The sequence below is a fragment of the Corylus avellana genome, chromosome 7 (assembly GCF_965113065.1).
Source record: "Corylus avellana chromosome 7, dhCorAvel1.hap1.2, whole genome shotgun sequence".
Lineage (NCBI taxonomy): Eukaryota > Viridiplantae > Streptophyta > Magnoliopsida > Fagales > Betulaceae > Corylus > Corylus avellana.
Window position 1 is genome coordinate 16,961,593 of NC_142496.1, and position 65,740 is coordinate 17,027,332.

The 65,740-nt window shown below is 35.8% G+C and overlaps 4 protein-coding genes and 1 pseudogene across 4 annotated transcripts; 3 read left to right on the plus strand and 2 right to left on the minus strand.

Annotated features, from left to right (window-relative positions):
• Positions 1 to 30,336: 30,336 nt before the first annotated feature.
• Positions 30,337 to 33,473, minus strand: LOC148584580 (toll/interleukin-1 receptor-like protein). The gene is made up of 4 exons (XM_088518516.1): positions 32,986 to 33,473; positions 31,267 to 31,483; positions 30,437 to 30,586; positions 30,337 to 30,342 (listed from the first exon to the last, which is right to left on the minus strand). The coding sequence occupies exons 1-4, from the start codon at positions 33,471 to 33,473 to the stop codon at positions 30,337 to 30,339; spliced, it is 861 nt and encodes a 286-aa protein (XP_088374642.1).
• Positions 33,474 to 35,530: 2,057 nt separating this feature from the next.
• LOC148584581 (uncharacterized) lies at positions 35,531 to 36,277 on the plus strand. The gene has a single exon (XM_088518517.1). The coding sequence runs from the start codon at positions 35,531 to 35,533 to the stop codon at positions 36,275 to 36,277; it is 747 nt and encodes a 248-aa protein (XP_088374643.1).
• Positions 36,278 to 38,515: 2,238 nt separating this feature from the next.
• Positions 38,516 to 39,312, plus strand: LOC148584582 (uncharacterized). Its single transcript, XM_088518518.1, has 2 exons — positions 38,516 to 38,621; positions 38,777 to 39,312. The coding sequence occupies exons 1-2, from the start codon at positions 38,516 to 38,518 to the stop codon at positions 39,310 to 39,312; spliced, it is 642 nt and encodes a 213-aa protein (XP_088374644.1).
• An 815-nt stretch (positions 39,313 to 40,127) lies between these two features.
• Positions 40,128 to 40,886, plus strand: LOC132185192 (uncharacterized). The gene has a single exon (XM_059598996.2). The coding sequence runs from the start codon at positions 40,128 to 40,130 to the stop codon at positions 40,884 to 40,886; it is 759 nt and encodes a 252-aa protein (XP_059454979.2).
• An 8,388-nt stretch (positions 40,887 to 49,274) lies between these two features.
• LOC132185196 (disease resistance protein RUN1-like) lies at positions 49,275 to 56,973 on the minus strand (annotated as a pseudogene).
• Between the last annotated feature and the right edge of the window lie 8,767 nt (positions 56,974 to 65,740).

A 65,740-nucleotide genomic window follows, 5' to 3' on the forward strand; every position in this document is an offset into this window, starting at 1 on the left:
CTTGCAAAATTCTTAAGTCGTAGGGATAAGTACATTGATTATTTATGTGGAGATGAACACAACAATAAGGTCTCATATAAAGTAGAAAAATTCATTTCAGAGTATAAATGCTCATTTGAGAAGATGATAGAAAAACCATGATAAACGAAAAAAGAAGAAGAAGGTAATGGCCTTAAATTCTCATTTCGCTTACATTCCTTCAATTGAGGAATGAAAAAATAGAGTCTTTCTTGGCTCAGTAATTGGAGTAATTTTAGGAGGCCTACTTGTATCCTACTAAGAATGATGATTGTGCTTTTCTGTAAAAAATATAAATGGTTGTGGAACTCATTCATTGGTTAATTGACATATAGATAATATGATCCTTTCTCCATTTATTATATTGTGTCACTATATCAAGCTAATTTTATTTTTATTTTATTTTATTTTTTCTCTTTGTAGTTGTTGCTTAGCTTTTTTTTTTTAAAACAAAAAAAACAAAAATAGAAAGAAAGACAAAAAAAAAAAAAAAAAATTTGTGAAGAAAATCTAACTAGACCTTGAAGAAAGAAAATAATTTCCTTTCTCAACAATTAGCAAAATTGCATATCGGGTTAACTCCAATCTTATAAAAGAGCATGGCCGTGATTAAGAAGTGCCAAAAGAGCATAATACTTGCACAAAAAACAAAAACATAAATAAAAAAAAAAAAAGAATTATAAAGAGAGTCTATGGAGAGTAAAATCACTAACGTGACATATGAAGTAGAAGTTGCAACATGTGAGTTGCCTGCCAAACTGTCCAAGTCCTGCAAAACACACAAAAGCCAAAGCAAAAGGAACTCCTTCGATATGCCAAGCAGGTCAAGAATTTATTAGTTTTCATTGTTGATGAATTTATGCCACCAAAATCGTAAAGCAGAAAACTGTATATAAAAGCACGAACAAGACCCTAAAAAATAAAGCAATAGTAATTTCAAAGGGGTAACAAAATCGGATTTGAAAAAGAGATAAGTAAATCCACACCTTAATTACATTATTCTCTTCATACGAATTCTAAGTGCCAGGTGTTGAAGAATGTCGCTTTTGTTGTGGGTAAAATTTGGATTCCAAGTTGCCATCATCATTCATCATCATCATCACGGCATCTATTTGAAGGTTGGATTAAATCTATCACTTTTTCTTCATGCTTTCGTACCAAATGGAATATGTAACTTCTAAAGAACACTGACGTTGAATGTTTCACAGATATAAAATTCAAACCTGTATGATACTGGAAAATACTTAAGCAAATTTGAAGATTATCTCCTCTCTTTAGCTTAACATCTTCTGGAAGAACATAGGAATGCAACCATACTTGATCGTAGCGCAATGATCCATAGCAAGTTTTATGGTAATCTCCATGAGGACAATAGATTTCATTACCATCACTGTAGACTCCAACAATAATTGCAACTTGATCATGAGGATGTTCTTCATCTTGTCCACCCTCTGCTATTATGTTATCCTGTATATCCACTCATTCAAAATGAGTAATTTGGAATGCCTTAAAGTGACTGATGATCACATTCTCAAAATGAATGTTTATGTTATATTTATATTTACATATTACCCTTACTTGTTCATAAAAGAAAAGGCAAGATACTAATAAAAATTGTAAAAATTGACAAAGGTTGTATGTATGTATTGTTAAGACCAACCTTCTCACTTTAAATAGCAAGAAGTATGCATTTGCAAAATTTTCGATTATGAAGCTGTAGGACATTCCCTAAAAGTTTTGTATTTAAATTTTTGTAAAATGTTTTTTTTTTTTGTATTTTTTTTTTTTTGGTAGTTTGTTTTGAGAAATGTGTTTTTACCCTAAAAAAAAAAAAAAAACAAAATTCCAAGAATTATATTTAAACTTTTTATAAAGTTCAGTATAATTTTTAATTAGAATTTCTCAAGGTGGGATTAACCTTACATGTTCTCCTTCTATTGTGAACATCACAATTTTTACATGAATATTCAACCCTTGAAGTCAGATAACCATCTAACCTGAAGCAATATTGTTATTTTGTAAAATATATATTTTGCTAGTAACTTAACTCATGAAAAAGAAACAAATGTAAATTTTAAAGGGATTTTTAACATAATTCTTACCATATTTTCTTCTAGAACATGACGAACATCTTCATGAAACCATAATCTACTGTGCTTGCCAAGTTCTTCCGGCGATTCATGTTGAACAATTTCTCTACCCATTTCTTGCAGCAAGTCATGCATCACCGATGATTTATCCAAAAACTCAGTTATGAGACATTTATCTTTTAGCTCTTTGATGCCACTATATGAGTGAAAACCACAACTATCTAGTATTTTTGTGACATATTCTACATTCTCTCCTTTGAAGAAACATGCAATGTCAAGGAAAATATTCTTTGCATTTTCATCTAATCCATCAAAACTTATTCGAAGTCTTTTTTGAATATCAACGTGAGGAATTATTTTGTACTTGTCCAATTTACTTTTCCAATAAAAGATATCTTTACCTTTTAGACTCGAGCCTAGCACTTGCAAAGCTAGTGGCAATCCTCTAGCATAACACACTGCATCGTTTGTGACTTTCACATAATCATCATCAGGTCTATCTCTATTAAAGGCATGCCAACTAAAGAGCTTAAGAGCTTTGAAGTAACCCAATTCCTTCACCTCGTAGGTTAAAACTTGATGTTTAGTTAGTAAATGTTTATCTCTCGTTGTTATGATGATTCCACTTCTTAAACCAAACCAATTGCCTTTTCCAACTATCTTTTCTAATTGGTTTGAATGATCCACATCATCAAGAACTAGAAGTATCCTTATTAAGCGAAGCCTTTGTCTTATCAAAGTAATTCCTTGATCAACATTGTCAACCATTTGACTTGAACCTCCTCGGATTTTAGAAATAAGTTTAATTTGCAAATGGTTCAGGCCCTTTTCGTTGGAAGTTTCTCTAATCTTTTCAAGGAAACAACTATCTTCAAAATGAGAAGCAATCGAGTTGTAGATGGCTTTGCAAGAGTTGCCTTACCAATCTCGCTAGCTTCGAAGATCCCTATCATGCATGTGCTGTCATTATTCTCTATATCTAAAAGCGACTTCATATCCTTGTACACGAGACTTTATTCCAATTGGATATTGGGCAACTTGAAAGTATGTATTATTAACTAATTTTGAATTCACCCGTTCGATGATTTCGTCAATAAATTCTGGTTCATTCCTACTGATACGAGAAGATAACAAAACATACTAACTAATGAGTTACCTTCAGATACAAAGAAGGGAAATTATGTATTAAAAAAGTAGGACTAGAAAGAAAAGTTAGTGATACATAACTATAAGTGAGTTTGTTATGCACCATAGTACTGTTCATAATTTTTGTAAAATAATAATAATTGGTATAGAAAAGTGAAAAAATGGTATGGAAAAGTAGAAAATTTTGTTTTGTAGTGATTTTTTTATTTGAATAGTAGTAAAAAATAAATAATGTGATATAAAAATAAAAATGTTTTAATATTGATTTTTTTGAAAAAAGGAAGTGAATAGTATTTAGGGGTGGGGAGGAGTTTGACAAACAACCCTGATATGTGCGCAACAAACGGAAAGTTTATTTTCCATTTTTTTTTAAGTCATCAGAAAGTTATTTAGAACAAAGATTATTGAAAAGGTTAATTACAAGTAGACATTTTTAAATGTAAAATACTTCACATGCATGCATGAAAACATGTGTATACGGGATGTACCATAAATAGAAGAAAAAAAGAACAATATAGAAGGAAGACAGCAAAGGTGGTTAGAAATACCCGTTTCCCAAAAACATCCCAGATAAATTGGCCACTTCTTTTAGGGCTCTCTTGCACCCCTCCACCTTCATTTCATCATCGTTGAACCTGTTTGCAAGTTCAGTGAATACTTCTCCAACCCTATTGGTTTGACGTCGTAGTTCCGAAGAATTTACGTCGTAGAACAGTGGTAGAACTAGTATCTCCCTTGTCTTTCTGCACTCGAGGATCTTCATCAGCTCTTCTAAGCACCATCGGGATGATGTGTACTTTTTAGAGAGTACAATGATCGAAATCTTTGACTCTTTAATGGCTTTGACAAGTGCCGGTGAAATTTCCTCTCCGCTTCAAAGTTTGTCATCCATGAAGGTGTGGATTCCTTTTCGACGTAAATCTGTTTGTAGATGAGCAGTGAAAGTTTTACGAGTATCTTCGCCTCTAAAACTCAAGAATACATCCAATTGAAATATGGAAGAAGGGAATGGCGAAGAAGCTTTGTGGAAGGCCATGGACGAAGTTGCAAGAGTACTAGTTAGTAGAGAAAATTGAGAGAGAATTGTAGAACTGCTAGGTATACCTCCCTAATTATGCAAGGTTGTCAAGATAATAATGCAAGTTGTCACAAGCTCGTGACGCATCAAATTAAAGAAAAATGAGAAACTTATTGGCAACCGCAACAAGCTTATAAAGATGGACTTTGACCAACTTTATGGGAGTTTTCTGCTGCAAATGGCAAACCCACTACATTAAAGAGAAACAACTTGAACTTGTGCACACAACCACGTACAGGCTTATTGTTGGGTTGTTGACTATTTTTGGAGGGGCCATTAGCTAAACATATAAGACTTAATTTTTTTTTTCCAGCTTTAGTTGTGGCCATCGCTCTTATTGGTCTCCACGTGGCTCTATCACTTCTTAAAACTCTTCGTGTGAGCATAAATAACACAACTCTCCACCTTCATTTTCGGTCTAAACTTGTTATAGAAAACCCTCCGAAAATAGTCAACAACCCAACAATTAGCCTGTATGTGGTTATGTGCACAAGTTCAAGTTGTTTCTCTTTAATGTAGTGGGTTTGCCATTTGCTGCAGAAAACTCCCACAAAGCTAGTCAAAGTCCATCCTTATAAGCTTGTTGCCGTTTTCGACAAGTTTCTCATTTTTCTTTAATTTGACGCGTCGCGAGCATGTGAGAACCTGCATTATTATCTTGACAAACTTGCATAATTAGGGAGGTATGGCTAGGGGTTCTGCAATTCTCTCTCAATTTTCTCTACTAACTAGTACTCTTGCAACTTCGTCCATGGACTTCCACATAGCTTCTTCATCATTCTCTTCTTCCATATTTCAATGGGATGTATTCTTGAGTTTTAGAGGTGAAGATACTCGTAAAACTTACACTGCTCATCTATACACAGATTTATGTCAAAAAGGAATGAACACCTTCATGGATGACAAACTTCGAAGCAGAGAGGAAATTTCACCGACAGTTGTCTAATCCATTGAAGAGTTAAAGATTTCGATCATTGTACTCTCTAAAAACTACGCATCATCCCAATGGTGCTTGGACGAGTTGATAAAGATCCTCGAGTGCAGAAAAACAAGCGAGATACTAGTTCTACCACTATTCTATGACGTAAATCCTTCGGAAGTATGGCATCAAACCAATAGGGTTGGACAAGCTTTCACTGAACTTGCAAAAAGGTTCAACGATGATGAAAGGAAGGTGGAGGGGTGGAAGAGAGCCCTAAAAGAAGTGGCTAATTTATCTGGGATGTATTTGGGAAACAGGTATTTCTAACCACCTTTGTTGTCTTCCTTCTATATTGTTCTTTCTTTCTTCTAATCATGGTACATCCCATATACACATGTTTTCATGCATGCATGTGAACTATTTTACATTTAAAAATGTCTACTTGTAATTAACCTTTTAAATAATCTTTGTTCTAAAATTAATTAAACTCAGCCGATTCTTTTGTTTTAGATGGAATAATTTGCTTAAATAACTTTTTCATGACTTAAATTTCTTTCGCAAGTAACAAATGTCAATTTGTTTCACCACTAACTGATTAATTTAAAGAATATATTAAAAGAATGTCCCAGCTCTGAATTCGCAGAAACTAATGGGGACAATGGGGGGTGTAGCCGTTGTGGTGGTGCTACCTATTTTCCGTTGAGGCCATTAGGGAGAAATTGGAGATTTGTGGACATTTGGTTATTTCAATTTTTGAACTCTGGTATTTCGGCGGCAGCAGATCTATCTGCTTGTGTATTATCTTTTTCTCTCTACTCGCGATCGCGACATAGATGAGAAGTATTAGTTTCTCATAATTCTTTCTTGTAATTATTGAGAGTATAGTGAGTGTTTTAACAGGAACTATGGCAGGCGAACTGTCCAATCTTTGGGCAAACCTTTCCCTAGCAGATGAAGAAGGTGATGAGGTGGAGATTCAAGCGATTGATGTGGAAGGGGCAGTCAAGTGCGGACAATCCTGTGTTGTGGGAAAATTGGTATCAGAGAGGATTGTAAGCAAGGAAACAATCAAAGCTACGCTCGTATGATGGTTGAAGGGGACTTTCACCTTCAAAATTTGGGTGAAAATTTTTTCCTCATTGAATTCGAAATGGCCAGAGACAAGGTAAAAGTTTTGGAGGGTCGACCGTGGGTTTTCGAGAGTAATCTATTCTTAGTAGAAGACTTCGATGGGCACACTTCACCTTCGAAATTTACTTTTGACAAGGCTTCTTTTTGGGTGCAGATGACGAACTTACCCTTGGCTTGTATGGGACGTGAGGTAGGTTTCAAACTCGAACCTACCATCAGGACAGTGGAAGAGGTGGATACTGATAAGGATGGAATAGGACGGGGGGAGTTTTTACTAGTTAAGATCGTGATCGACCTCTACAAACCCCTCTCACGGGAACGCATGCTAAAGTTTGATGGGAAGTCGACTTTGATCAGTTTCAAATATGAGCGTATGCCTAAATTTTGTTATCATTGTGGGGTACTTTGTCATTGAGCAGAAGGGTGTCTGAAGTGAAGTATGATGAGAAACCAGGAAATCCTTCAATTTGGCCTATGGATGAGAGCCAGCTCACCAACCCGATGAACAGAAAAACACCATGATATGCAAGTAGGTCATTCAGATTATACAAAGTCTGCTGAACCTGAACCAGGAGGATGGAAACACTATGATGATCATCTTGACAGGGGGGGTATAACGGCCGGAAAAGGAGGCATAAGGAAACCAGAAGGGCAGAACATGGAGGAGGGGTATTTCGGGGAAGGCGACAATCTGTAACCCCAGATGGCAAAGACGAAGATCACGACAAAAATTTTAGATAGAATTATGATGATATCTCTATGGAATCCCAGTATGACGTGATTGGTGGAGTCGTAGGAATTATGAAAGGCCGTTTTGAACAGTAGTCAACCAACCTTTATGGGGGGCGTATTCAACCCACAAATGGAATGAATCCCGGGGGAGTTAAAGGGGGAGCATGCTCTGAAAGTTCAAATGGAAAAGGAATGAAATCTCCAGCTGGAGTGCGGCTGGTTGGGCAGGGGATTGAAAGGGAGCCGTTATCACAATAGGGGCTGATCTTTAGTAGTCCTGGGGGCCCATATTCAGGCCCAGTCCTTGCAAATGTTGAGAAATCCATGAGGGGGCCCCAGGCGGGAAAAATGGCAGTAAAAAGAAAACACCGAGAGGAGGATTCACATCAGTTAGGGAACACGGTCTACTAGAAAAAAAAATAGGAAGCGAAGATGTGGAATTATTATTAGTTCGAGGTAGTGGAGAAAACGAATTAAATATTGGTTCGGGATTGGCAGAGGCTGGAAAACAGCCCCACTGACCGCAATGATTGCCTTAAGTTGGAACTGCCGGGGGCTTGGGAACCTCCAAACAGTTCATGAACTTCGCCGTATGGTGAGAGAAAAGAAGCCCAATTTGGTTTTTCTAATGGAAACCAAATTATGCAAAAATAAGATGGAGTTGATTCGGATGAAAGTGGGATTCGAAAACATGTTTGTGGTCGAGAGCGTGGGTCGTAGTGGAGGATTGCACTTTTTTGGGAGGATGGTTGTGTCGTAGAAGTTCAAAACTATAGTCAACGACATATAAATGCCATAGTACATAATCGGACATTGGAGGTTGACTTGAAATTCACTGGCTTTTATGGCCATCCGGATGCCACAAAACGCCATGAGGCATGGTGCCTACTAAAAAGATTGGCTCTTTTGGCCCCGAACCCTTAGGTTTGTATTGGCGATTTTAATGAAGTTTTGACGAGTACAGAAAAGTTGGGGGGACAACTACGACAAAATAATCTCATGCAAGATTTTCAAAACACTCTTGAGGTATGTGAATTATTTGATTTAGGTTTTGTGGGACCTAAATTTACCTGGAGTAACCGTCAAGAGGGCAGTGCCCTTATTAGAGAGCGGCTTGATAGGGGAGTAGCCAACCTTTCATGGAGAAACTTATTCCCGGACGCTTCAGTATATGTACAAGCAGCTATATGTTCGGACCATGCACCTCTAGTCTTAACTCTCTCTCGGCTGCACGAACCTGATGGAAGACGGACTAGGTTTTTTTATGAGGCAAGCTGGGCCTTGGAAGCAGGTTGTCAAGAAGCCATAATCACGGCTTGGAATCACACACAAAACCATGATACAAGTTGGGCGTGTTTTAGTGCAAAGCTGGAGGGCTGTATACGCAATCTGAAAAGTTGGCGGAGGAATGTGGATGAAAGTGTGCCAGACTCTATATCTAAACTGCAAGGGAGGCTTTTAAAGCTCCAAGGCAGGGAGGATATGTCGGCTCAACAGGCAACCAAAAATGTTCAGACAAAATTACAAGTATTACTTGATAAAGAGGAACTATGGTGGTGCACGTGCGAAAGAAGATTGGCTCAAGATGGGTGACCAAAACACAAAATACTATCACGCATGTGCAAATGCAAAATGTAGACGTAGCCATGTGGGGATGATTTTCGACGAAAGGGGGCAGCGAAGGGAAAATCCAGCGGCGATAGAGGACGCTTTTGTCACTTATTTCACTACTCTTTTTTCCAAGGGACCGGCTGGTGACTTTAATCCATGCCTTACACCCATTGGTAACCGTGTAATAGCCAGCATGAATTTAGAATTGATGAAAACCTTTTCTATGGAGGAGATAAAAGTAGCTTTGTTCCAAATGGAGCCGCTCAAAGCCCCGGGACCAGATGGATTGAACGCATGTTTTTTTCAAAACAATTGGCCCATTATGGGGGAGGAGGTATGTCGTGCTATTATTGACATTTTGAATGTTGGTGTGATACCTCATGATTTGAATTTGACCCATGTCACCCTTATACCCAAAATAAAAAACCCCTCTATGGTCACGGAGTTTCGACCAATAAGCTTATGTAATGTCTTATATAACTTACTTCTAAGGTCTTAGCAAACCATTTAAAAAGGATTTTACCCAATATCATTACCCCTACCCAAAGTGCATAATGGATTGCAAGTGCGAGGTCGAACCCACAGGGAATTGTATTCTTGAAAGCAATTTTAAATCTAAATTAATTAAACCCTAGTCTAGTTCCAAATTTTTGAGAGTTTTTTTTGTTTGAATGAAAAAGCCAAAGCATGAGCAATTTAAAGTGATTGAAATCTTATGACGAAGCACTAAGGTTTCGGAATCCGCACTCACAAATTCATAACAACATAATTTCATGATCTATAATATTCTCCAAAGTTCTCACATATAAATCTTAAGTTTGTTTTACTATTGCTTCAAAGATTTAATCAAAAGATCTCATGTATCCATTCATAACCCGAATCACAAAAGAAATCCAATATTCGATCAAATAATTAACTGTATCCAGAAATCACAAGAAAATATCCAATCTTTATCAAAACATCAATTGTATCCAGAGAATAAATCACAGGGGAAATCCAATTTTTAACAAAGAAAACCAAGCAATCAATTATATTGAATAATCTTAAATCATCAAGTGTATCCTTGAATCACAAAAGATATCCAAGAGTTATTCAATCCAATTGATTAGAAGTAAAACAATAGAGCAATTAAACCATTAAATTGGGAAATATTACATACATGAAACAAAGTTGCTAATCATAAGTGAGGCTTCATCTTCAACCTTAGTTAAAGGTTTAGCCTCTCATGTTATTGAAAGACAAAACAAAATTGATTGAATTCATAATGTAAAATCGAGTACTTACAAATAAGAATCACAAAGTAGAGATTCAAAAGTTAGGAAAACCTTAAACTCTCTTCTTTCTCCTCTGCAATCTTCAAATTCGTAGCCCCCTCAACTAATCTGATAATTCCCTATTTATAGACCTAAAACTTAGGGTTTTACAAGTTGAAATCGGATACAATTCGTCCAGGTTTGTACCATTTAATTACGGGACGATTTTGGAATAGTAAACGTCCGAATTAGCAAAATCCTATTTCACAATGAATTGTAGTATTTTGAGTTAGCTTTCCAACGCCACTTGAATCACCTCAATCGGATATGTGAACGAAAAGTTATGGTCAAAATACTGAGACGTATAGAATCTGAATTTGAATCCAATTCGAAATTTTATCCAATCTTATCCTTAATCCGATTTACCCATTTCTTGGATTTGGTTAAACTTAACCACATCATCTAGGTCTTCTCAAAGTATGTTTTCTTCCAAAAAGTATTTTTTTCTTCAACACCTACAAAATACTAAAAACACAAAACTAACACAGAATATCAGATAATAACACAGCTAAAGGATTAACACAAGTAAATTAAGGGGTCCAAATATGCAATATTTGGCATACATCAAACACCCCCAAACTTAACTTTTGCTAGTCCCTTAGCAAAACAAAACGAAAAATAGAATGAAAACAAAACAAAACAAAACATAAATCCTCTTTCGTGGGAGAGACTATTGCATTTAGCATATGCAACAAGCCTTTTAAACCCCTAGGCATCCCTAGTGGACGAGTGAAGTCTCGTGAGGGCTTAACAGGAATGATACCCACAAACATTGTAGTACTATGTTGTTAGCAAGAAAGCAGTTTCACATAAACCATGGTTCTTATTCATGAGCAAACTGAAAAAGACAAACACCATCATCACTATCAAAAGGAAATCCAGAATCAAACCACTCATAAATGAACAATTTAGACTTCATATGTTCTGAAATGTGTAAAGTGTAATTAGCATACAATCATGAAGCTTTCAGCTTAAACTCAAGGCAAGTTCCATAAAATTTGTAAGAATCCCTAACAGATGAAACAACCAAGGCAAGATATGCAATTTTTTTTTTTTTTTTTTTTTTAACAGGCTTTGTAGTGTCTAACTCCCTTAAGCTTTCTAATTGACCCATGTAACAAGTGTTAGGCCAATGACTCCCAAGCCAGGTGGCTTTAGGGCACTAGATGTAAAACATTTCTAAGGGCTTAGTAACTTAAGTCAAAAAGGCTACGAAGCCAGACTAACCATATCTTAAATCAATATTGAATTTCACACCTTTTGACACGAACACTCAATGCTTAATGAGGCAAGAGGTCCGGTTACTCAGCGAAAAACTCAACATGATCTTTCTTTTCTTTTTCCTTCTCTTTTTATTTATTTATTTACTTTTTTATTTTTTTATATCTTGCAAGCCAATGGTTATTCATCAATAGGTCATCCAACAAATCTCAAAGAGAACAAGCTTAAGCTCAAACATCATACCTCACAGAAAACATGCTAATGTGCTCATAAAAATTTATCTCAAAACAAGTGAAATCTCTTTTACCCAAAAATAAGTCAAAGGACTCAGACTCCAAATGACATAATGATGTGTTCAACCCTTTAAGAAAGCTAATGAAATGCAAACCACAGTCACAGTTTAACTCAAACTTGACAAAAACATAGCATAATTTTTTTTTTTCAAATTTTTTTTTTAAAAAAAAAACACAAAAAGACAAATAAAACTAAACAAATAAAAAACAAAAATAAATAGACAAAGATAGACAAAGTGTTTTTCCATACCCCCAAACTTGAATCACGCATTGTCCTCAATGTAGGCAGAAACACAATACCAAGAGGTATAAGGAACCAGAGTGAGCAAAGAGACGACCCCCAAACTTACTCATAATAACACCTGTCCTGAAAAACACAAAAATAAAACAAAAATGAAGATAGACGAAACAACACAAAAAATGACTAAAAATACCAAAGAAAAAGGAATGCCTCCCATAAGCGCTAAGTTTACAGTCTTCAGCCAGACTTTTCACCGCTGATCATTAAGTAGACGACGTAGGATCTTCCAAAGGCAATTCCTCACTCTCCGAAATTTCCAGTTCCAAGAATGGCTTCAACCGCTGACCATTGACCTTGAGAGCACTTCCATTCTTAGGATCCTGGATTTCGATGGCTCCATGAGTAGAAACTGTACGCACTATGAATGGTCCAGTCCATCGGGATTTGAGCTTTCCTGGAAACAGATGCAGACGTGAGTTGTAAAGGAGGACTTTCTGACCAACTTCAAATGATCTTCTCAAAATGTTTTGGTCATGGATCTTCTTCATCTGATCTTTGTATAGCTTGGCACAGTTGTAGGCATCATTCCTCAATTCTTCTAATTCATCTAGCTGTAACTTCCTTTGCTCACCAGCCTTGGTGAGGTTGAAATTTAGCTGCTTTATAGCCCAATAAGCCCGGTGCTCCAATTCCACAGGGAGGTGACAAGCCTTGCCATACACGAGTCGGTAGGGAGACATGCCAATTGGAGTCTTGAATGCAGTCCGGTATGCCCACAGAGCGTCATTGAGTCGAAGAGACCAGTCCTTCCTTGTCGGGTTCACCGTCTTTTCTAATATCCTCTTGATTTCTCTGTTGGATATCTCAACTTGCCCACTTGTCTGAGGATGGTAGGGAGTTGCAACTTTATGAGTAATACCATACTTCTTCATGAGTTGCTCAAAATATCGGTTGCAAAAATGCTTCCCCCCATCACTGATGATGGCACGTGGTGTCCCAAAACGTGCGAACACATTTTCTTTCAAAAATTGCAACACGACTCTGTCATCATTAGTCTTGCAGGCAATAGCCTCCACCCACTTGGAAACATAATCCACCGCCACAAGGATGAAAAGATACCCATAAGAATTAGGGAAGGGACCCATGAAATCAATGCCCCAAACATCAAACAGCTCCACAATAAGGATCGGGTTCAGCGGCATCATATTCCTTCTTCCAATGCTCCCCAACTTCTGGCATCTATCACAGGCTGAACAGTAGGCATGGGCATCTCGAAAAATGGAGGGCCAATAGAATCCACTTTGAAGAATCTTCGCCGCGGTCTTTTTAGAACTGAAGTGGCCTCCACATGCATGATCATGGCAAAAAGATAGGACATTTTGCTGGTCATTTTCAGGAATGCATCTCCTTATAATCTGATCTGGGCAGTATTTGAACAGGTAAGGATCATCCCAAAAGAAGTACTTCGCCCCAGCCAAGAATTTTGATTTGTCTTGCCTAGTCCAATGTGATGGCATTTGGGCAGTGACAAGGTAGTTCACTATGTCTGCGAACCATGGTGCAGGATTTTGAGAGATGTGCATAAGTTGTTCATCAGGGAATGTCTCAGCAATCGGCACAGCATTTTCATTGAAGTCCACAACCAGCCTAGATAGATGGTCAGCTACCACATTCTCGGAACCCTTCATGTCCCGAATTTCAATATCAAACTCTTGCAGCAACAGAATCCACCGGATGAGACGAGATTTAGCATCTTTCTTTGACAATAGATATTTTAGTGCAGCATGATCCGAGTAGACTAAGACTTTAGACCCTAGCAAGTAAGATCTAAACTTATCCAGAGCAAACACTACAGCTAACAACTCCTTTTCAGTAGTGGAGTAGTTAAGTTGTGCATCATTCAGAGTCTTGCTGGCATAGTATATGACATGCGGAATCTTCTCTACTCGCTGACCCAAAACGGCTCCCATAGCATAATCAGAGGCATCACACATTATCTCGAACGGAACCCCCCAATTAGGTGGCTGAATGATTGGTGTAGAAGTTAAGGTCTTTTTCAGAATCTCAAAGGCTGTTTGGCACTTGTCATTGAAGTCAAAAGGAACATCTTTTGCCAATAGATTACATAGAGGTCTTGCTATCTTGCTGAAGTCCTTGATGAATCTTCTGTAGAACCCAGCATGTCCCAGAAATGACCGAACCTCCTTAACTGTCCGCGGGGGCGGAAGGTTAGATATCAGATCAACCTTAGCTCTGTCAACCTCGATACCTTTGTGGGAAATTACATGCCCTAAAACAATTCCTTGTTTCACCATGAAGTGGCATTTTTCCCAATTCAGAACCAAATTCTTCTCCTTGCACCGTACCAGCACCAATGTGAGATGATGTAGACATTCCCTAAATGATGAACCAAAGACTGAGAAGTCATCCATGAAGATCTCCAGGTGACGTTCAACCATATCTGAAAAGATGCTGATCATACATCGCTGAAAAGTGGCGGGTGCATTGCACAATCCAAACGGCATACGGCGATAGGCAAACGTACCGAACGGACAAGTGAAAGTAGTCTTCTCTTGATCTTCGGGGTCCAGTGGAATTTGGTTGTAGCCGGAGTAACCATCAAGGAAACAGTAGTACTCATGGCCTGCCAATCTCTCCAACATCTGATCGATGAAAGGTAGAGGAAAATGGTCCTTTCTTGTCACGGCATTTAACTTCCTGTAGTCAATGCACACTCTCCATCCTGACTGCACACGAGTGGGGACCAACTCATTTTCCTTGTTCTTGATAACTGTAATCCCTGCCTTCTTCGGCACCACATGAATGGGACTCACCCATTTGCTGTCAGAGATTGGGTATATGATTCCCTCATCCAGAAGTTTAATTACCTCTGCTCGAACTACCTCTTGCATGGCCGGATTCAACCGTCTCTGTGGCTCGCGAGAAGTTTTAGCATTTTCTTCCAGATGAATCTTATGCATCACAATTGCAGGGCTGATTCCTTTGATATCTTCTATTGACCACCCGATTGCTTCTTTATGCTCTCTCAAAACTTCTAGCAGCTCATGTTCCTGATCACTATCCAAATCGGCAGCAATGATCACAGGCAGAGATTCTATAGGATCCAGATACTTGTACTTCAGGGTGTCTGGTAGAGGCTTCAACTCCCGCTTGACAGGCTCAGCTGCTAATGAAGATGGATCAGGGGACGATGTCAAAGTAATTTCTGTAGTCTCCGTCTTTATCTCAGGAGTTGAGTCTAACAAGGCGTCAACTTGTTCCAATAAAGTGTCCAGTGCCATGTCACTTCCCAGTGCAATCAGGCATTCTCCCAAGGGGTCTTCAATATCTGGTTCATTGACAGTTTTCTCTACTATCTCCTCAATTAAGCATGTGCTTCTGACCTCCTCATACTCAAATGGCTGCTTGCTGATATCAAAGATGTTCAGTTCCACTGTCATGTTTCCAAATGATATCTTCATGACTCCAGTTCTACAGTTGATTAGGGCATTAGCTGTTGCTAAAAAGGGACGCCCTAATATGATTGGAACTTGAATTTCTGCATTTTCCGTCTCTGTATCTAAGACAATGAAGTCCACAGGGTAGTAGAACTTATCAACTTTGATCAGCACGTCTTCAATAATTCCCCTTGGAACCTTCACAGATCTGTCAGCCAACTGAAGTGTAATTGAAGTGGATTTCAACTCTCCCAATCCCAACTGAACAAATACTGAATATGGCAGTAGATTTACACTGGCCCCCAAATCCAACAGAGCTTTCTCAACTCGATTGTCACCAATCTTGCAAGCAATGGTAGGACATCCAGGGTCCTTATACTTTACAGGCATCTTGTATTGCAAGATAGAGCTGACCTGCTCAGTCAGGAAAGCTTTCTTGGGGACGTTCGTCTTTCTCTTGATGGTGACCAAATCCTTCAGAAATTTGGCATAAGAAGGCACTTGCTGGATGGCATCTAGGAATGGAATGTTTATCTGCACTTGCTTGAACACTTCCAAAATATCATCGAACTTCGAGCTCTTCTTTGGCGGTTTCAGTCTTTCTGGATATGGAGCTTTGGGTATATACTTTTTGGAAGGATCCTCAGTAATCGGAATGGCAATGTCCGGTCCTGTGTCTTCCGCAGGCTTGTCCAGGTTTTCCTTCTCTTCTGCAACCTTAGTGGCCTCTTCAGGCATGACCACTTGATTATCCACCTGTTTGCCTGACCTCAAAGTGGTGATGGCTTGTACATGATCCTGACCATGCGTAGAGGTAGAGGAACTTCCAATCACAAATTGCCCTTTTGGGTTAGGCACAGGTTGACTAGGGAACTTCCCTCTTTCTCTTTCCCCCACTTGATTTGCTAGATGGCCAACTTGTCCTTCTACCTTGATCATGGCCTGCTTAAGTTCTTGTATGTCTCTGCCATTAGCCATGTTGGAATTCCTCAGCTCCTGTACAGCTTGGTTGGTGAAACCTTTTAGCTCTTGTACAGATTGGGAGTTGGAATTCTTGAGCTCTTGTATAGCTTGGGAGTTGCTCATGGTAGCATTCTTCATATCTTGTATGTTCGTATCCATTGATTGCATGAATGCTTTCATCATGTCTTCCAGTGATGACTGTGGTGCAGGCTGTGGCCCTTGAGTGGTGGATTGATAAGCAGGAGGTTGAGTTTGGTGAGATGGCCTGAACTGATTCTGAGCTTGAATGGATGTATCTCTCTGGTTCAGTGGTTGATTCTGCTTCCAAGAGAAATTAGGGTGATTCCACCACCCTGGATTGTAAGTTTCGGAAAACAGCCCAATGGTGGGTTTTCTGTACTCATTGAAGGCATTGACTTGCTCAATTGGGTACTCTGTTGACAGAGTTGGGCAGTTTTGAGTGAAGTGCGTTTGACTATCACATAACCCCCCATGCATCAACGTGGTAAGTATCTGCTGCATTCACTGGTTTGTTTAGGACCATAGTGTCAAACTGACGCCTGAGAACCTTGAACTCCTCCCTTAATTCAGCATCGTTCCTCACCTCATAGATGCTTCCTGTCTTGGGAGCGGGTTGTTGTCTGTCCCAACTATCTTGAAAATCCCATTGTTGCGCTCGTTCAGCCATTTCATCCAAAGTTTTATAAGCTTCATCCCCAGTAAGACTTAAGAATTCTCTACCATTCATCGTCTCAAGCGAGTTTCGCTCACTTGGTGTTAGTCCCCTGTAGAAAATTTGAACTAGCACCTCATTCTCAAACCCGTGGGGTGGGCATTTTATAGTAAGCTCTTTAAACTTCTCCCAGCTATCGGTGAATCTTTCCCCTTCTTTTTTGTCTGAAATTGGTGATCTGTAGACGGAGGGCATTGATTTTGGAAATTGGGAAGAACTTGTGGTAAAACTTGCTTTGCAACATATCCCAAGAAGTGATAGATCCAGGTCTATTGTTGAGTAGCCAGGATTTCGCCCTATCATGTAGGGACAGAGGGAATAACCGAAGGCGCACCACTTCTGCTGGGGCATTTTGTGTATTAACAATGTCGCAAATTTCCAAAAAAATCCTCACATGAACATATGGATCCTCATTCTCTAATCCTCTAAATGCAGGAAGGTGGCCTATTGTACTCGGCTTCAGCTCGAAGCGAGTAGCTGGCAACACTATACACGATGGTGTGTTGGTAATATTGGGTACGAACAGCTCCCTGAGGGATCTAGGTTGATTTCGTTCTCCCATCTTAACAGACTTTTCCGAATCAGACTCGGAACTTTGAGAATTGGTGGGTGAGTTTGGTGGCTGTCTTAGATTCTCTCTCGCCGTTCTTTCAATTTCGGGATCAAAAGTGTTTAACTCCTGATTTAAAGATCTACGACCGAACATGCAAAAAGGAACTAACAACCTAACAAACTAACAAACTAAAAACTGAAATGAATTGAACTAAATTAAATTATATTAAACTAACTAAACACAATTGCAAGCAGAAATTAATTTAAACAGAAACTAAAAACTCACAAAAAATGACCAAAAGATTTTGGAAAAAATCAACTGAACTATTGCAGTTGCTGTCTTGGCCACAAGTGTGCTCGATCGTAGCAGGGCTGTAACACAAACAAAACAACAACAAAAAACAAAAAGAAAAATCTTTTTTTTTTTTTATTTTTTTTTTTTTTTTATTTGTATTAGTAACACAAATAAAACAAAACAAATTGCAGAAAAATAAAATCCTAATTATAACTAGTAGAAGAATAAAACCGATCTAGAAATAAATTAGTTCCAAAAAATAAACAATTCCCCGGCAACGGCGCCAAAAACTTGTTGTGCAAATTTATTTAACTCGCAAGTGCACGAATCAATTGTAGTTAATGGATTGCAAGTGCGAGGTCGAACCCACAGGGAATTGTATTCTTGAAAGCAATTTTAAATCTAAATTAATTAAACCCTAGTCTAGTTCCAAATTTTTGAGAGTTTTTTTTGTTTGAATGAAAAAGCCAAAGCATGAGCAATTTAAAGTGATTGAAATCTTATGACGAAGCACTAAGGTTTCGGAATCCGCACTCACAAATTCATAACAACATAATTTCATGATTTATAATATTCTCCAAAGTTCTCACATATAAATCTTAAGTTTGTTTTACTATTGCTTCAAAGAATTAATCAAAAGATCTCATGTATCCATTCATAACCCGAATCACAAAAGAAATCCAATATTCGATCAAATCATTAACTGTATCCAGAAATCACAAGAAAATATCAAATCTTTATCAAAACATCAATTGTATCCAGAGAATAAATCACAGGGGAAATCCAATTTTTAACAAAGAAAACCAAGCAATCAATTATATTGAATAATCTTAAATCATCAAGTGTATCCTTGAATCACAAAAGATATCCAAGAGTTATTCAATCCAATTGATTAGAAGTAAAACAATAGAGCAATTAAACCATTAAATTGGGAAATATTACATACATGAAACAAAGTTGCTAATCATAAGTGAGGCTTCATCTTCAACCTTAGTTAAAGGTTTAGCCTCTCATGTTATTGAAAGACAAAACAAAATTGATTGAATTCATAATGTAAAATCGAGTACTTACAAATAAGAATCACAAAGTAGAGATTCAAAAGTTAGGAAAACCTTAAACTCTCTTCTTTCTCCTCTGCAATCTTCAAATTCGTAGCCCCCTCAACTAATCTGATAATTCCCTATTTATAGACCTAAAACTTAGGGTTTTACAAGTTGAAATCGGATACAATTCGTCCAGGTTTGTACCATTTAATTACGGGACGATTTTGGAATAGTAAACGTCCGAATTAGCAAAATCCTATTTCACAATGAATTTTAGTATTTTGAGTTAGCTTTCCAACGCCACTTGAATCACCTCAATCGGATATGTGAACGAAAAGTTATGGTCAAAATACTGAGCCGTATAGAATCTGAATTTGAATCCAATTCGAAATTTTATCCAATCTTATCCTTAATCCGATTTACCCATTTCTTGGATTTGGTTAAACTTAACCACATCATCTAGGTCTTCTCAAAGTATGTTTTCTTCCAAAAAGTATTTTTTTCTTCAACACCTACAAAATACTAAAAACACAAAACTAACACAGAACATCAGATAATAACACAGCTAAAGGATTAACACAAGTAAATTAAGGGGTCCAAATATGCAATATTTGGCATACATCACGGCCTATGAAACACTTCATACTATGAATACGGGGATGAGGGGGAAGAAAGGCTTTATGGCGGTAAAGCTCGACATGAGCAAAGCGTATGATAGGGTGGAATGGAGTTTTTTAGAGGCGGTGATGAGACGGATGGGTTTTAACGACCGATGGATATCCCTCATTATGATGTGTGTTACATCGGTGAAATACTCAATTCTAGTCAATGGAAAGCCTTGTGGATTGATTACCCCTACTAGGGGTCTCCGACAAGGAGATCCCATATCGCCTTATCTCTTTTTATTGTGTGCAGAAGCTCTTAGTGCTATGATCACCCAAGCAAATCGGGAAGGTGCTTTGACGGGTGTTCCTACATCAAAAAGAGGGCCGAAAATTAGCCACCTTTTCATTGCAGATGACAGCTCGCTATTTTGCAGGTCAAATGTGGCCCAATGGAATCATTTGTCATCTATCCTACATATGTATGAGATGGCGTCGGGGCAGAAAATGAACACCAATAAGACGGCTATCTTTTTTAGTCAGAACACATCTCCTAGTGACAAAGATCAAGTACAGGGGCTGGCTGGAATTCCTGTAAATCAAAAATACGACACCTATCTAGGCTTGCCTACCCTAGTGGGAAGATCCCGCATGCGAACTTTCAAAAGTATCAAGGATCGAGTGTGGAAGCGTCGTCAGGATTGGAAGGTTAAATTTTTGTCTCGGGCGGGGAAAGAGATTTTACTAAAAGCCGTGATTCAAGCGATGCCTACCTATAGCATAAGCGTTCAAAGGTGTTATGTTCCGAGATCAATTCATTAATGATGAAGTTTTATTAGGGTCATAAGGAAAGAGACAAACGAATTCATTGGGTGAATTGGAATACAATGAGTTGTTCAAAAGCATATGACGGTTTGAGCTTTCGTGACATAGGATGTTTCAATAAAGCTCTATTGGCAAAGCAAATATGGCGCTTATGGAAAATACCGGATAGCTTAATTGCGCAGATAATGAAAGCAAAATATTATCCTAATTGCTCGGCGCTTGATGCTTCTTGTGGGGAAAAACCGTCATTTGCGCGGCGTAGCATACAAAGTTCGAGTGATCTCGTTAAGGAAGGAATGGTGTGGCGCGTTGGCAATGGGAAAAGAATCAAATATGGCAGGATCGTTGGCTTCTCTCACCAACCACTTTCAGAGTGATCTTTCCCCCGCGGCTTCTTGATGATACAGCAATTGTGAGTACCTTGATTGATGAGAATACCAAATGGTGGAATTCTGCTTTGATGGAATAGATTTTTACTCGTGAGGAGATTACTTCCATTCAATCAATTCTAGTGAGTACCATGGACCAAGAGGATGTTATCATATGGAGGGGGACGGCCAAGGGTGTGTTTTCCATAAGGAGTGTGTATCATCTCCAAAAAGAACGAGAGATGCAGCAACAAGGAGAGGGCTCTGCCTAGTCCAAAACTAGCACGCTATGGAGGCACCTTTGGCAACTCCCCATCCAAAAAGTAGAAAGGCATTTTCTGTGGTGCGCCTGCCACGATTCCCTACCCACTAGAGCAAATTTATGTTCTCAAAAGGTTCTAACAGATCCTAGTTGTCCAATATGTGCACGCGAGCCTGAGACGCTTTTTCATACTTTATGGATGTCTCCTGCGGCGTGCGATGTCTAGAGTGAAGGAGGTGCTTGCTTCCAAAAAAGCAGATTTGCGGGGCCTGAGTTTTTGCAGGTTTTTGAAGGAATGATTAGTAGGTGTGATCGCTTGGAATTTATCCAATTTCTAGGCATAGCTCGTCGACTATGGCTTAGGCGGAATGATTTTATACACAGTGGGCTGTTCACACACCCGATGGGTCTCTTTAAGAAAGCTCTTCAGGTGACAGAGTTGTTCCAAACCCTTACGGCTAGAAGCCAAACTGACTGGGTCTCAATGGCAGAAAGCTCGGATATAAAATGGACAGCACCCCCTCCTGGTTGGTTTAAAGCCAACTGGGACGCTGGTGTGGTATCAAGCAGGGACGCGTGGGATTAGGGGCTGTTCTGGGGGATCACCAGGGCAAGATGTGGGCAGCACGAAGCCAGACAAGACATGGCTTCCTGGATCCTTCAGCGGCAGAAGCTTTGGGGGCCCTGTTGGCAGTGCAGCTTTGCATGGAGATGGGAATATAGCAAGTTCAACTAGAAGGCGATGCTAAAAATGTAATCATGGCAGTGAACTCTGAAGCTTCGGATGAGAGTAGCAGGGGACAACTGCCTACAGACATACACTCGTCTTTACGGGCCATATCGGTCTGGGAAATGAGATATGTATGCAGGGGGGAGAATAAGGTGGCTCACGCGTTTGCGAGATTGGCGGTGAATGAAGATGTTCAAATGCTGTGGTTTTATAACCCTCCGGAATGTATAAGGAACCTTTTGCAAGCAGATTTCTCTGCTTTGCAAGTTATGCAATAAATACATAGCAACTGCTATTTCTCAAAATTTTGTTCCACCACTTCAAGGCACTCTCACTACCAAAAAAAAAAAAAAAAAAAAAAAGGTTTTTGTTGACCAATACTTTCTGACGTGTCAAGCATATTGACATGTCAGAAACCTTTTTGAGGTGTTAGTATTGACGTGTGTCAAAGGTTAATAAGGCGGGTGCCAAAAATTTCAATTTTTTGATGTGCCAATTTTGACACGTCAAAAATTACTGACATGTCAGAAATTGGCACGTCAAAAATTCTTTTTTGATGTGGCAGTTTCACCACGTGAATACTTTATTGACGTGTCAAAAGTGGGATGTCAAAAAAATTATTCACATGTCAGAAATTATTGACGTGCGACTTTTTGACACGTCACTAAAGTTTAAAAAAATATGAAAAAAAAAATTTCCAAAAGTTTTTTTTTTTCAGTTAAATTTACTTCATGTTTAATTTATCAGCAAAAATCCAGTTATAACTTAAAACCCATATAAATCCCTACAAATGTCGAACACCCATATATATCTAACAATTGAAGGAAAATTCCCAAAATCTCATCATGAATTCACTACACAAGTACTCTGATCTTTAAACATCCAATAGCAATTCCTAAAATACTTCAAATCCCCAAATAATGTGGAAGAACAAATCTAAAAGTGGGTTAGCAAATTTAACAACAAAAAAAAAGAAAAAAGAAAAACTTCTATATAAGAGACTAATTGTAATAGAATAACTCAAATTCAAGCATTTATACCTTAAAATCCCCAAATATTCAGATCCCTTCCCTTCTCTCTCCATTTCTCTTTCTTCTTCACCTTTTCTCCTCTTCTCTCGCAGGTTCCATCTCTTATTTTCTTTTATTTTGTTTAAGCGACAAACAAGGGAGTTGGGCATGAGAAGAAGAAGAAGAAGAAAAAAAGAAAAAAGAATATATATATATATATAAGTGAGAACCAAAAGACAAACAGAAAGAATGAATATGGGAGAAGAAGTTAGTTGAAATGAGAAGGAGAAAGGAAAGAAAATAAGGAAGAGATCTCATCTAGAAGAGGAAAAGAAAAAGAAAAGAAAAAAAAAATGACAACTTATTTGAAAAGGAAGGCTGTGGGCGCACGTGGGAGGAGAAAGAACAAGAGGAGGGAAAAGGACAGAAAAAAGAAAAAAGAAAAAGGGGTCGAGCTGGTTTGGCGCCTTTTGGATGAGGTTTCTTAATGTGTCTATAGTAGACACATCAATAAATTATTGATGTGTCACATGTGGCAAGTCAAGAATGTCATCATATAATTAAAACATTGCATAATTTTTATTATTATTTAATAACCTTATATATATATATATATATATATATATATATATATATATATAATAAAAGCATTGCATAATTTTTACTATTAATGAATAACCATATATATTTTGTTACCTACTATTAATTAATAGCCATAAATTAAAGAATATAAAGCACACATATATAATAACCATATATAGTGAAAGCAATGCATATAAGAGACAAGAGAGCATTTACTAGTTTTATAAAATTTTAATAGGTTTGAATATATCTCTTAATATATGACGACATATACCAATTAAATTTTGTTACTTAATATATGCACCAATTAATATTGTTATCTAATTTTGTTAACCAATTAATTAAATTTTGTTACTTAATATATATACAAATAATTAATATTATTAATTAATTAATTTTTGACGTGTGAAATAATTGCACGTCAATAATTATTGATGTGTCATTTTGACACATCAATAATTATTGACGTGTTAAAATGGCACATCAATAATTGTTGACGTGTTAAAATGTGACACGCCAAGAAATTATTGACGTGTCACATTTGATACGTCAAGAAAATATAATGAAAATAATAAGAGAAAAAAATTATATGATCACTTATTTAAAAAAAAAAATACTATATACTTAAAACTAAGATAATACATATATGTATTAATATTCCCACAATATTGAAAACGTGATATGTATTAATACTATATCTCTAATTAATAACCATATATATTTTGTTGCCTACTATTAATTAATAGCCATAAATTAAAGAATATAAAGCGCATATATAAAACATTGCATAATTTTTATTATTAATTAAAAACCATATATATTTTGTTACGTAATAATTATTAATAACCATAAATTAAAAAATTCAAAGCACATATAATAACCACATATATTGAAAGCATGGCATATAAGAGACAAGAGCATTAACTAGTTTTATAAAATTTTAATGGGTTTGAATATATCTCTTAATATATGACGACATATACCAATTATACATATACCAATTAAATTTTGTTACTTAATATAGGTACCAATTAATATTGTTATGTAATTTTGTTAACCAATTACTTTTTCATACCAATTAAAATTAATTTACGACCTAATTTTTTTTAAAACATATTGTATAAATAATTTACTACCTAATTATAATTATAATTAATTATAATTATTGACGTGTGGAATAAAGGCACGTCAAAAATTTTTGACGTGTCAATGGACCACATCAAAAATTTTGGACGTGGCATTTAGACATGTCAAAAATTTTTGACGTCTTAAAGTCCGACACGTCAATAAATTTTTCATTGACGTGTTTATTTAGACACGTCAAAAATTATTGACGTGGCAAACATGAGTTATTGTTTGCCACGTCAATAAAGTCCCTGTTTTTGTAGTGGATCTCCTTAATCTTTACTTATTTGCTTTATTTTGTTACATTCAGGACAACATAAATTTTAGGGGAGGAGCTTGATGCTTGATGTTTGTCGTTGTTTTTGTGTTGTTTTGTTTATTTTATATTTTCACAAAAAAAAAAAAAAAAAAAAAGGTTTTGCTTCTTGAGCATGAGTTTTTTGTTTCAACACAAGTGACTTAGAATATCTTGAGGATAACAAATGTGGAGATTTCTAACCCTTGTGAGTTTTGAGCTAATCATTCTTCATAGAGGGTTAATTTTTGTGAAATCATATGTCATTTGGAAGTGCAAAAATAAATTCATTATGTTAGTCTCATTATTCTTTGATTTGGCCGAATGCAAAAATCATGTATTTTATGCCACACTTGAATCTTTTGAAGTCAAGAATATTGAAGAACAGTGCAAATCCTTGCGAGATGAGATTAAGCTATTTTTCTTTATTTTGAGCCTCAACACTCTTCGTATGATACACTATCACTAGTCACCCCATTGAGCCATATAATTAGCCTTTCTTTCTTAAACCCTTTCTCAAGTGTTTCAAGAATGAATTTTATCAAATTATTTCGGAGTGGTGGATTAGTGATTCAAAAGAAGATGAAGAAAAAAAAAAGATCAGAAGAAAAGATTGAAAGAGAAGAAGAAGAAGAAAAAAAAAAGAAGGGTTGATGCTCAAGGGTGGAAGGTATACCATGGAAAAGAAATATAAGTGTTTTATTGAATGAAAATTGGAGAGAGAAATTAATTGAACATACAAAAGAAGCCGAAGTCCCATTTATCTTGAAATACTTCTCACTTTTACCATCACCTTTTTGTTATTTATTTCCCTTTTCTTTAACCCTATGTTATGTCCCGATAAAAGTCCTTATTTGATCTTAAGGTGTGTATGGTTCAGACATGCTCATCACTAATCAATGAGTGTGGTGTAAATTATTTTCAGCATCCTTTCATGAGACTACTTGTTCTTTCTTGATTAAGCATTTTTCATATGATTTATATGTGTGATATTTGTCTTTGCTTACATTATTCCACTCACATATTCTTTAGAGCGTTACACCTATTTCTGAGTGATTTTAATTGTTGAGTGTTAACACCGGTAAGGCTTGAATCAAAACATACTTTCCAATAGAAATTCTATTTCATGTTTATCTGGACACTGAGAGAGTAAACATTGGCTAAAATTTTCATTCACATTGAGTTTTGAAGGCACGGGAAATTTCTTTGGTAGTTGTTAGTATTTTGACTTTTTCTTTCCTTGAGTCCTTGTTCTTATGCTTTGTTTTGAATTGCTAGAGACTGGGGTGGAGCATAATAGCTTAAATTAAAGTGTCTATTAAAATAAGCTTTATCCTACCTTATTTTATATTGATTCTGGCATTTTATATTTAATTGTGGAATAATATTTAATTATTAAATGTGAGCTTAAAATGATATTATAATGCAAGTTATTACCTTTTCTAGGAAAAAAACCAAAAGGAATAAAAGAAAAGTAAAGAAAAGAAAAGCCGAAGGAGAGTTTTCTCATGAATTTGTAAAGCCATACGTAGGTGGGAACTAGCAAAACAAAGACGACGAAAGAAGAGTTAAAAGGAGAAAAGCTAACGTGGGGCCGGCAATAAAATAAGAAAACAGAAGAAATTGGACACCGCATGCGACACAAAAGGTCAAGACTGACTACAAATCCCCTATAAAAGGGTTCTTATTATTTTGAAAAGGAGAAGAGCCACAGCGCCGGTCTTGACTGAGAGAAGAGGCCATACCGCATAAGAGAAAAGAAAATAACAAAGTAGAGGGCTTCAGGCGACTATTGTTGAGTATTTAGGGACTTATTCTTAATTTCAAGTTATTTCTTTTCTATGTCTTTCTATTTATACATTGTTAAGTATTTTAATATTATGAGTAGCTAAGCCTCTAGCTAAGGCTAGGGGTGAAGCCTAGTATTTTTATCAATTGTTCTTCATAGATTAATGACTGAATTTTGGGGATGCTTTTTAATTTGAGAATAATTTCATGTGACAAGTTTATTTTGACTCATTATGATTTTTGTTTATATCAAATGCCTACTTTGTTTGATTTGTTATGATTGAAAATTATATTGAGTGCTTAATTTATTGTCACATTGTTATTAAAAAATCAAATTCTCAACAAATCCTTGTTCAATCCATGTTCGAAACCTTGGAAGACGAGTATCCAGAGTGGCCGAAAATGCCGCCATTGGAGCTACCATGCACCGTTCGAAGAATTAGATCGTGCTACCTCTTGCTGACACGGCGATCAGATTACCTCGATCATAGCACCAAACCACAGATCCGCCGTCGCCAAGTTCAGTCCACCGAGAACGCCACTGTCTAAGGCCTGACGTGTTGCAGTTCTATTTTTGTGATGCATACACTCCACATGCAGCCTTCTCCTTGGCGCGTCAGCCACGTGCTGGTAGAGCTTCTCCATACCCTTTGCCATGTGGCATTCAACCCTAGCGCTATGTCAATTCTAGGCCACGTTAGCCCTAGTGTAGCGTCAACCCCAGTGCCACGTCAACACCTATGCAATGTCAACGCTTCTACCACATCAACACCCTGCCACGCCAGCATTTTGTTAGGCTTGATTTGACCGTTGACTTTCACCACATTATTTGATGGTTGAATATTGACTTTGACTGTTGTTGTAAGGGTTGGCAAGGTGTTTTCTACTTATCTTTTCATCTTGATTTCATATGGCACAAAACAAGATTCTTTATCATGTTCAAGCTATATTGGATGGCACGAACTACACTCTAGATGGCACAAATTACACTATGATTTTGCATTGGAAATCTCAAGATGACACAAAGCTCTTGGTGCCTGGTCCCAATCTATGTGTAGTTTTCTTAAACGTTGCAAGCTTTTGTTTTATGTGATAGGGGATGCCAAAGAGCCCATTAAAGGCGCTACCTAAATTCATGAAGCTTTCCTTACTCACCTCATTGATTGGGGTAGCAATCATCATCAGACTCTTACGTGGTTCTGTAACACCACTATTCCTTCCTATTTTCGTGCTATTTGGCAGTTGTGATGAAGGTAAGGGTGCTTGGAATATGAGAAAGCTGGTGTCCCTCTATATTTCTCAACAGTTTACTAAAGGCAATTATGGACCAAACGGTCATAACATCAACAAACCTTAAAACATTTGTTAATAATCAAATGGTCAAACTATAATAAAAACTTGTTAATGACTAACGGTCAAAACCGCAAAAACCAATTAAATTGATTTAGTTTTTTGTCATAAAAATAACAAACAAGCTTTACTATCTAACGGTAAATTTTTTTCAAGAATTAGTAAACCAACTGCTTAAAAAAAATAATGTTTGTAACATATGTTACAAAACTTTGGCTCTTCCTCATAAAACTTTTTGACTCTATCCCTGGGGGAGGTTATCCTCTTCACCATAAATATTCCTAGTGCTCTTTATGTGACTGAGGCCCTTGGCTTAGGCCCAATCCATTCAGCCCCAATTGTGGGCTTCTGGGCCTGCAATAGCTACTTGGGCTGGCCAAGTGGCTAATGGGTATTGTCGTCTAGTGCAGGTTCTGCATCATCTCTAGCAATGCATCCATGCTATAAAAACTAGGGTTAAGTATTTTTTTAGTACCTCAGTTTGTACTTCTTCTTTTTTTCTTCTAGGTTTCCAAAACAGTCAAATCTAGTACCTCACCTATGGGAAAATACAAAATCGATACCTTGTTAATCTCTCACGTGTCACTCCTAAAATATGCCACGTTTCCTAAAAATAAAAAATAATAAATCATAAACTGAGGTACTTTTTTAATATGTAAAAGGGCATCCACTTGATTCCAAGATACTCCAATACTGCATATACTAACATGGGAGAAACTACTGTATGAAAGTGAAGAGGACTGGAAAATCTATCAGGTGGGAAACATGATATGTGGGTGATCTTCCTACATTCTTTAGTGACTGTTAATCATTTCGTGCAGATTTGTCAATTGTCACAGCAGTAATAGCCTTTTATACTCTCCCAAGATGAAAACGGCCAGATTTGTCAATTGTTCAGACACCAGCACTGCAGAGCTAAAATAGTAAAGAGATATGTTCCGCTATTGAAAATTCCTCTTCAAGATCTTTACCAAGAACCACAGAGTTTTAGCCAAAAGGGTAACTGAATTAAGAAAACATGAGGGAATGAGAGAAAGAACATAAAAACCAAGGTTTACACATGTAGAAATTGAAAGAGGATTACTTTCTATTTAATCTTCACATATTGCCCAATCACTTGGAAACAATACTGGCGTTGGAAAAAATATCAACTGAGATCGAAAACCAAGGAAAGGTCCCGAGCAGCAATAATCAAAATTGTGCCACCAAAGAAACAGAAAAATGTTGGCTAGTTTAAAGGAATTTGATTTGGTTAATCTTTTATTAATGCACTTAGAGATTTTACAAAATCGATTGCAACTAGCACGCACTTCCACAACCTTAAACATGTCCTTGCAAAATTCTTAAGTCGTAGGGATAAGTACATTGATTATTTATGTGGAGATGAACACAACAATAAGGTCTCATATAAAGTAGAAAAATTCATTTCAGAGTATAAATGCTCATTTGAGAAGATGATAGAAAAACCATGATAAACGAAAAAGGAAGAAGAAGGTAATGGCCTTAAATTTTCATTTCGCCTACATTATTTTAATTGAGGAATGAAAAAGTAGTGTCTTTCTTGGCTTAGTAATTGGAGTAATTTTAGGAGGCCTACTTGTGTCCTACTAATAATGATGATTGTGCTTTTCTGTAATAAATATAAATGGTCATGGAACTCGATGATTCGTTGGTTAATTGAGATATAGATAATATGATCCTTTCTCCATTTATTATAGTGTGTCACTATATCAAGCTAATTTTATTTTTATTTTTTTAATTTTTTTTCCCTTTGTACTTGTTGCTTAAATTTTTTTTTTTAAAAAAAAATCAAAAATAGAAAGAAAGACAGAAACAAAAAAAACGAAGTTGTGAAGAAAATCTAACTAGACCTTGAAGAAAGAAAATAATTTCCTTTCTCAACAATTCGCAAAATTGCATATCAGATTAACTCCAATCTTATAAAAGACCATGGCCATGATTAAGAAGTGCCAAAAGAGCATAATACTTGCACAAAAAAAAAAAAAAAAAAAAAAAGAATTATAAAGAGAGGCTATGGAGAGTAAAATCACTAACGTGACATCTGAAGTAGAAGTTGCAGCATGTGAGTTGTTTGCTAGATTGTCCAAGTCCCGCAAAACACACAAAAGCCAAAGCAAAAGGAACACCTTCGATACGCCAAGCAGGTCAAGAATTTATTAGTTTTCATTGCTGATGAATTTATGCCACCAAAATCATAAAGCAAACAACTATATATAAAAGCAAGAACAAGACCCTAAAAAATAAAGCAATAGTAATTTCAAAGGGGTAACAAAATCAGATTTGAAAAAGAGATAAGTAAATCCACACCTTAATTACATTATTCTCTTCATACGAATTCTAAGTGCCAGGTGTTGAAGAATGTTGCTTTTGTTGTGGGTAAAATTTGGATTCCAAGTTTCCATTCTCATTCATCATCATCATCACGGCATCTATTTGAAGGTTGAATTAAATCTATCGCTTTTTCTTCATGCTTTCGTACCGAGTGGAATCTGCAACTTTTAAAGAACATTAACTTTGAATGTTTCACCGATATAAAATTCAAACCTGTATGATACTGAAAAATACTTAAGCAAACTTGAAGATTATCTCCTCTCGTTAGCTTAAAATCTTCTGGAAGAACATAGGAATGCAACCATACTTTATCATAACGCAATGATTCATAGCAAGTTTTATGGTAATCTCCATGAGGAAAATAGATTTCATTACCATCACTGTAGACTCCAACAATAATTGCAATTTGATCGTGAGGATGTTCTTCATCTTGTCCAACCTCTGCTAGTATGTTATCCTGTATATCCACTCATTCAAAATGAGTAATTTGGCATGCCTTAAAGTAACTACTGATCACATTCTCAAAATGAATGTTTATGTTATATTTATATTTACATATTACACTTACTTGTTCATAAAAGAAAAGGCAAGATACTAATAAAAATTGTAAAAATAGACAAAGGTTGTATGTATGTATTGTTAAGACCAACCATCTCACTTTAAATAGCTATAAGTATGTGTTTGCAAAATTTTCGATTACGAAGCTGTAGGACATCACTAAAAGTTTTGTATTTAATTTTTTGTAAAACGTTTTTTTTTTTGGATATTTTTTTTTTTGGATTTTTTTTTTTTTTTTTGTAGTTTGTTTTGAGAAATGTGTTTTACCAAAAAATTAAAAAAAATAAATAAAAAATTCCAAGAATTATATTTAAACTTTTTATAAAGTTCAATATAATTTTTAATTAGAATTTCTCATGTGTTTTTTTTTTTTTTTTTCTCAATGTGGGATTAACCTCACACGTTCTCCTTCTATTATGAACATCACAATTTTTAGATGAATATTCAACCCTTGAAGTCAGATAACCATCTAACTTGAAGCAATATTGTTATTTTGTAAAATATATATTTCCCTAGTAGCTTAACTCTTGAAAAAGAAACAAATGTAAAATTTAAAGGGAGTTTTAACATAATTCTTACCATATTTTCTTCTAGAACATAACGAACATCTTCATCAAACCATAATCTACTGTGCTTGCCAGGCTCTTCGGGTGATTCTTGTCGAACAATTTCTCTACCCATTTCTTGCAGCAAGTCATGCATCTCTAATGCTTTATCCGAAAACTCAGTTATGAGACATTTATCTTTTAGCTCTTTCATGCCACTATATGAGTGAAAACCACTATATGTTTCTCTCCTTTGAAGAAACAAGCGATGTCAAGGAAAATATTCTTTGCATTTTCATCTAATCCATCAAAACTTATTCGAAGTCTTTTTTGAATATCATCGTGAGGAATTATTTTGTACTTGTCCAATTTACTTTTCCAATAAAAGATATCTTTACCTTTTAGACTCGAGCCAAGTACTTGCAAAGCTAGTGGCAATCCTCTAGCATAACACACTGCATCGTTTGTGACTTTCACATAATCATCATCAGGTCTATCTCTATTAAAGGCATGCCAACTAAAGAGCTTAAGAGCTTTGAAGTAACCCAATTCCTTCACCTCGTAGGTTAAAACTTGATGTTTAGTTAGTAAATGTTTATCTCTTGTTGTTATGATGATTCCACTTCTTAAACCAAACCAATTGCCTTTTCCAACTATCTTTTCTAATTGGTTTGAATGATCCACATCATCAAGAACTAGAAGTATCCTTATTAAACGAAGACTTTGTTGTATCAAAGTAATTCCTTGATCAAAATTGTCAACCATTTGACTTGAACCCTCGGATTTTAGAAATAAGTTTAATTTGCAAATGGTTCAGGCCCTTTTCGTTGGAAGTTTCTCTAATCTTTTCAAGGAAACAACTATCTTCAAAATGGGAAGCAATCGAGTTGTAGATGGCTTTGCAAGAGTTGCCTTACCAATCTCGCCAGTTTCGAAGATCCCTATCATGCATGTACTGTCATTATTCTCTATATGTAAAAGTGGCTTCATATCCTTGTACACGAGACTTTATTCCAATTGGATATTGGGCAACTTGAAAGTATGTGTTATTAACTAATTTTGAATTCACCTATTCGATGATTTCGTCAATAAATTCTGGTTCATTCTTACTGATACGAAAAGATAACAAAACATACTAACTAATAAGTTACCTTCAGATAAAAGAAGGGAAATTATGTATTAAAAAAGTTGGAAGAGAAAGAAAAGTTAGTGATACATAACTATAAGTGGGTTTGTTATGCACCATAGCACTATTCATAATTTTTGTAAGATAATACTAATAATAATAATAATTGGTATAGAAAAGTGAAAAAATGGTATTGAAAAGTAGAAAATTTTGTTTTGTAGTGATTTTTTTATTTGAATAGTAGTAAAAAATAAATAATGTGATATAAAAATAGAAATGTTTTAATATTGATTTTTTTGAAAAAATGAAGTGAATAGTATTTAGGGGTGGGGAGGAGTTTGACAAACAACCCTGATATGTGCGCAACAAATGGAAAGTTCATTTTCCATTTTTTTTTTAAGTCATCAGAAAGTTATTTAAGCAAATTACCCCATCGAAAACAAAAGAATCGGCCGAGTTTAATTAATTTTAGAACAAAGATTATTTAAAAGGTTAATTACAAGTAGACATTTTTAAATGTAAAATACTTCACATGCATGCATGAAAACATGTGTATATGTGATGTACCATAAATAGAAGAAAAAAAGAACAATATAGAAGGAAGACAGCAAAGGTGGTTAGAAATACCCGTTTCCCAAAAACATCCCACATAAATTGGCCACTTCTTTTAGGGCTCTCTTCCACCCCTCCAACTTCATTTCATCATCGTTGAACCTGTTTGCAAGTTCAGTGAATACTTCTCCAACCCTATTCGTTTGACGCCGTACTTCCGAAGGATTTACGTCATAGAACAGTGGTAGAACTAGTATCTCCCTTGTCTTTCTGCACTCGAGGATCTTCATCAGCTCTTCTAAGCACCATCGGGATGATGTGTAGTTTTTAAATAGTACAATGATTGAAATCTTTGACTCTTTAATGGCTTTGACAAGTGCCAGTGAAATTTCCTCTCCGCTTCGAAGTTTGTCATCCGTGAAGGTGTGGATTCCTTTTCGACATAAATCTGTTTGTAGATGAGAAGTGAAAGTTTTACGAGTATCTTCGCCTCTAAAACTTAAGAATACATCCAATTGAAATATGGAAGAAGGGAATGACGAAGAAGCTGTGTGGAAGGCCATGGACGAAGTTGCAAGAGTACTAGTTAGTAGAGAAAATTGAGAGAGAATTGTAGAACTGCTAGCTATACCTCCCTAATTATGCAAGGTTGTCAAGATAATAATGCAAGTTGTCACAAGCTCGTGACGCATCAAATTAAAGAAAAATGAGAAACTTATTGGCAACCGCAACAAGCTTATAAAGATGGACTTTGACCAACTTTATGGGAGTTTTCTACTGCAAATGGCAAACCCACTACATTAAAGAGAAACAACTTGAACTTGTGCACACAACCACGTACAAGCTAATTGTTGGGTTTTTGACTATTTTTGGAGGGGCCATTAGCTAAACATATAAGACTTATTTTATTTTATTTTTTTCTAGCTTTAGTTGCGGCCATCGCTCTTATTGGTCTCCACGTGGCTCTATCACTTCTTAAAACTCTTCGTGTGAGCAAAAATAACACAACTCTCCACCTGCATTTTCGGTCTAAACTTGTTATAGAAAACCCACCAAAAATAGTCAACAACCCAACAATTAGCCTGTACGTGGTTATGTGCACAAGTTCAAGTTGTTTCTCTTTAATGTAGTGGGTTTGCCATTTGCTGCAAAAAACTCCCACAAAGCTAGTCAAAGTCCATCTTTATAAGCTTGTTGCCATTTCCGGCAAGTTTCTCATTTTTCTTTAATTTGACGCGTCGCGAGCATGTGATAACCTGCATTATTATCTTGACAAACTTGCATAATTAGGGAGGTATGGCTAGCGGTTCTGCAATTCTCTCTCAATTTTCTCTACTAACTAGTACTCTTGCAACTTCGTCCATGGCCTTCCACACAGCTTCTTCATCATTCTCTTCTTCCGTATTTCAATGGGATGTATTCTTGAGTTTTAGAGGCGAAGATACTCGTAAAACTTTCACTGCTCATCTATACACAAATTTATGTCGAAAAGGAATCAACACCTTCATGGATGACAAACTTCGAAGCAGAGAGGAAATTTCACCGGCACTTGTCTAATCCATTGAAGAGTGTAAGATTTCGATCATTGTACTCTCTAAAAACTACGCATCATCCCGATGGTGCTTAGACAAGTTGATGAAGATCCTCGAGTGCAAAAAGACAAGCGAGATACTAGTTCTACCACTATTCTATGAGGTAAATCCATCGGAAGTATGGCATCAAACCAATAGGGTTGGACAAGCTTTCACTGAACTTGCAAAAAGGTTCAACAATGATGAAAGGAAGGTGGAGGGGTGGAAGAGAGCCCTAAAAGAAGTGGCTAATTTATCCAGGATGTATTTGGGAAACAGGTATTTCTAACCACCTTTGCTGTCTTCCTTCTATATTGTTCTTTTTTTCTTCTAATCATGGTACATCCCATATACACATGTTTTCATGCATGCATGTGAACTATTTTACATTTAAAAATGTCTACTTGTAATTAACCTTTTAAATAATCTTTGTTCTAAAATTAATTAAACTCGGCCGATTCTTTTGTTTTAGATGGAATAATTTGCTTAAATAACTTTTTCATGACTTAAATTTCTTTCGCAAGTAACAAATGTCAATTTGTTTCACCACTAATTGATTAATTTAAAGAATATATTAAAAGAATGTCCCAGCTCTGAATTCGCAGAAACTAATGGGGACAATGGGCGGTGTAGACTTTGTGGTGGCGCTGCCTATTGTCCGTTGAGGCCATTAGGGAGAAATTGGAGATTTGTGGACATTTGGTTATTTCAATTTTTGAAGTTTGGTATTTCGGCGGCAGCAGATCTATCTGCTTGTGTATTATCTTTTTCTCTCTACTCGCGATCGCGACATAGATGAGAAGTATTAGTTTCTCATAATTCTTTCTTGTAATTATTGAGAGTATAGTGAGTGTTTTAACAGGAACTATGGCAGACGAACTGTCCAATCTTTAGGCAAACCTTTCCCTAGCAGATGAAGAAGGTGATGAGGTGGAGATTCAAGCGATTGATGTGGAAGGGGCAATCAAGTGCGGACAATCCTGTGTTGTGGGAAAATTGGTATCAGAGAGGATTGTAAGCAAGGAAACAATCAAAGCTACGCCCGTACGATGGTGGAGATTGAAGGAGACTTTCACCTTCAAAATTTGGGTGAAAATTTTTTCCACATTGAATTCGAAATGGTTAGAGACAAGGTAAAAGTTTTAGAGGGTCGACCGTGGGTTTTCGAGAGTAATCTATTCTTGGTAGAAGACTTCGATGGGCACACTTCACCTTCGAAATTTACTTTTGACAAAGCTTCTTTTTGGGTGTGGATCATGAACTTACCCTTGGCTTGTATGGGACGCGAGGTAGGTTTCAAACTCAGACCTGCCATCAGGACAGTGGAAAAGGTGGATACCGATAAGGATGGAATCGGATGGGGGGAGTTTTTACGAGTTAAGATCGTGATCGACCTCTACAAACCCCTCTCACGTGGACGCATGCTAAAGTTCGATGGGAAGTCGACTTTGATCGGTTTCAAATATGAGCGTATGCCTAAATTCTGTTATCATTGTGGGGTACTTTGTCATGGAGCAGAAGGGTGCCTGAAACGAAGTATGATGAGAAACCAGGAGATCCTTCAATTTGGCCCAGGGATGAGAGCCAGCTCACCAACCCGACGAACAGAAAAACACCAAGATATGCAAGTAGGTCATTCAGATTATACAAAGTCTGCTCAACCTGAACCAGGAGGATGGAAACACTATGATGATCATCTTGATAGGGGGGGTATAATGGCCGGAAAAGAAGGCATAAGGAAACCAGAAGGGCAGAACATAATGAAGGGGTATTTCGGGGAAGGCGACAATCTGTAACCCCAGATGGCAAAGACGAAAATCACGACAAAAATTTTGGAGAGAATTATGATGATATCTCTATGGAATCCCAGCATGACGTGATTGGTGGAGTCGTAGGAATTACGAAAGGCCGTTTTGAACAGCAGTCAACCAACCTTGATGGGGGGCGTATTCAACCCACAAATGGAATGAATCCCGGGGGAGTTAAAGGGGGAGCGTGCTCTGAAAGTTCAAATGGAAAAGGAATGAAATCTCCAACTGGAGTGCGGCTGGTTGGGCAGGGGATTGAAAGGGAGCCGTTATCACAACAGGGGCTGATCTTTAGTAGTCCTGGGGGCCCATATTCAGGCCCAGTCCTTGCAAATGTTGAGAAATCCATGAGGAGGCCCCAGGCGGGAAAAATGGCAGTAAAAAGAAAACATCGAGAGGAGGATTCACATCAGTTAGGGGACACGGTCTACCGGAAAAAAAAAATAGGAAGCGAAGATGTGGAATTATTATTAGTTCGAGGTAGTGGAGAAAACGAATTAAATATTGGTTCGGGATTGGCGGAGGCTGGAAAACAGCCCTGCTGACCGCAATGATTGCCTTAAGTTGGAACTGCCAGGGGCTTGGGAACTTCCAAACAGTTCATGAACTCCGCCGTATGGTGAAAGAAAAAAAAGCCCAATTTGGTTTTTCTAATGGAAACCAAATTATGCAAAAATAAGATGGAGTTGATTCGGATGAAAGTGGGATTCGAAGACATGTTTGTGGTCGAGAGTGTGGGTCGTAGTGGAGGATTGGCACTTTTTTGCGAGGATGGTTGTGTCGTAGAAGTTCAAAACTATAGTCAACGACATATAAACGCCATAGTACACAATCGGACATGGGAGGTTGACTTGAAATTCATTGGCTTTTATGGCCATCCGGATGCCACAAAACGCCATGAGGCATGGTGCCTACTAAAAAGATTGTATTGGTGATTTTCATGAAGTTTTGACGAGTACAGAAAAGTTGGGGGGACAACTCCGACAAAATAATCTCATGCAAGATTTTCAAAACACTCTTGAGGTATGTGAATTATTTGATTTAGGTTTTGTGGGACCTAAATTTACCTGGAGTAACCGTCAAGAGGGCAGTGCCCTTATTAGAGAGTGGCTTGATAGGGGAGTAGCCAACCTTTCATGGAGAAACTTATTCCCGGACGCTTCAGTATATGTACAAGCAACTATATGTTCGGACCATGCACCTCTAGTCTTAACTCTCTCTCGGCTGCACGAACTTGGTGGAAGACGGTCCAGGTTTTTTTATGAGGCAAGCTGGGCCTTGGAAGCAGGTTGTCAAGAAGCCATAATCATGGCCTGGAATCACACACCAAACCATGATACAAGTTGGGCGTGTTTTAGTGCAAAGCTGGAGGGCTGTATACGCAATCTGAAAAGTTGGCGGAGGAATGTGGATGAAAGTGTGCCAGACTCTATATCTAAACTACAAGGGAGGCTTTTAAAGCTCCAAGGCAGGGAGGATATGTCGGCTCAACAGGCAACCAAAAATGTTCAGACAGAATTACAAGTATTACTTGATAAAGAGGAACTATGGTGGCCCACGTGCGAAAGAAGATTGGCACAAGATGGGTGACAAAAACACAAAATACTATCACGCATGTGCAAATGCAAAATGTAGACGTAGCCATGTGGGAATGATTTTCGACGAAAGGGGGCAGCTAAGTGAAAATCCGGCGGCGATAGAGGACGCTTTTGTCACTTATTTCACTACTCTTTTTTCCAAGGGACCGGCTAGTGACTTTAATCCATGCCTTACAGCCATTGGTAACCGTGTAATAGCCAGCATGAATTTAGAATTGATGAAAACCTTTTCTGTGGAGGAGATAGAAGTAGCTTTGTTCCAAATGGCGCCGCTCAAAGCCCCGGGACCGGATGGATTGAACGCATGTTTTTTTCAAAACAATTGGCTCATTACGGGGGAGGAGGTATGTCGTGCTATTATTGACATTTTGAATGTTGGTGTGATACCTCATGATTTGAATTTGACCCATGTCACCCTTATACACAAAATAAAAAACCCCTCTATGGTCACAGAGTTTCGACCAATAAGCTTATGTAATGTCTTATATAAACTTATTTCTAAGGTCTTAGCAAACCATTTAAAAGGATTTTACCCAATATCATTACCCCTACCCAAAGTGCATTTATCCCGGGACGACTCATTTCGGATAATGCACTCGCGGCCTATGAAACACTTCATACTATGAATATGGGGATGAGGGGGAAGAAAGGCTTTATGGCGGTAAAGCTCGACATGAGCAAAGCGTATGATAGGGTGAAATGGAGTTTTTTAGAGGCGGTGATGAGACGGACGGGTTTTAACGACCGATGGATATCCCTCATTATGATGTGTGTTACATCGGTGAAATACTCAATTCTAGTCAATGGAAAGCCTTGTGGATTGATTACCCCTACTAGGGGCCTCCGACAAGGAGATCCCATATCTCCTTATCTCTTTTTATTGGTGCAGAAGCTCTTAGTGCTATGATCACCCAAGCAAATCGGGAAGGTGCTTTGACGGGTGTTCCTACATCAAAAAGAGGGCCGAAAATTAGCCACCTTTTCATTGCAGATGACAGCTCGCTGTTTTGCAGGTCAAATGTGGCCCAATGGAATCATTTGTCATCTATCCTACATATGTATGAGATGGTGTCGGAGCAGAAAATGAACACCAATAAGACGACTATCTTTTTTAGTCGGAACACATCTCCTAGTGACACAGATCAAGTACAGGGGCTGGCTGGAATTCCTGTCAATCAAAAATACGACACCTATCTAGGCTTGCCTACCCTAGTGGGAAGATCCCGCATGCGAGCTTTCAAAAGTATCATGGATCGAGTTTGGAAGCCTCGTCAGGATTGGAAGCTTAAATTTTTGTCTCGAGCGGGGAAAGAGATTTTACTAAAAGCCGTGATTCAAGCGATGCCTACCTATAGCATAAGCGTTTTCAAGCTTCCAAAGGTGTTATTTTCCGAGATCAATTCATTAATGATGAAGTTTTATTAGGGTCATAAGGAAAGAGACAAACGAATTCATTGGGTGAATTGGAATACAATGACTTGTTCAAAAGCATATGGCGGTATGAGCTTTCGTGACATAGGATGTTTCAATAAAGCTCTATTGGCAAAGAAAATATCGCGCTTATGGAAAATACCGGACAGCTTAATTGCCCAGATAATGAAAGCAAAATATTATCCTAATTGCTCGGCGCTTGATGCTTCTTGTGGGAAAAAACCGTCATTTGCGCGGCGTAGCATACAAAGTTCGAGTGATCTCGTTAAGGAAGGAATGGTGTGGCTCGTTGGCAATGGGAAAAGAATCGAATATGGCAGGATCGTTGGCTTCCCTCACCAACCACTTTCAGAGTGATCTCTCCCCCGCGGCTTCTTGATGATACAGCAACTGTGAGTACCTTGATTGATGAGCATACCAAATGGTGGAATTCTGCTTTGATGGAATAGATTTTTACTCGTGAGGAGATTACTTCCATTCAATCAATTCTAGTCAGTACCACGGACCAAGAGGATTTTATCATATGGAGGGGGACGGCCAAGGGGGTGTTTTCCGTAAGGAGTGCATATCATCTCCAAAAAGTACGAGAGATGCAGCAACAAGCAGAGGGCTCTGCCTAGTCCAAAACTAGCTTGCTATCGAGGCACCTTTGGCAACTCCCCATCCAAAATGCAAAAAAGCATTTTCTGTGGCGCGCCTGCCACGATTCCCTGCCGACTAGAGCAAATTTATGTTCTCGAAAGGTTCTAACAGATCCTAGTTGTCCAATATGTGCACGCAAGCTTGAGACGCTTTTTCATACTTTATGGATGTGTCCTGCGGCGCGCGATGTCTGGAGTAAAGGAGGTGCTTGCTTCCAAAAAAGCAGCTTTACGGGGCCTGATTTTTTGCAGGTTGTTGAAGGAATGATTAGTAGGTGTGATCGCTTGGAATTTATCCAATTTGTGGGCATAGCTCGTCGACTATGGCTTAGGCGGAATGATTTTATACACAGTGGGCTGTTCACACACCCGATGGTTCTCTTTAAGCAAGCTCTTCAGGTGACAGAGTTGTTCCAAACCCTTACGTCTAGAAGGCAGACTGACTGGGTCTCAATGGCAGAAAGCTCGGATACAGCATGGACAGCACCCCTTCCTGGTTGGTTTAAAGCCAATTGGGACGCTGGTGTGGATATCAAGCAGGGACGCGTGGGATTAGGGGCTGTTCTGCGGGATCACCAGGGCAAGATGTGGGCAGCACGAAGCCAGACAAGACATGGCTTCCTGGATCCTTCAGTGGCTGAAGCTTTGGGGGCCCTGTTGGCAGTGCAACTTTGCATGGAGATGGGAATACAGCAAGTTCAACTAGAAGGCGATGCTAAAAATGTAATCATGGTAGTGAACTCTGAAGCTTCGGATGAGAGTAGCAAGGGACAACTACCTACAGACATACGCTCGTCTTTACGGGCCATATCGGCCTGGGAAATGAGATATGTACGCAAGGGGGAGAATAAGGTGGCTCACGCGTTTGCTAGATTGGCGGTGAATGAAGATGTTCAAATGGTGTGGTTTTATAACACTCCGGAATGAATAAGGAAATTTTTCCAAGCAGATTTCTCTGCTTTGCAAGTTATGCAATAAATACATAGCAACTGCTATTTCTCAAAAATTTGGTCCACCACTTCAAGGCACTCTCACTATAAAAAAAAAAAAAAAAAAAAAAAAATGGTTTTTGTTGACCAATAGTTTCTGATGTGTCAAGCATATTCATGTCAGAAACCTTTTTGAGGTGTTAGTATTGACGTGTGTCAAAGGTTAGTAAGGCGGGTGTCAAAAATTTCAATTTTCTGACGTGCCAATTTTGACACGTCAAAAATTACTGACGTGTCAGAAATTGGCATGTAAAAAATTCTTTTTTGATGTGGCAGTTTCACCACGTCAATACTTTATTGACGTGTCAAAAGTGGCACGTCAAAAAAATTATTCACATGTTAGAAATTATTGACGTGCGACTTTTTGACACGTCAATAAAGTTTAAAAAAATATTAAAAAAATATTAATAATTTCTTTTTAAAAAAATCATAATTTTTTTTTAAAAAAAAAAAATTCCAAAAATTTTTTTTTCAATTAAATTTACTTCATGTTTAATTTATCATCAAAAATCCAGTTATAACTTAAAACCCATATAAATCCCTACAAATGTTGAACACCCATATATATCTAACTATTGAAGGAAAATTCCCAAAATCTCATCATGAATTCACTACACAAGTACTCTGATCTTTAAACATCCGATAGCAATTCCTAAAATACTTCAAACCCCCAAATAATGTGGAAGAACAAATCTAAAAGTGGGTTAGCAAATTTAACAACAAAAGAAAAAGGAAAAAAGAAAAACTTCTATATAAGAGACTAATAGTAATAGAATAACTCAAATTTAAGCATTTATACCTTAAAATCCCAAAATATTCAGACCCTTCCCTTCTCTCTCAATTTCTCTTTCTTCTTCACCTTTTTTCCTCTTCTCTCGCAGGCTCCATCTCTTATTTTCTTTTATTTTGTTTAAGCGACAAACAAGGGAGTTGGGCGTGAGAAGAAGAAGAAGAAGAAAAAAATAAAAAAGAATATATATATATATATATAAGTGAGAACCAAAAGACAAGCAAAAAGAAGGAATATGGGAGAAGAAGTTAGTTGAAATGAGAAGGAGAAAGGAAAGAAAATAAGGAAGAGATCTCATCTAGAAGAGGAAAAGAAAAAGAAAAGAAAAGAAAAAATGACAACTTATTTGAAAAGGAAGGCTGTGGGCGCACGTGGGAGGAGAAAGAAAAAGATGAGGGAAAAGGACAAAAAAAAGAAAAAAGAAAAAGGGGTCCAACTGGTTTGGCGCCTTTTCGATGAGGTTTCTTAATGTGTCTATAGTAGACACATCAATAAATTATTGATGTGTCACATGTGGCAAGTCAAGAATGTCATCATATAATTAAAACATTGCATAATTTTTATTATTATTTAATAACCTTATATATATATATATATATATATATATATATATATATATAATAAAAGCATTGCATAATTTTTATTATTAATTAAAAACCATATATATTTTGTTACCTACTATTAATTAATAGCCATAAATTAAAGAATATAAAGCACACATATATAATAACCATATATAGTGAAAGCAATGCATATAAGAGACAAGAGAGCATTAACTAGTTTTATAAAATTTTAATAGGTTTGAATATATCTCTTAATATATGACGACATATACCAATTATACATATACCAATTAAATTTTGTTACTTAATATATGCACCAATTAATATTGTTATCTAATTTTGTTAACCAATTAATTAAATTTTGTTACTTAATATAGATACAAATAACTAATATTATTAATTAATTAATTTTTGACGTGTGAAATAATTGCACGTCAATAATTATTGACGTGTTAAAATGGCACATCAATAATTGTTGACGTGTCAAAATGTGACACGCCAAGAAATTATTGACGTGTCACATTTGATACGTCAAGAAAATATAATGAAAATAATAAGAGAAAAAAATTATATCATCACTTATTTAAAAAAAAAAATACTATATACTTAAAACTAAGATAATACATATATGTATTAATATTCCCACAATATTGAAAACGTGATATGTATTAATACTATATCACTAATTAATAACCATATATATTTTGTTGCCTACTATTAATTAATAGCCATAAATTAAAGAATATAAAGCGCATATATAAAACATTGCATAATTTTTATTATTAATTAAAAACCATATATATTTTGTTACGTAATATTTATTAATAACCATAAATTAAAGAATTCAAAGCACATATAATAACCACATATAGTGAAAGCATGACATATAAGAGACAAGAGCATTAACTAGTTTTATAAAATTTTAATGGGTTTGAATATATCTCTTAATATATGACGACATATACCAATTATACATATACCAATTAAATTTTGTTACTTAATATAGGTACCAATTAATATTGTTATCTAATTTTGTTAACCAATTACTTTTTCATACCAATTAAAATTAATTTACGACCTAATTTTTTTTAATACATATTGTATAAATAATTTACTACCTAATTATAATTATAATTAATTATAATTATTGACGTGTGGAATAAAGGCACGTCAAAAATTTTTGACGTGTCAATGGACCACATCAAAAATTTTTGACGTGGCATTTAGACATGTCAAAAATTTTTGACGTCTTAAAGTCCGACACGTCAATAAATTTTTCATTGACGTGTTTATTTAAACACGTCAAAAATTATTGACGTGGCAAACATGAGTTACTGTTTGCCACGTCAATAAAGTCCTTGTTTTTTGTAGTGGATCTCCTTAATCTTTACTTATTTGCTTTATTTTGTTACATTCAGGACAATATAAATTTTAGGGGGAGGAGCTTGATGCTTGATGTTTGTCGTTGTTTTTGTGTTGTTTTGTTTATTTTATATTTTCACAATAAAAAAAAAAAAGGTTTTGCTTCTTTAGCATGAGTTTTTTGTTTTAAGTTTATTATGCTGCTTCTGCTAAAGAATGTCATTGCCTTCATGCTCAATTTATTGCACATGCACATGGCCACATAAACATGACTCTTTGTTAAGGATACAAGTGACTTAGAATATCTTGAGGATAACAAATGTGGAGATTTCTAACCCTTGTGAGTTTTGAGCTAATCATTCTTCATAGAGGGTTAATTTTTGTGAAATCATATGTCATTTGGAAGCGCAAAAATAAATTCATTATGTTAGTCTCATTATTCTTTGATTTGGCCGAATGCAAAAATCATGTATTTTATGCCACACTTGAATCTTTTGAAGTCATGAATATTGAAGAACAATGCAAATCCTTGCGAGATGAGATTAAGCTATTTTTCTTTATTTTGAGCCTCAACACTCTTCGTATGATACACTATCACTAGTCACCCCATTGAGCCATATAATTAGCCTTTCTTTCTTAAACCCTTTCTCAAGTGTTTCAAGAATGAATTTTATCAAATTATTTCGGAGTGGTGGATTAGTGATTCAAAAGAAGATGAAGAAAAAAAAAGATCAGAAGAAAAGATTGAAAGAGAAGAAGAAGAAAAAAAAAAAAAAAAGGTTGATGCTCAAGGGTGGAAGGTATACTATGGAAAAGAAATATAAGTGTTTTATTGAAAGAAAATTGGAGAGAGAAATTAATTGAACATACAAAAGAAGCAGAAGTCCCATTTATCTTGAAATACTTCTCACTTTTACCATCACCTTTTTGTTATTTATTTCCCTTTTCTTTAACCCGATGTTATGTCCCAATAAAAGTCCTTATTTGATCTTAAGGAGTGTATGGTTCAGACATGCTCATCACTAATCAATGAGTGTGGTGTAAATTATTTTCGGCATCCTTTCATGAGACTACTTGTTCTTTCTTGATTAAGCATTTTTCATATGATTTATATGTGTGATATTTGTCTTTGCTTACATTATTCCACTCACATATTCTTGAGAGCGTTACACCTATTTCTGAGTGATTTTAATTGTTGAGTGTTAACACCGGTAAGGCTTGAATCAAAACATACTTTCCAATAGAAATTCTATTTCATGTTTATCTGGACACTGAGAGAGTCCTTGTTCTTATGCTTTGTTTTGAATTGCTAGAGACTGGGGTGGAGCATAATAGCTTAAATTAAAGTGTCTATTAAAATAAGCTTTATCCTACCTTATTTTATATTGATTCTGGCATTTTATATTTAATTGTGGAATAATATTTAATTATTAAATGTGAGCTTAAAATGATATTATAATGCAAGTTATTGCCTTTTCTAGGAAAAAAACCAAAAGGAATAAAAGAAAAGTAAAGGAAAGAAAAGCCGAAGGAGACTTTTCTCATGAATTTGTAAAGCCATACGTAGGTGGGAACTAGCAAAACAAAGACGAAGAAAGAAGAGTTTAAAGGAGAAAAGCTAACGTCGGGCCCGCAATAAAATAAGAAAACAGAAGAAATTGGACACCGCATGCGACACAAAAGGTCAAGACTGACTACAAATCCCCTATAAAAGGGTTCTTATTATTTTGAAAAGGAGAAGAGCCACAGCGCCGGTCTTGGCTGAGAGAAGAGGCCATACCGCATAAACTAAAAGAAAATAACAAAGTAGAGGGTTTCAGGCGACTATTGTTGAGTATTTAGGATTTATTCTTAATTTCAACTTATTTCTTTTCTATGTCTTTCTATTTCTACATTGTTAAGTATTTTAATATTATGAGTAGCTAAGCCTCTAGCTAAGGCTAGGGGTGAAGCCTAGTATTTTTATCAATTGTTCTTCATAGATTAATGACTGAATTTTGGGGATGCTTTTTAATTTGAGAATAATTTCATGTGACAGGTTTATTTTGACTCATTATGATTTTTGTTTATATCAAATGCTTACTTTGTTTGATTTGTTATGATTGAAAATTATATTGAGTGCTTAATTTATTGTCACATTGTTATTAAAAAATCAAATTCTCAACAAATCCTTGTTCAATCCTTGTTCGAAACCTTGGAAGACGACTATCCAGAGTGGCCGAAAATGCCGCCATTGGAGCTACCATGCACCGTTCAAAGTATTAGATCGTGCTACCACTTGTTGACACGGCGATCAGATTACCACGATCATAGCACTAAACCACAGATCCGCCGTCGCCAAGTTCAGTCCACCGAGAATGCCGCTGTCTAAGCCTTGACGTGTTGCAGTTCTATTTTTGTGATGCATACACTCCACGTGCAGCCTTCTCCTTGGCGCGTCAGCCACGTGCTGGTAGAGCTTCTCCATACCCTTCGCCATGTGGCATTCAACCCTAGCACTATGTCAATTCTAGGCCACGTTAGCCCTAGTGTAGCGTCAACCTCAGTGCCACATCAACACCTATGCAATATCAACGCTTCTACCACATCAGCACCCTGCCACACCAGCATTTTGTTAGGCCTGATTTGACCGTTGACTTTGACCACATCGTTTGATGGTTGAATATTGACTTTGACTGTTGTTGTAAGGGTTGGCAAGGTGTTTTCTACTTATCTTTTCATCTTGATTTCATATGGCACAAAACAAGATTCTTTATCATGTTCAAGCTATATTGGATGGCACAAACTACACTCTAGATGGCAAAAATTACACTCTGATTTTGCATCGGAAATCTCACGATGACACAAATCTCTTGGTGCCTGGTCCCAATCTATGTGTAGTTTTCTTAAACGTTGCAAGCTTTTGTTTTATGTGATAGGGGATGCCAAACAGCCCATTAAAGGCGCTACCTAAATTGATGAAGCTTTCTTTACTCACCTCATTGATTGGGATAGCAATCATCATCAGACTCTTACGTGGTTCTGCAACACCACTATTCCATCCTATTTTCATGCTATTTGGCAGTTGTGATGAAGGTAAGGGTGCTTGGAATATGAGAAAGCTGGTGTCCCTCTATATTTCTCAACAGTTTACTAAAGGCAATTACGGACCAAACGGTCATAACATTAATAAACCTTAAAACATTTGTTAATAATCAAATGGTCAAACTATAATAAAAACTTGTTAATGACTAATGGTCAAAACCGCAAAAACCAATTAAATTGATTTAGTTTTTTGTCATAAAAATAACAAACAAGCTTTACTGTCTAGTGGTAAATTTTTTTGAAGAATTAGTAAACCAACTGCTTAAAAAAAATAATGTTTGTAACATATGTTACAAAACTTTGGCAATTCCTCATAAAACTTTTTGACTCTATCCCTAGAGGAGGTTATCCCCTTCACCATAAATATTCCTAGTGTTCTTTATGTGACTGAGGCCCTTGGCTTAGGCCCAATCCATTCAGCCCCAATTGTGGGCATCTGGGCCTACAATAGCTACTTGGGCTGGCCAAGTGGCTAATGGGTATTGTCATCTAGTTCAGGTTCTGCATCATCTCTAGCAATGCATCCATGCTATAAAAACTAGGGTTAAGTATTTTTTTAGTACCTCAGTTTGTACTTCTTTTTTTTTTTCTTCTAGGTTTCCCAAACAGTCAAATCTAGTACCTCACCTATGGGAAAATACAAAATCGATACCTCGTTAATCTCTCACGTATCACTCCTAAAATATGCCATGTTTCCTAAAAATAAAAAATAAAAAATAATAAACCGAGGTACTTTTTTAATGTGTCAAAGGGCATCCACTTGATTCCAAGATACTCCAATACTGCATATACTAACATGGGAGAAACTACTGTATGAAAGTGAAGAGGACTAGAAAATCTATCAGGTGGGAAACATGATATGTGGGTGATCTTCCTACATTGTTAGTGACTGTTAATGATTTCGTGCAGATTTGTCAATTGTCACAGCAGTAATAGCCTTTTATACTCTCCCAAGATGAAAACAGCCAGATTTGTCAATTATTAAGACACCAGAACTGCAGAGCTAAAATAGTAAAGGGATATGTTCCGCTATTGAAAATTCCTCTTCAAGATCTTTACCAAGAACCACAGAGTTTTAGCCAAAAGGGTAACTGAATTACGAAAACATGAGGGAATGAGAGAAAGAACATAAAAACCAAGGTTTACACATGTAGAAATTGAAAGAGGATTACTTTCTATTTAATCTTCACATATTGCCCAATCACTTGGAAACAATACTGGCGTTGGAAAAAATATCAACTGAGATCCAAAACCAAGGAAAGGTCCCTAGCAGCAATAATCAAAACTGTGCCACCAAAGAAACAGAAAAATGTTGGTTAGTTTAAAGGAATTTGATTTGGTTAATCTTTTATTAATGCACTTAGAGATTTTACAAAATCGATTGCAAGTAGCACCCACTTCCACAACCTTAAACATGTCCTTGCAAAATTCTTAAGTCGTAGGGATAAGTACATTGATTATTTATGTGGAGATGAACACAACAATAAGGTCACATATAAAGTAGAAAAATTCATTTCAGAGTATAAATGCTCATTTGAGTAGATGATAGAAAAACCATGATAAACGAAAAAAGAAGAAGAAGGTAATGGCCTTAAATTCTCATTTCGCCTACATTCCTTTAATTGAGGAATGAAAAAATAGTGTCTTTCTTGGCTTAGGAATTGGAGTAATTTTAGGAGGCCTACTTGTGTCCTACTAATAATGATGATTGTGCTTTTTTGTAATAAATATAAATGGTCATGGAACTCGATGATTCGTTGGTTAATTGAGATATAGATAATATGATCCTTTCTCCATTTATTATAGTGTGTCACTATATCAAGCTAATTTTATTTTTATTTTTTTAATTTTTTTTCGCTTTGTACTTGTTGCTTAATTTTTTTTTTTTAAAAAAAAAAATCAAAAATAGAAAGAAAGACAGATAAAAAAAAAAAAAAAACAAAGTTGTGAAGAAAATCTAACTAGACCTTAAAGAAAAAAAATAATTTCCTTTCTCAACAATTCGCAAAATTGCATATCAGATTAACTTCAATCTTATAAAAGACCATGGCCAGGATTAAGAAGTTCCAAAAGAGCATAATACTTGCACAAAAAACAAAAACAGAAACAAAAAAAAAAGAATTATAAAGAGAGGCTATGGAGAGTAAAATCACTAACGTGACATCTAAAGTAGAAGTTGCTGCATGTGAGTTGTTTGCCAGATTGTCCAAGTCCCGCAAAACAGACAAAAGCCAAAGCAAAAGGAACACCTTCGATACACCAAGCAGGTCAAGAATTTATTAGTTTTCATTGTTGATGAATTTATGCCACCAAAATCATAAAACAGAAAACTATATATAAAAGCAAGAACAAGACCCTAAAAAATAAAGCAATAGTAATTTCAAAGGGGTAACAAAATCAAATTTGAAAAAGAGATAAGTAAATCCACACCTTAATTACATTATTCTCTTCATACGAATTCTAAGTGCCAGGTGTTGAAGAATGTCGCTTTTGTTGTGGGTAAAATTTGGATTCCAAGTTGCCATTATCATTCATCATCATCATCACGGCATCTATTTGAAGGTTGAATTAAATCTATCGCTTTTTCTTCATGCTTTCGTACCGAATGGCAGCCGCAACTTTTAAAGAACATTAACTTTGAATGTTTCACCGATATAAAATTCAAAGCTGTATGATACTGGAAAGGACTTAAGCAAACTTGAAGATTATCTCCTCTCGTTAGCTTAAAATCTTCTGGAAGAACATAGGAATGCAACCATACTTGATCAGAACGCAATGATCCATAGCAAGTTTTATGGTAATCTCCATGAGGAAAATTGATTTCATTACCATCACTGTAGACTCCAACAATAATTGCAATTTGATCGTGAGGATGTTCTTCATCTTGTCCAACCTCTGCTAGTATGTTATCCTGTATATCCACTCATTCAAAATGAGTAATTTGGCATGCCTTAAAGTAACTACTGATCACATTCTCAAAATGAATGTTTATGTTCTATTTATATTTACATATTACCCTTACTTGTTCATAAAAGAAAAGGCAAGATACTAATAAAAATTGTAAAAATTGACAAAGGTTGTATGTATGTATTGTTAAGACCAACCATCTCACTTTAAATAGCTAGAAGTATGTGTTTGCAAAATTTTCGATTACGAAGCTGTAGGACATCACTAAAAGTTTTGTATTTAATTTTTTGTAAAACGGTTTTTTTTTTTTGGATTTTTTTTTTTTTTTTTTTTTTGTAGTTTGTTTTGAGAAATGTGTTTTACCCAAAAAAAAAAAAAAATTCCAAGAATTATATTTAAACTTTTTATAAAGTTCAACATAATTTTTAATTAGAATTTCTCATGTGTTTTTTTTTTTTTTTTTTTTTTTTTTTTCTCAAGGTGGGATTAACCTCACATGTTCTCCTTCTATTATGAACATCACAATTTTTAGATGAATATTCAACCCTTGAAGTCAGATAACCATCTAACTTGAAGCAATATTGTTATTTTGTAAAATATATATTTTCCTAGTAGCTTAACTCATGAAAAAGAAACAAATGTAAAATTTAAAGGGAGTTTTAACATAATTCTTACCATATTTTCTTCTAGAACATAACGAACATCTTCATCAAACCATAATCTACTGAGCTTGCCAGGTTCTTCGGGTGATTCTTGTCGAACAATTTCTCTACCCATTTCTTGCAGCAAGTCATGCATCTCCAATGCTTTATCCAAAAACACAGTTATGAGACATTTATCTTTTAGCTCTTTGATGCCACTATATGAGTGAAAACCACTATATGTTTCTCTCCTTTGAAGAAACAAGCGATGTCAGGGAAAATATTCTTTGCATTTTCATCTAATCCATCAAAACTTATTCGAAGTCTTTTTTTGAATATCATCGTGAGGAATTATTTTGTACTTGTCCAATTTACTTTTCCAATAAAAGATATCTTTCCCTTTTAGACTCGAGCGTAGCACTTGCAAAGCTAGTGGCAATCCTCCAGCATAACACACTGCATCGTTTGTAACTTTCACATAATCATCATCAGGTGTATCTCTATTAAAGGCATGCCAACTAAAGAGCTTATGAGCTTTGAAGTAACCCAATTCCTTCACCTCGTAGGTTAAAACTTGATGTTTAGTTAGTAAATGTTTATCTCTTGTTGTTATGACGATTCTACTTCTTAAACCAAACCAATTGCCTTTTCCAACTATCTTTTCTAATTGGTCAGAATGATCCACATCATCAAGAACTAGAAGTATCCTTATTAAGTGAAGCCTTTGTTGTATCAAAGTAATTCCTTGATCAACATTGTCAACCATTTGACTTGAACCTCCTAGGATTTTAGAAATGAGTTTAATTTGCAAATGGATCAAGCCCTTTTTGTTGGAAGTTTCTCTAATGTTTTCAAGAAAACAACTATCTTCAAAATGAGAAGCAATCGAGTTGTAGATGGCTTTGGCAAGAGTTGACTTACCAATCCCGCCAGTTCCGAGGATCCCTATCTTGCATGTGCTGTCATTATTCTCTATATCTAAAAGCGACTTCATATCCTGTACATGAGACTTTATTCCAATTGGATATTGGGCAACTTGAAAATATGTATTATTAACTAATTTTGAATTCTCCCGTTCGATGATTTCGTCAATAAATTCAGATTCATTCCTACCGATACAAAAAGATAACAAAACATACTAACTAATGAGTTACCTTCTGATAAAAAGAAGTGAAATTATGTATTAAAAAAAGTTGGAAGAGAATGAAAAGTTAGTGATACATAACTATGAAGGGGTTTGTTATGCACCATAGCACTATTCATACTTTTTGTAAAATAATAGTAATAATAATAATAATAATAATAATAATCATAATAATTGGTATAGAAAAGTGAAAAAGTGGAATTGAAAAGTAGAAAATTTTGTTTTGTAGTGATTTTTTTATTTGAATAGTAGTAAAAAATAAATGATGTGATGCAAAAATAAAAATGTTTTAATGTTGATTTTTTTGAAAAAAGGAAGTGAATAGTATTTAGGGGTGGGGAGGAGTTTGACAAACAACCCCGATATGTGCACAACAATTGGAAAGTTCATTTTCCGTTTTTTTTTTTTCTTTTTTTAAGTCATGAAAAAGTTATTTAAGCAAATTATCCCATCTAAAACAAAAGAATCCGCCGAGTTTAATTAATTTTAGAACAAAGCTTATTTAAAAGGTTAATTACAAGTAGACATTTTTAAATGTAAAATAGTTCACATGCATGCATTGAAACATGTGTACATGGGATGTACCATAATTAGAAGAAAAAAGAACAATACAGAAGGAAGACAGCGAAGGTGGTTAGAAATACTTGTTTCCCAAATACATCCTGGATAAATTGGCCACTTCTTTTAGGGCTCTCTTCCACCCTTCCACCTTCATTTCATCATCGTTGAACCTTTTTGCAAGTTTAGTGAATGCTTCTCCAACCCTATTGGTTTGACGCCGTACTTCCGAAGGATTTACGTCATAGAACAGTGGTAGAACTAGTATCTCCCTTGTCTTTCTGCACTCAAGGATCTTCATCAGCTCGTCCAAGCACCATCGGGATTGTTAGTTCTTGTGTCGGCTTAATTCAATTCCAAAATACAAAGGCTACTGTTCATGGGCTCAAACACTGATATAGAATGCTCAGAATCCAATCTCCACCGTTCATAATGTAGATTCATGTGTTATGAACGTCCCTGCAAAATTTTAGCTCAATTGGACCACAAACGCCCATCGACCGGAGCTGTTGATCAAGGCTGGACAGCATTTCCAAAATGCTGTTTCACCCAATGCGTGCCCTATCCGGACAGGCCTCCCCCGTGTTCGGACCGCATTTCCAGAAACCCTATTTTTGCTCTATAAGGCCGTGTCTAGACGGCTCATTAATCTATCCGGACACCCCGTACCTATTATGCCCAAAAATGTGTTTTTAGTGGGCTCAGGTCTAAGGTTTGATGTACTGATATATATACATCATTATAGAAGAGAGAGGCACGAATTTTCATCCCCAGAGAGTTCGTCCAAGGCTATGCTAGGAGAGGTCATATGTGGTGAGCATTCAATTGAATCTCTTAGAGTTTTAGTTATTCCTTTGATAAATCTGTAGTTGAGAAGTCTATCAGAAAGGTCTGGTAAAGGAGAATCACGATGAAGAAGATTGTGAGCAAGGAGACAAGTTGTAGGCTTGTCAATCTTACAGAGCCAAGGTCTTGCAAAGGGTTGTAAGTGTTCCTAGTGTCTGTAGTCTCTGGATTATCTTTTTTTATAGTGATTTCCTGGGTTTGACAGCCCCGGAGAAGTTTTACTTTTATATCGGTTTCTAAAAGGTTTTCTCTTCGTAACCAAAATATTTGTGTCTGCCTCTTTATTGCTTTATATATTTTGGGTGATTGAATTGTTTATTGCTTCATAGTATTAATTCTACAAAAATTGTGATAAACAAGTTTTTGGAGCCGGCATAGCGTTTTTCAATTGGTATCATAGCAGGTTCACTCTATTTGGCTTAAATTCCTGAGTGAGATCCTTGACGCTTTTTTACTATGAATACATCTCAGTCCCTTGTCATTGACTCCTTTGATTTTGATGATCTTGACGATGTGTACAAGATCCTCTCTAATGAGTATAGTCAACTGTCCTACAGATACAAAAAGATTTGGAAGAATTTTAAAACTGTATAACAAGAAAAAGAGTCTTTGACGAATGAATTGTCTAAATCATATGCCTTGATTGATTCTTTAAATTCTAAGATGTCTGTGCTTGTTAAAAAAAATATATCACTTGAGAATGATTTGAAAGAACTCTCACAAAAATTCTCTAGTGATAATTTTAAAAAGTTTTTTCTGTGTTGATAACAAGCATAGTATGATTGTTGATAATGGTGTTTACTTTACTTCGCATGCTTCTAAATCTGAAAGAAAAACCTTATTTGTTAAGCCTGTGAATTTTAAAGAAGTCAAGGCTAATAAGTCTGTTTGGATAAGGGCAAAAACTCTTGTTTGAATAATTGTGTGAAGCCCAAATCGAAGACTTCTTCTAAGAAACAAACTCAAGCTAAGTTTGTTCCGACATGCCACCATTGTGGGATTATTGGTCACATCAAACCAAACTGGTTTCAGTTTAAATCCCAAAGACTCTGGAAAAACTTGGCTTCTCCTAAGAAAGAAAAATGTGATATAGAGTCGGGTTTGCCTAGATCAAAGTCTAAATATATCCCTCCTCATAACAAACAACCTTCTCAAAGGTTTGTTCCCACCTGTTATCATTGTGGCAAAGTTGGTCATATTCGACCAAATTGTTTTAAATTGAGACCCTGTGTGCATCATAAATCTGGTCCTAAGATTGTTCAAGAGTGGGTTAGGAAGGATTATAACATTCACCCATTGAAGGGGAGTGGTAGTGATCTCACCTAGAGTTAGGTGTGTCAATAACAAGTCTAGGATTGAGTGTTTTGCCTATTTTTGAATATCCTAGAGCATGTTATTTTTCTATGCTTTGCATTTTTTTTGTTTTTGCTTCTTGTTTATGGAGTGAATTGTTTTTGTTGTTACACTTTTTGTATGAATAGTGTATACATGGTTGTTTTGAGATTCTTGTTTTGAGGGATATTCATAAAGGATTTTTTAAGAAATTCATATGTTATGATCTTTGAAAGGCCTATAGATGAGGTGTTGTGGGCGGACCACCAAGATTTTTGTCTACTTCCTAATCAAGTGTTCATGAATGTGAAATGTCTTGTGAAGACCAAGAAGTAGTTATTAAACCAAATCATTACTTTGTAGTGGGACCTATAAAATGTGATGAAAGTTTAATGCTAAAGGACATTCATGTATTGTTTGTTGTAATCTCAATTCAAGCATGTTGTTTTTTTTTTGCATTACATTTTTGTTTGTTTTGCATTTGTTTTCATTTGTGTGCATTTCTTTTGTGAAAAATTCCAAAAAGACAAAAATATGTTACTTTGATTGTTTTCTTTTCTTTCTTTTGTCTTATGCACCTAGATAGTCCATTAATTTCTCATGTTGCTTTTTATGGATTTAATTCCTTACGTCTTGGAATGTTCTTAATATGCATGAGATGAAAATTTGTGTCAATGGACTTATTTTTGTGGTTACCTAAAGCTTGAGCTTATGTAGTACATTTTGCCTATGCTTTATCTCTTGTGCACATTTAAACTTAAATTGAGGTTTTGTTTCACTTTATTTGTGAGGTCTGTTAGGCAACCATATGAGGTTTTTGACTAGTCATATTTTTCAAATTGACCATATGCTAGTTGAACCTAGGGCTTAAAAATTCCTACTTTCTCTTTTGTGATAAGCACCAAAAGTTTTAAGGACACTTTCTCAAAGAGAAAAATAAACAAAATAGTGAAACAAATAAAATCAAAAGATCATATTCCAAAAGGAATTTATTTCACTGTGTCAAACTTGTGCAAAATGTTTTACAAAGAGAAATGTAGAGGATGAGAGTGGCTAGGCCCTAGTATGATAAGGTTTGACTTTCGATTTGATATACTTGTCAAAACCTCATGGTGGTGAAACTTTCTCCTCATTTTGTAAGTTGAAATTTTTTCTCTTTGGATGGCTTACACAAACACCACAAAAGCTAGGGTTGAATGGAACATTTTTCTTTGCTTGGGTCAAGCAATATGAGTTTCGTGTCATTTCTAGTCTCATGTATATTTTACATATTTGGAGCATGTTTGGGATATTCATTGTGCAATACGTGAGTCATTGATGTGTATATCATGTGTGTTCATTTGACTTTTGAGGGGGAGAAACATGTTTTTCTCTTCCAGTTTCTTGGTGATAATTGAGTCATACATTGAGGGGGAGTTTTGCTAATGTTTCTTTATGATCTTCCATTCTACGTCATTTTTTTTTCATGAGTTTTATTTATGTATTCTTGTTCCACATATGCCTTGATGTATTTTGTGAAGTGTTTCAGGAAATATGAAGACCTTTTGTCATTCTGCGACAAAAAGGGGGAGTAAATATGGGGAGATGATGGGATTAGCTAGGCATTTTGGGTTTGTCACCAAATTGCCAAAGGGGGAGTTTATTAGTTCTTGTGTTGGCTTAATTCAGTTCCAAAATGCAGAGGCTACTACTCATGGGCTCAAACATTGATATAGAATGCTCAAAATCCAATCTCCACCGTTCATAATGTAGATTCATGTGTTATGAATGTCCCTGCAAAATTTCAGCTCAATCGGACCACAAGAGCTCATCTACCGGAGCTGTTGATCAAAGCTGGACAACATTTCCAAAATGTTGTTTCACCCATTGCATGCCCTGTTCGGACAAGCCTTCCCCGTGTCCGGACCGCATTTCCAGAAACCCTATTTTTACTCCGCAAGGCCGTGTCTGGACAGCCCATTAACCTGTCCGGGCACCCCGTACCTATTATGCCCAAAACTGTGTTTTTAGTGGGCCCATGTCTAGTGTTTGATGTACTGATATATATACATTATTATAGAAGAGAAAGGCACAAATTTTTGCCCTTAGAGAGTTCGTCGGAGGCTGTGCTAAAGGAGATCATATATGGTGAGTGTTCAATTGAATCTCTTAGAGTTTTAGTTATTCCTTTGATAAATTTGTAGTTGAGAAGTCTATCGGAAGGGTTAGGTAAAGGAGAATCACGATGAAGAAGATTGTGAGCAAGTAGACGAGTTGTAGGCTTGTCGATCTTACAGAGCCAAGCTCTTGCAAAGGGTTGTAAGTGTTCCTAGTGTCTGTAATCTCTGGATAATCTTTTGATAGTCATTTCCTGGGTTTGGCTGCCCTGGAGAGGTTTTACTTTTAGATCGGTTTCTAAAAGGTTTCCTCTTCGTAACCAAAATATTTGTGTCTGCCTCTTTATTGCTTTATATATTTTGGGTGATTGAATTGTTTATTGCTTCATAGTATTAATTCCTCATAAATTGTGATAAACAAGTTTTTTGAGTTGGCATAGCATTTTTCAGGGATCATGCGTAGTTTTTAGAGAGTACAATTATCGAAATATTTGACTCTTCAATGGCTTTGACCAGTGCCGATGAAATTTCCTCTCCGCTTCGAAGTTTGTCATCCATGAAGGTGTTGATTCCTTTTCGACGTAATTATGTGTACAGATGAGCAGTGAATGTTTTACGAGTATCTTCGCCTCTAAAACTCAAGAATACATCCCATTCAAATATGGAAGAAGAGAATGACGAAGAAGCTGTGTGGAAGGCCATGGACGAAATTGCAAGAGTACTAGTTAGTAGAGAAAATTGAGAGAGAATTGCAGAACTGCTAGCTATACCTCCCTAATTATTCAAGTTTGTCAAGATAATAATGCAAGTTGTCACATGCTCGCGACGCGTCAAATTAAAGAAAAATGAGAAACTTGTCGGCAACGGCAACAAGCTTATAAAGATGGACTTTGACCAGCTTTATGGGAGTTTTCTGCTGCAAATAGCAAACCCACTACATTAAAGAGAAACAACTTGAACTATGCACACAACCACAAACAGGTTAATTGTTGGGTTGTTGACTATTTTTGGAGGGGCCATTAGCCAAACATATAAGACTTAATTTTTTTTTTTTCCAGCTTTAGTTATGGCCATCACTCTTATTGGTCTCCACGTGGCTCCGTCACTTCTTAAAACTCTTCATGTGAGCATAAATAACACAACTCTCCACCTTCATTTTTGGTCTAAACATATTGTAGAAAACCCTCCAAATGCATAGAAAGCCCTCTAAATGGCGGATTGAGATCCCTTAGAATTCTTTTTAAATTTGAGATTCTCAAATTCATCAAAATAGCTGTTCATTTCATCTAAACGTCTAAAGTAAGCCATGTTTTAGCATTTAATGAGAAAACATGACTTATTTTAGACGTTTAGATGAGATGAATGGCTGAGAATCTCAAATTTAAAGGGAATTCTAGGGAATCTCAATCCCCGAGTGTCATATTAGTACTAATAATAATACAACACATTTTTCTTATAATAAAAAAAGAAAAAACATAAAAAAATATAAAAATATAAAAATAAAAAATAAAAAATATATATATAGGGTTCGGTTGGACCACTCCAAATTGGCCAACGACGTAGCCGAACCACCCCTAAGGATTTAGGATGGTTGGGCACGGTTTTTGTCAAAATTTCAAATAAAAGTTCAAGATAGGGAGTTATTTGTCACTTATACTTTTCGTATGGAGTCTTAAGTAATTTTTTGGGAAAACTTCACTTAACCCCCTTGAATTGTCATCACTTTTGCAATGTCCCCATAAAGTTTAATATCTCACAATTTAGTGTATCTATCTTTCAATTGTTTGCAATCACACACATCCACTAAATTTTTCCAATATACTCCAATTTGTTTTAGGAAAAGAAGAAAAGAAAAAAATTACAAAGATTAAGGCATTGGTTCGCATTTAACAGCATGCAAAAAAATTTAAATATTTTTTTTTAAAAAGGGGTATTTTGTTGGGATTTAATGGAAAATCCCAACAAAATCTATTGGTGATTTTAAAAGAAACATTTTAAAAGCCATTGGTGAATTAATATTGACTTTAAATCTGGAGATTATCATTATTGACTTTTAATCTATTGGTGATTTTAAAAGTCACATCACAATTGGGAGGACACTAGGAGAACTCTTGAAGAACATATAGCATTTCCTTTTGTATTATTATATTTTTTCAAAGTCCACCTTGTAGGCATGAGGGAAGAAGGAAACATATTGAAGAGAAGAGGAGACATAAGGAAAGACTTGTGTGTTTTGTTTGTAACTTCCATTTGGAGAATTGGGTCTATTGTCTATTCAAGCATACGTGGAAGGAAATGGCCGAGCAAAGCATTTGAGAGAATTACCTGACCTCCCTCGACTCTATTAGCCATCATCATATGATTGCTGTAAATATTGAGAAATAGAAAAGGACGGTAACTGCAGCTAAGGAAATTACTTGTGTAATGAAATCGTATGAGCAAATCATGTTTAGGTTTAAAGTGTAGAAGACAAAAAGAAAAGAAAAGCAAGTAATATGGTATTTAATGCTGTCAAAGGAAACGTTCAAACTATTGCAAACAAAGGAAATATTCATTTATTCTTGTTAATTTCTCTTTAATATATATTTGGTGTATATAAGTGTGTTAGTCATTTTTTTTTTTTTTTTTTTTTGAAAAGAATTACATCATCTTTGATTCTTTATACATATCAAAAAATAAGAGCATGACGCCCGAACAAAACCAGGTCACTGATACATCTCGAAAGTTTTTCAATCCAAACCTGATCTATACTTTGGTAGACAACCAATTTGACTAGTTCATGGGCGGCAAAATTTGTCTACCTTTTTATATGAACAATTTGCCACTTTGAACATCTTTGATATCATCCAGATTCCACAATGTGGCCATATCTTCTCCAGTTTTGTCTCTTAACATTGACTGCGTTCACTATCGTGGGGGGCTTTCCATCACGGATAGACAGGCTCTCCATTATTTTGTTTCTTCTTTTTTCATCCTGTCCTACAATCTTCTTATATACTTCATATGATGGCACTGCCCCTTTTGCTACAATATTAGGGTCTAAAAAATCCCCCACCATGAACTACCATGTTCCGGCGAAACCAAATTTTTCTAGAAATTACAACAAAGAGCTCAAATTCTTCAATGGAACATTCAGATTGTAATGCCTCCACAAGCTGCTTGAAATCAAATTCTTGCCTTGAATTGGGGTCCTTTTGTAGTGGTCCTAATTAAACCGAGTGAAAATGACAATTCATATAAGAAAGTTGGTTGATCTTTTCCATGGCAATGAACTCAACTTAACAAAAAACATAAGGGGATGAATGAAAGAACATACAAACCAAGGTTTACTTACACATTTAGAAATTGAAAAAAGGTTTACTCAATTATGTTTGCATTGATCAGTAAGGATCTTCTACACAACCGTGGCCTGCACTTCCTTCCCTTTTTCAACCGCTACATCACCATGGTTGCCTCATGGCTGGACTGAATATTGCACAATCTTCTCTTGCTGCTTTGAGTATTACTAAAGGTACGATATTTAACACAAATCGGTGCATTTGTTTATAAGCTTATCAACAAGATTTGCAATGACTTTAGTTGTAGTCTCACTTGGATGACAACTCTTTTTGGATATTGCATTTTGGTTAAGATCACAAATACAGGATTTTGTTTTTCTTTATAACTTGAAGAAAGATTATCTAGATTCATTAAACATTATAAATATTATTTAATTAAATGTTTAGATTTAACTGACTCAACATATATATAACCTTCTTATTTTTTATAGATGAGATATAGTACATAGAAAACATAAGGAAACTGGGAAAAATAAAATAAAAAGACTTCGAACACACCTATAATTGTTAAGAATTAGGCTATTTAATGGGAACACATTTTACATTATTTCTAACAATAGTGAGGTTGAATATATAGGTGTTTACCAAATAATGTGTTAGGGGTGAACACCAATTTCAGATGCTCAGCGGATTTAATCTACCCCTCTTTGTGCAAATTAAATAGTAATACAGTAGCAAAATAATAATCAGGCAAACCCACAAGCAAGACACCAAGATTTTTACGTGGAAAACCCTCAATTGCGAAGGTAAAAACCACGGGACCTAGTCCAATTAAATCTTCCACTATCAACAATAATGAGTTTACAATTGTCTTCCCTAGAGAAATATCTAGAGGTTATCACCACATCAAGAGTACATGCATTCTTGGATTAAACATAAATTCATCACCCAAAAGTGGATTCCAACAAGAATAAAGAAAGATCTCACCAAGTAGGTATTAGCAACCAAGCGATTGGAGAGGAATTCCAACGATCGACACTAGTCAATACGTAGCACTCATCGTCAGGAGCAACACCCTAAAATTGCATCAAGATCGGACCACAAAAGAACCTCCAATCTTTGACGGATGTGAATAGTCTGAACCCTTTTTTTTTCTCCTTTTTCTTTTTCTTTCTCTCCCAGTGCCGCACTCTTACTTTTCTTCTCCTTATTTTTCTCTTCTTTTTGTCTCTTATAAACACACGTATAGTGTGTTAGAATTCTACTACAAACAAAACTCTTTGTTTTGTTGTAGTCCATGTGGTCCCCGCATAAGAGGGGCCACCCAACAACTCTCGCCAAAGCCACCTACAACTCAATTGCCACACAGTTTGAAGGTAGTTGTTTTCTTGAAAACACTAGAGAAACTTCTGGCCAAATGGACGGTTTAATCCGTTTGTAAAATAAACTTCTTTCTAAGATCCTAGGTGACGTAAGTCTAATGATTAACAATCTTTATCAAGGAATTACTTTGATACCATATAGGCTTTGCTGTTTGAGGGTACTTCTAGTTCTTGATGATGTGGATCAATTAGTTCAATTAGAAAAGTTAGCTGGAAAAGGTAATTGGTTTGGCTTAAGAAGTAAAATTATCATAACAACAAGAGATAAAGATTTACTTTGTGCACACAGAGTTGATTTAGTATACCAGGTGAATAAGTTGGATCACAATGAAGCACTTCAACTCTTCAGTCGACATGCATTTAAAAGTGGCGAACCTAACAATGATTTTATGGAACTCATAGAACATGAAATAGGTTATGCAAGGGCCTTCCACAAGCTTTAGTATTGCTAGGTTCAAATCTATCTTGTAAAAGCTTGCATGAATGGAAAAGTGCATTGAATAGGTATAAAAGCATTCCTAATAAAAACACATTCACTGTATACTTAGAATAAGTTATGATGGGTTGGAGGACAATGTGAAAGATATTTTCCTTGACATTGCATATTTTTTCAAAGAAGAAAAGTAGGTAATGTCCGGAAAATACTAGACAAGGGTGATTTCCTTTCAGATTATGGTATAAAAGTGCTTGTGGATAAGTCTCTCACATTTATTGATGAGTTTGAGAGATTAACTATGCATGACTTGCTATAAGAAGTGGGTAGAGAAATTGTTCGACAAGAATCACCCAAAGAACCCGACAAATGTAGTAGGTTGTAGTTTCATAAAGATATTCGTCATGTCCTAGAAAAAAGTACGCTAAGACTTAAGTTAAAAAACTTTTATAATTTACAATAGTTTCTTCTTCATAAGTAACAATTTGCTCCCTGCAGTCAAATTCGATCAAAACACTTGACGAATTCCGTTAGTGTGCCACATGAGAGCCAATAAAATGACGACATGTGTCACTATATATATTCCAATAATAAAATGAGTAATTTGTTAATAATTTGTTAGAAACATCTTTATGAAACTACAACCTACTACATTTGCCAGGTTCTTTGGGTGATTCTTGTCGAACAATTTCTCTACCCACTTCTTGTTGCAAGTCATGCGTAGTTAATCTCTCAAACTCATCAATAGATATGAGAGACTTATCCACAGGCACTTTTATACCATAATCTGAAAAGAAATCACCCTTGTCTAGTATTTTCCTTGCATTTCCTACTTTTTCTCCTTTGAAAAATATGCAATGTCAAGGAAAACATCTTTCACAATATCCTCCAACCCATCATAAATTATTCTAAGTATATCGTGAATTTTTTTTTATTATGAATGCTTTTATACCTCTCCAATGCACTTTTCCATTCATTCAAGCTTTTACTAGATAGATCCAAACCCAGCAATACTAAAGCCAGTGGAAGGCCCCTTGCATAACCTATTACATGTACTAAAGCCAGTGGAAGGCCCCTTGCATAACTAGATAGATCCGAACCCATCATAACTTATTCTAAGTATCTCATGAATATTTTTTATTTGGAATGCTTTTATACCTTTCCAATGCACTTTTCCATTCATGCAAGCTTTTACTAGATGGATCCGAACTCAGCAATACTAAAGCCAGTGGAAGGCCCCTTGCATAACCTATTACATGTTCAGTGAGTTCTATAAAATCACCATTAGGTTTGCCACTTTTAAAGGCATTTCGACTGAAGAGTTGAAGTGGTTCATTGTGATCCAACTTATTCACCTGGTATACTAAATCAACTCCGTGTGCACGAAGTAAATCTTTATCTCTTGTTGTTATGATAATTTTACTTCCTAACCCAAACAAATTACCTTTTCCAGCTAATTTTTCTAATTGGAGTAATTGATCCACATCATCAAGAACTAGAAGTACCCTCAAACAACAAAGCCTATATTGTATCAAAGTAATTCCTTGATAAAGATTGTAGACTAATGTCACCTAGGATCTTAGAAAGAAGTTTATTTTGCAAATGGATTAAATAGTTCATTTGGCCAGAAGAAATTGGACACCACATGCCACACAGAAGGTCAAGACCGACTACAAATCCTCTATAAAAGGATTCTTATTATTTTGAAAAGGAGAAGAGCCACAACACCCGTCTTGGTTGGGAAAATAGCCCATACGGCATAAAAGAAAAGAAAATAACAAAGCAGAGAGCTTCATGCGACTATTGTTGAGTATTTAGGGATTTATTCTTAATATTCAAGTTATTTCTTTTCTACGTTTTTTTATTTATACATTTTGAGGATGCTTTTTAATTTGAGAATAATTTCGTGTGACAAGTTTATTTTGAGTCATTATGATTTTTGTTTATATCAAATGCTTACTTTGTTTGATTTGTTATGATTCGAAAATATATTGAGTGCTTAATTTATGGTCACATTGTAGAATCCTGCTTGACTAACTCTTGTGATTTTATTTTTTGTGAGGACTCTACACATGGATTAGAGGTAAATGTATGGAAGCCTATAATTGAAATACCACGTCATGAGCTCAGCCTTTTGCCGTCAAGTGAGAATGTCCCGAAGGTTAAATTAAAACCCTTGCTGATGGCACACAAGTATGCACATTTAATATTGAAGAATGACTTTGGTGTGGTAAACCCATCCGAACTTGATACTTTCCACGGGGGTAAGTCATTTGATGTTGCGAAAGACTATAAAAGCATGATGTGTTGGAAGATTGCAGACAAGAAAAAGATGAAATAGAGAATCATACATGTTAAGATCTGCAATCAATTAGTGTTAGTTTTTGTGTCGTAGTTTAGGTTATCTTTGTTTTTGTTTCTCTTTTTGTTTTCTAAATTTCTTTCGCTGGTAACAAGTGTCAATTTGTTTCATCACTTCAAAGTACTCTCACTACACAAAAAAAAAAAAAAAAAAAAAAAAAAAAAAGGTTTTTGTTGACCAATAGTTTCTGACATGTCAAAAACCTTTTTTGACATGTGTCATAGGTAAATAAGGCAGGTGTCAAAAATTCTAATTTTTTGACGTGCCAATTTTGACACGTCAAAAATTACTGACGTGTCAGAAATTGGCACGTTAAAAATTCTTTCTTGACGTGGTAGTTTCGCCACATCAATAATTTATTGAATGTCAAAAAGTGGTACGTCAAAAAAAAATTTTGACGTGTCAAAAAGTGGCGCGTCACTAAAGTTTAAAAAAAAATTTTAAAAAAAAAATTTCCGGAAGTTTCTTTTTTCAATTAAATTTACTTCATGTTTAATTTATCATCAAAAATCCAGTTGCAACTTAAAACCCACATAAATCCCTACAAATGTTGAACGCCCATATATATCTAACTATTGAAGGAAAATTCCCAAAATCTCATCATGGATTCACTACACAAGTACTCCGATCTCTAAACATCCGGTAGAAATTCCTAAAATACTTCAAACCGCCAAATAATGTGGAAGAACAAATCTAAAAGTGGGTTAGCAAATTTAACCAAAAACAAAAAACTTCTATATAAGAGACTCATGGATATAGAATAACTCAAATTCAAGCATTTATACCTTAAAATCCCCAAATATTCAGACCCCTTCCCTTCTCTCTCCATTTCTCTTTCTTCTTCACCTTTTCTCCTCTTCTCTCGTAGGTTCCTTCTCTTCTTTTCTTTTATTTTGTTTAAGCTACAAACAAGGGAGGTGGGCGTGAGAAGAAGAAGACAAGTAGAAAGAAGGAATTTGGGAGAAGAAATTCGTTGAAACGAGAAGGAGAAAGAAATGAAAATAAGAAAGAGATCTCATCTAGAAGAAGAAAAGAAAAAGAAAAAAAAATGACAACTTATTTGAAAAGGAAGGCTATGGGCGCACGCTGGAGGAGAAAGAAAAAGAGGAGGGAAAATGACAGAAAAAAAAAAGAAGAAAATGCGTTCCAGCTGGTCTGGCGCCTTTTCGATGACGTTTCTTGACATGTCTACAGTAGACACGTCATTAAATTATTGACGTGTCACATGTGGCATGTCAAGAACATGTCAAGAAAGTCATCATATAATTAAAACATTGCATAATTTTTATTATTAATTAATAACCATATATATTTTGTTACCTAATATTAATTATTTCCAAATAAATTAAAGAATACAAATTAAGCGTGCGCACATACACACACACACACACACACACACACACATATATATATATATATATATATATATATATATAATAAAAGCATTGTATAATTTTTATTATTAATTAATAACCATGTATATTTTGTTACCTACTATTAATTAATAGCCCTAAATTAAAGAATATAAAGCACATATATGTATATATAATAACCATATATAGTGAAAGCATTGCATATAAGAGACAAGAGCTTTAACTAGTTAAATAAAATTTTAATGGGTTTGAATATATCTCTTACTATATGACGACATATACCAATTAAATTTTGTTACTTAATATAGGTACCAATTAATATTGTTATCTAATTTTGTTAACCAATTAATTTTTCATACCAATTAAAATTAATTTACTACCTAATCTTTTTTAATACATATTGTATAATTAATTTACTACCTAATTATAATTATTGACTTGTGGAATAAAGGCACGTCAAAAATTTTTGACGTGTCAATGGAACACGGCAAAAATTTTTGACGTGGCATTTAGACACCTCAAAACTTTTTGACGTGTTAAAATCTAACACGACAATAAATTTTTTCTAAACGTGTTTAGGTGTACGTCAAAAATTTTTGACGTGACAAACATGAGTTACTGTTTGCCACATCAATAAAGTC

Bases quoted from the DNA above. Each gene is read 5' to 3' on its own strand.
- LOC148584582 (XM_088518518.1), top strand. From the start codon at position 38,516: ATGGGGATGAGGGGGAAGAAAGGCTTTATGGCGGTAAAGCTCGACATG. The intron at 38,622-38,776 runs GTTTTAACGACC...TTATTGGTGCAG, and splicing joins GGCGGTGATGAGACGGACGG to AAGCTCTTAGTGCTATGATC.
- LOC148584580 (XM_088518516.1), bottom strand. From the start codon at position 33,473: ATGGCCTTCCACACAGCTTCTTCGTCATTCCCTTCTTCCATATTTCAA. The intron at 31,484-32,985 runs GTATTTCTAACC...GTTTCTTCAAAG, and splicing joins GGGATGTTTTTGGGAAACGG to GAGAGAAACATATAGTGGTT. The intron at 30,587-31,266 runs GTAAGAATTATG...GTGGATATACAG, and splicing joins ATGTTCTAGAAGAAAATATG to GATAACATACTAGCAGAGGT.
- LOC148584581 (XM_088518517.1), top strand. From the start codon at position 35,531: ATGGTGGAGATTGAAGGAGACTTTCACCTTCAAAATTTGGGTGAAAAT.
- LOC132185192 (XM_059598996.2), top strand. From the start codon at position 40,128: ATGTGTCCTGCGGCGCGCGATGTCTGGAGTAAAGGAGGTGCTTGCTTC.